The sequence below is a fragment of the Apteryx mantelli genome, chromosome 3 (genome assembly GCF_036417845.1).
Source record: "Apteryx mantelli isolate bAptMan1 chromosome 3, bAptMan1.hap1, whole genome shotgun sequence".
Lineage (NCBI taxonomy): Eukaryota > Metazoa > Chordata > Aves > Apterygiformes > Apterygidae > Apteryx > Apteryx mantelli.
This window is the reverse complement of record NC_089980.1, coordinates 108,373,701-108,445,789: the sequence shown is the minus strand read 5'-3', so window position 1 is coordinate 108,445,789 and position 72,089 is coordinate 108,373,701.

Below are 72,089 nucleotides of genomic sequence, written 5' to 3'. Positions count from 1 at the left end.
CAACACTCCCATCATGAGCTCAAGAGCACATCATGAGTGTCTGAATTTACCTCAAAACATGCTGGTGATTACTGTAACCTCAACATCTTCCAAGGCTTTGCATTTAGGAAGAACAACTTTGAATCCTGTGATATTTTCATGGTAATAATACAGATAGGTTGCATTCATCTCACTCAGGTATTTACATATTTTATGTAGATTTCTATTTATAATTTAGGGATCCTTTCATGTCAATTAAAATAAATAGACACTTCTTCATGGATGTCATCTGACCAGTTTGTGGTGTCATCCTACAATGAGAGGAATCATGCTATGGGACTGCAGTTCTGAGCTGATGGGCACTGGTATTTTTGATGGGTAATGAAATTCAGTGTTTGAAAGCAATCTAATTATCTCATTTTTAAAATACTGAAAAGGCAGAAGGCTAGATCTGTAGCAGAGTCATTACACACTTTTTATTTATTTGTTGTATAACTAGAAATAGAAGTTTGATAGCAGGTATGTTAAGTTGCCAAAGGCAACTTTCTCATTAAATATTTTGGGTCTACAGATTTGCTGCATGATACTTCTGATATGTATCGTCCAGGATTTTTCATCACAAAACAATTGTCCAGATTATATGTGGGATTGAAAATTCACATCTGATAATAGAAATAAGATTTCTACATACTTTTAAGAGAAAAAGTAGAGAAGAAGGAAATGGAAGAAACCCTGATTAATTAGCACAATAGTAAACGTCATAAAACTAGTAACAATAGGTCAATAGCCATTTAACTGGATTTTATATCGGGGCTGTCAGTTCAGTTTCAGATATTCTCTAGCACAGCACTTGAAAACATTTAACCTAAAGAAAAAGCATGAAACTTTAAAATTCCTGTGAACTTTAAAAACATCTGTGAAAATTTTCTAATATTTTCTTTGGATGTGAGAAAACAAAATAAATATAGAAGAGGACCCTGCAAGGAAAGCCCAGGGTGCTGACAGCTGGAAAGTGTCTTGAGAAATACTGCTGTAATGCAAAGTACTAAGAGAGAGGTTCAGAAAGAAAAAAAAAATAATTAAAGAACCCAGCAAATGGAAGAAAGAAGGATCTAGAAAGGGAGCCAAGGTGGTCAGAAGGCAATAATGGCTACTAAAAGTGAATCCTCCAGTCGATTCAGAAGGACTGGGCGAAGGGAATTAGTGAGAAGAGAGACCCTGATCTACAGCACCGCCAGCTATGACCCTTTAGCATCCCAGTACTTCTCCTAATGATTTGCCACCTCTTCTCCAACCCAAATCTTCTACTGAAGCCAACCTTGACTCCTGCCAGAAAATCTAAAACCTGAGAATAAGGAAAACAAGTTCTGTCTTCTTCTTTAACTGCTGAATTTAAGTCTACCTACAATCTCAGAAGCTCTGAATTGGCCTTTGTGTTATTTATTTGTGACTTGATTTCAATAGCTAAACTAACCCAGGAAGCATGTGGCATAATGGCAATTTTCATCACAGGTTCAAAGTCTTCCCTTCTTTGAAACTGCAGGATCTGTGTTTGCACAGCTCTACTACTATATTCAATAAGCCTCCAATATAAGTTCTGCTGCAGTAGTCGAGACCATAATGCTCTTTTCAAAGTTAATATATTTAACCCCCCCCCCCGAAACCTTAGTGATTATTTTAACGTTCTTTCAGCAATGTTCTTTTAACTATTGGGAAAACCTTTCACATAATCATGGTGTAGTTGACACACCCATTAAAAATATAAACATGTTGTTTAGTATTAAATCTTTTTGGACACAAATTATAACAATGTGTTTGTTTCACCTTTCAAATAATTAAAAAATATTACAAGGGGCAAGATGAAAGAAAGATTAATTCTGACTGTCCTTTGTTTTTATTCTTTTTTGGGTAATTAGGTTATTACCAATTCATAAAAGAGAAATGTTTGTAAATTCACATGATCTAAGAGACTAGAGAATTATTTCTAAAACAATATTTTTTTCTTTTTGTGAGAGGAAAAAAAAATCAAGGATGTTAATTACAGGTCCACCAGTGAGATTTAAACAGCAATGACAAAGCTGGACTTCACTAGAAGAACACAAATGACATTCCACAAGATATTAAAATTATCATTGTTTAAGTGATTATAGTTTCTGTGAACTGATTGTGCATTTCCTTTGTTTGCCTTTATACTGTCAAAATTACCAGTTTTCTAATTAATGTGTTATCAGTATTCTACGAAATAGAATTTTGATAGCTTTACAAAGGTATGCTTTACCATACAAAGTCTCGAAACTTTGCAGCTGACAGTAATGAAGGTCTTTAGACTTTTGAAATGTTGAAATTTAAATAGAAAAAAAAAAGGATGAGAGAAAATAAAGATTAAGATGGAACAGATTTTTATGTTACTTCTCCCTCAGAAAAGCATATCTGGTTGTGATAGTTTTCCTCAGTCACTCTTTTATGTGGATGTGCCATTGTCTAAAGTCTCTACCTGCCCAGTTTGTACATGATTTCATCCTTTTCCGGTGCATACAAGGAGAATTTTCTACTACTTTCTATTCTTTGTCTAGCTTTTTTTTTTTTTTTTGGTGCTGGAGGGCAGGGGCAGAAATGTAGTAATATTTGCCAGGTAGTTAATCATCCTGTTCTTTATGAATTCCTGAGGACAATTCTGGGAACTTGTGCTCTAGTTGCTCACAAAGGTGCCAGTGCTCCTTATGTAAAGCTGCTTGCTTCAGACAGGTCACAATCCTCTACTTTTTCTGCTTGTCTCCTTTTACCCAATTCAGAGCATTTTAAGGGAATATCTAAACTGAGAAAAATGACTGCACCCCAACTGCACACTGGGATGAGGTATGGGTGCCCCCTACCTGCTTGTGTGTTCAGGTCTCCTTTGGAAGGAAATTGTGTTGCAGGTGGGGAAGGAGCCACCATGAGCTCCAGCTGGGGCCTTGCTCTGGGCAACAACAGGACTGAGAGGGATGCTGTGGGACTCACTTGTCCCATGGTGTAAATGCAACCTCCAAAGGCTATTTATGTTTTGTCTCTGCAGAGAACCCTTTTTCCTCACAAAAGGTACATTGTTATGAATGTTATTATATATGCATACAAATGTCTATACATGTGTGTAGTTTTATATATATTTTATTCTTTGCATAATTTTAAATGCCTTCAGTGCTATGTGCATTTGTTGTTGAAAGAATAGGCCCAGTCAAAGAACTAAGTCTGCAGCTGGTACGTTTAAGGTATTTTTCACTACCTGGACTGTGTCCTGAGAAGGAGCTGTCATCTGCATCGATGTGCATCCTTACTAAGGATAGTTTCATTGTGCTTGGGGACAAACATTGCTGACCATTTCATTTTATCCCAGCAATCTAGACAATTGTCTAAAAACTCTTTGCCCAGACTTTTAAATGTGTTGAAAGTAAGGACACAGGGCTTGACCAATGTGGAGAACGCAGTTCAACATGATATACATTCTGTAATAACTATAATAAAATTAGTACCATCAATTATTTTATGATCATAAAGAAAAGTAGGTTCTCTATAGCAGAAATAAATCTGAAATAATGTTTACAAGATGTTGTAGGGAGAGCAGGCTGAAGACCAAGCTAGAGATAGAGAGTTTAGATAGACAGAACAGATTGAGATAAAATTTTTTTGTCTAAGAGCCTGGACAAAGAGGCAGGCTGTCAGGCCCTAGATTTCAAATTAGTCAAAGACTAGGTGAGTAGGTAAGACAGAAGTAAGTGGTTCCCACTGATTTTAGGCTCATTATCTAAGCAAACACCTAAAACAGCAGATGAAGTTAACTGGACAATAGAAAGCCATTATACCAACTGATTTTATATAGGAACACTGAAACATATTCCATTAATGTGATCAAATTTATATGGATTAGGATTTATTCCATATGTCTTTTTCATCAGTAAACCATGCTAAAGAAAACAAACTAAAAAACTAAAACCAAAGCAAATCCTCTCAGGAAAGTTTGGATTATTCTTGCATTCTGCTGTGCCAAACTGCTCCTCTTTTTAATATTTTACATCAAAACTTAGATTTTTAAGAATTAGCTTTTCCCTCTGCCTGAGAGTTATGTTGTAGACTATTTTCTTCTCTTCAAGAGCTCTGCATTTGTCTAACCACAGAGTATTTGTGAGTTGAGATTTGTTGAGTACTTGCCTGTGGAAACCTGATAGTTCCAGGACATGTGAACAACTATCGTTTTCAGGAGAGCTGAACTGCATCTATCACAAAATTTCTCTGAAATGTACTGTATTGCTAACTTCAGTCTCATCATGCTTTATTTTAAATGCCTTTCAAAGTATGCCACTGAGTACACTAGCAATTCCAGGGGTAATCACTCAAAATCAACAGTTAGGCAAGATATTGTGTATTCTCTGTAAGGATGAAGATGAGCTTATCAGCATCTAAGCCTCTTATCTGTCTCCACAAGGTAAGCATTATCAAGGGAAATGGAGAATGATATGCCACTCATACATTATTGAATTGCTGAGAGGCACCATCAAACTACCTCAGAAGAGATCAGGCATGCCAATTAAATACAAACAGCAGAAGTACACCAAAACACCTAGCAGGCAATCAGCTGACGCCACATTCTCTGTCATGGGATGATTTCTCCCCAAGGTAAATAAGAAAACAGTGGGTGTTGATTTTCAGAGTTATTTTTCCTTACTTTAATTTAGAAGTTCTGGTCCAGTCTCACCGTACAGCACACTGACAATCTAAGCACAAATGTCATTTTGTTTCAATTCTGTGTTCTGTTTGGCATTCAAGACATTTAATTGTTGCCAGCTTCTTCTGCTGGCATATAAGAAAGGTGGAAGGGCAACCTATCCACACTTTGGTTTCATTTTACGGTATTTTCACATGCAGTATTTGAAACAGTACTAATAAATAGTATTCTGCCTGGAGCTCCTAAAACAATGAAAAGGGATTGTCAGAAAAAGCTAATGTAGAACTGCTTTGGTGTTGCTCCACTAAGCTTAGTAACAAGTATGACCATGGAAAGCAGAACTAATGAAAACTAATTCCATGTGGATTTATGTCTTGTACTTTGGTTTTGCACCATGAAGAGTGCGCTCACATTGAATTTTGCTGTATATTGAGTATCCTTATGTATTTAGACATAATGTAAATATATATGTATAAAAATATATGCTGGTTTTCTCTTATGTGGAGTCTCTGAAGTATAATATCATGATTAGTTGCATTCCCTCGGTATTTTTCGCTTAGCTGGCTCTTAGAAGCTTTTGATAGTATTCATCAAACCAGATGTAGACATCTATACCTGACTTAGACATGTAGATTCACTTTACAATCAATTGACACTTCTAGAATGTAATTCAACATTATGATGTCTAAAAGATGTTAAATTTCTGATCGTCTTTGAAATCACTTAACACTGTCAAATTTGATTGAAATTGAACAAGATGTTCAACACTTATATGGGCCTGGCACAAACAGAGATACAAATACACACATACTATCACACAGGACAGCTGTTTCATTTGCTTAGGAACCAAGATAAAAAAATGAGTTAAAAATCTTTCTCAGTGAGTATTATTTAATAATTTTGTGTTATTCTGATCATATATTTTATTCATAGTCGTTGAATATATGTGAATTCTTTTGTTATGTTTAAAATGTCTAGGTTTGGTTTGATTAGAGCTGTGTCATATAAAACAGTCAGACCTTATAGTACTAAGTTAGTAATTTAGGAGTGTCCTTCATCGAAGAGTTGAGTCCAAGATCCATTGGTATGTGCTGGCTCCCCATAAAATGCATGAAGAATGCAGTCTTACAATGAGAAGACATTATGTTGAACAAGAACTGTCTTAGCTAATTAAGTGAATTGAAATAAAATGTAGGTATCTCTACAATACCATCTCTCTGCAGGACTGACATGCCTAACTCTAAGTTTCTTTACTTGACTCAGATTTCAGTCATAATCTCCTGAACTTGAGTTCTCTGATAGCTCTTTCTTCGCAAAATGTAGGTGCTGAAAAGATGGGAAGAGCTGGTTCTCTTTTTCCCCTATACAATTTTATCCAATAGCTCAGTCATTTTCATACTTCCTCTGTATGTGAACATCTTGATGTTATTTGTTTGTCATAGTACGTAGTATGCTTGAAGCAAGAATGAACTTTCTTTTCTGGGAAACCCAACTGTGCCAGTATGCTCCCTTCATATTTTTTATTATTTTCATGTAAAAACACATTTATATTGAATCAGAAGTTTTGTTGAAAAGACTAGTTATTATATTGCCTTCAGCTCTCAGCTGTGCTTTCAGATCTATATGAAACAATCTTCTTTTGAACCTTCCTATTATGTCTTGTTTTCAGTGCTTACAAAATTACAGTCTATATGCATGCTTATTTTACCTAAAGTGTAGTCTCACCTACACAGACCTAAATTTTTTGTCATCCCAGCCAAAGCTCTGAAAACAAAGCATAATGAGATCTCCCCCTTCTTCTTGAATATATATATATATATATATATATACATACTCTTCCTACTAGAAATCACTTGCTCTTGTAACCTGCTAGGTATCTTCATGACAAAAATAGTGTTCATGTTTAGTTTGCTAGGCTAGAAGAAAAAATAAAATCTGCAAAGCCAACAGTTTGGGAATTCTTTTTTCTTAATAAACCCAATGTATTTACCAAGAGTGGTTTATCTGAAGCCGTGTTTAACTTTTTTTTCTCTTCCTTGTAGGTTCTCATTTAACTAAATAAACATAACAATCCCAATAATGAGGCTTGCACATAGCAATGGTAAATTATAGCAAAGCTCCAATTAAGTCACATACAGAATTAAGGAAAATGTAGTGGAATGCATATAATTTCCTATAGAAAGAATTTGATAGGATGCGAAGAGGAGGTGTATGAATGTTGTTAGTACTGATCTATGCCTTTCAAGTAGTTTGCTAAAAAAATATACATGTTCTCACACAGACTAATTTTTTTTGTTATTGACACAGATACTGAATTCACAGGCAGACTACAATACAAAATACTGTCAAGAACCTGTGGTCAGCAAAGGGTGATTGGAGACAGCAGCTACTCGGATCCTGAAGGTGAGATAATTGGCCCTAAATGTGCTGAATTACAGTGAATAAGCACCTGGGGAAAGCCGCTAGCAAGGTACAGCCCTGTCTGTGCAAACCCTTGAATGGAAGTGAAAGTAGTATAAAGTATGTCTTGTTACTTTTATCTTTAAAATGTTTTGCTTAATAGGAATGAGGGCTCAAGAATAAATGCTGGGAAGATATTGATTTTTAGTTCTAATTTTTCATGTGTTTTTTCCATGGCAAATATGCTCTATGTCCTTTCCCTGGTGGTAAGGAAGAACAGTCTTTTTCTTTTCAATATGATACAAAATTACTTTAGTGTTCTTTTTTTGTACTATTAACTTAAAGGACCTTGTATTTTTTAATAGATCTCTGCTGCCTGAGTTTGGCCATCTGATGTTAAATTCTGTGAGCATAGCTGGAAAAAACTGAAATATAGTTTTTGATTACTGTGGAGTTTGTAATGGTGCCTAGTACCAAAGGAAATGTACATCTTTTATGCATTGACATGATGAAAATATTAAGCTATACAGTATAGAACAGTAATAGAATTTGTACATTGGGATTTATTGGAACAATTGGTTAGTTACATCCTATCAGGAACATAGCAGAGTTTGATATTGTGACTGAGAAAAGTCAATGACTCTCAGATATATCCAAACTACTGCATATAACAAAGTAACAATTTTGCGGTATATCAGAATGTTGTATAATTTTGTTTATATTTTGTCAAAGAACTTAACGCTGACTGTCATGGATTTCATTAAGAATAGAATCAGGAGCTAGTGATGAAAGCCAGCAATATATCTTAAAGAGCTTGCAGTTTCACAGTCTTGATTCAGTCATCCAAATTTATTCTTCTGTGGGCTGAATTAAGGTCTTTTTCATGTCACCCATTTTCCTCTCCCTCTGGGACACTGGAGGAAAAAAAAAAAAAAAAAAGATAATGCAGAACATATGTATAACTAAGGGATTGGTTGATCTTCATTTATGTAGAAATAGTACTTAAAACCAAAATGTTTCACAATCTCAGCAGTAATCTGACATGGTAATTCAGCAGGAGCATGAAATGACAGAATTATTTGGTGTTGTTTGTGAGATAATACATACAGTGGGAGTTGAAATAGTGCAGTTTTTTAGTGATTATACATACTCTGGGACAAGCTTTCATGAAGAACACTGGGAACATGTGGATTGTCTTTGAGACACAGGAAAAGTTCACTTTTCTGCCTCAAGAAATTAAAGTATATACTTCCCATGAGAGTATTCTAGCCAGAAAATGATACATTTGCTAGTCCTTCTTTTGAACTGGAGAGATTTCATCTGTGATTCATTGAGAAAATGGCTTTGTAGCTTCCTGGTTAGGTGAGTACTGTAGTATAAGCTCTTCACTTCAAGTTTATGTTCCCAGGGTTATTCTTAATTAAGATCAAATACATATTGGATAAAATTTATTTCTGTTATTAGGTTATTGATTATATAGGTTTCTGATATCTTTGGCTAAATCCCACTAAACCTTTCGCTTGAGAACGATATGAAAATGAAGTTGCTTTCCCTTCCATTGTACCCTGGAGAAATTTATTAAGAATCTGTTTTTTGTTTTGTTTTTCTAAACAGCATAATTTCCATGGAATATAGTCTAACTGATATGAAACTCTGTCTTTAATCTTCTTCCTCTGCCTTTCTCAGCAAACAGTCACCATAGATAAGCAACTAGGGACTAGTGGCAAACATTTTGCTGTGTCTATATCCCTATTATCCTTTATGTATTATTTAGCTCTACTTGCAATACTACAAATCTCTTGTTTTGTGTTAATTTTCAGGTGAAAACATGATAGTTTTTTTCAGTAAGTATTGTCACTTGCACTGTAGGAGAAAATATCTGACATGCATGCAGTACTATATATGCTCCAGATCTGAATGTAGTCAGATTTACATATTCAGATATTCAAGAATGTATATTGCAATGCTTATACTTACCCTGTCAGGCAAAAGAAGAAATGAATGTTTGAGAATTAGTTTATGATTATCACCTATTGGAACAAAGACAGATGACTGAATCAGAACTCTTCCATTCTTTTCAAGTGTGTCTACCAATATGTGGTATTTCCTTTATGCCTGTTTGCTTAAATCTTAAGATAATGATTTCTTATATTTAAGCAGATCGTTCAACTGGTTGTCACTCAGTGCCATTGTTTATCTTTCTCCACTAATAACTCTTTTTGACTTACTGTCCTTTTTAGCAATTTTCTTTATTTCTCCCTGGATGCCACAGTTTTAGAATGTAATATCCAATTATATCTAGTTCTGTCAACCTGTAGTTCATATACCTATATCAAAGAAAAACCTAACTGAAACAAATTAATGAAAATTGCAACATATTAACATATGCTAGTATAAAAATGTGAGCAACTTGAAAATTACAAAACATCTACTCGTATATAACTGCATGTGTCACCTCCCAATAGAATCACTGTTCAGAATGCAAAACATCTTTGCTAATTAAATGCCACAAATGTGCATCTCTCCCCCCCCGTTATCCATAAGAAATCATGACAATTAAGATATCAGTTTATTTTCTCTTTTTTACGTCGAATGTTTCAAAATACCTAAGAATACAGTAATTTTGGATTTACTCTTCAATATTAAGAATGCAGGAATGCAAGAACGATTCTGCTAAGATTATAAAAGTATCCTGCCTGGAGGAATGATCATTTAAAAAAAAAAAAAGCATAGGTAACAGTAAGAACAGGGCAAGCATATACAGTATTTTCCCCGTCTTCAAACTATCACTCATTACTCTCCTATTCTCAAACCATTTCAGGGAATTTCCTTAGTTAGAGGTGATTTCTATCTATTTAGGAACCCAAAGTATATTTCTCTTTCAGTTTTTTCCACTCTCTCATTTAATCCTTATATTACCCATTCACAGTGTCCTTCAGCACTAAGTTTCACAGGTCTATTACTTATTGCATGGAGAAACATTTTCCTTGCTCATTTTGGGAGGCAGAGGGGTGGCGGAGGAGAAGGTGGTATTTTTTTGGAACCTGGCTCTGCCTAATCCCACTTGGCATCCCCTACCTTTTAAATGAGAAAGGTTAGGGAACAACCAATCCCTATTCCCTCTCTCAGTGCTCTACATGCTAAAGAGACCGAGGCTATTCATCTGTTTACTGTACAAAAGTTGTTCCATGCTTTTGATCACTCGTATTGTTTTTCTCTGACCCTTCTCCATTTCTGTCATATCCTTTGTGAGATGAGGGGAATAGGATTGCCAGCTATATTCAAGGTATGGACAAATTATGGATTTCTGCATTGATTTAATGATTATTTCTGTTTTGTTCTCTATTTCTTTCCTGATACTTCCTAATACTTTATTCAATCTTTGGCTGTTAAAAGAATTAGGATGACCTATCGAATCTTGACTTTAAGATTTTGTTTCTGAGCACTAAGTCAGCTCTGAATACATCATTTTATATGTGAAATCAAGATTATTTCCTGTGTGCAATACTTTATTTAACTATGCTGATTTTCACCTACACTTAAATTTCCCTCACACGCATGTGGTCTTTCTGCAGTTCTTCACACTGAATGATTTTAGAACATCAGTCAACTTTCTGCTCACTTCCCTTTCCAGGTCATTTGTGAATACATTAAATAACAGAGGTCCCAACACACTTCTCAAGAGTCCACCAGTGATCTTCCTTTATTACAAGACCTGACCATTTACTCCTAGTTTTGATTTCCTAAGTTTTAATCAACTAGTTATCCCCACGTATATAACTGCTTTTATTTGGTAGGTTTAGGCTAGACTGACAAAAGATATAGAGAACTAAAACTTATATACATGTGGTACATATCTATAAAAAAGCCCAACACCTTCTCTTCCCCCAAAACACAGAAACAAACCAAGAAAACAAACTCTACTCTTAACAGCAACCGGAAACTCTTCAGGAATCGGTGTGGGAGTAAATAACTGTGTGGAGAGTTAAACTGGGAGTAAAAACATCTGTGGAGAGCAGAATGTATGACCACTCAATTTGAATGGGAAATAGTATGTAAAAATATTGATATCTTTTCTTGGACCAGTTAGGATAGTTTTCAAGCATGGAGCACTTCTTCAGATCAGTTTTAGGACAATGGTTCAAGAAATTCTTCCTCACAGAGTTCACTGTGGATAAATGGAGAAACAAATGGAGCTAGAAATATTTATATATACAATATTTAGCTAAAGCTAATGCAGTGAAAAGTCTTCATTCTGGTCTTTTGGAAGGAATAAAGTTTTGGTGATTAAAAGTAACCTGTAAATGAGAGGACACTAACTCACCAGAGCAAGAATGCAAAAGCCAAAGATAAAAGCCTGGAATTGTCCCTTCAGTTAAGGCCACAAAAATATTCTTATTAAATAAACAAGACTGTTCCTATGATTTATCCATAGCATCTCTGTGGATATTTACAAGACCATTTTTACTAGGTAGGGAAATGTTCAAAACTTTCCTAAATGCTGGGGCATTGTTAGGTTCCCTGCACCTTTGAAAAAATATCTAATCAAACTGATTGAAATAGGCATTAGTCTGATCGTTTCTTATTATTATTTCATCCCTTATGTACTTAGCTCGTAAAACATTTGTATTCAAACATCTTCAGATAACTAGGGTATGCAGTGTACATCTAAACACACTCTGCTATCGATGAGGTTAGATCCTCAGTGTTATAAATGGTTTTAGCTGGTGTCAGTGATATCATACAAAATGTCAAAGACTTGGAGAACGGCAGACATGAGGTTCTTCATAAGATCATCCGCAGATCAACAGCTATATCCTTATACTTCTGTGTGTTCCCAAGGTATTTATAGCTTTCTGATGCTACCAAGCTCATATGTATAGCCTGTGTATTTTTTGATTTATCTACAAACAGGTCAAGTTGGAGGACTGGTAAGTTAGCACTGGTCTTACAGATCCCAGAGGGAACAGGTGTAGCTCTGAATAAGTGCTTTAAATGCTCTTCCTTTACCCAGATTCCAGAAGAGATGTCAAATAGAGATTTTATGTCTTGTGGCCTGACTAATAATTGAAAAAAAATGAACCTTGTTTTCAAAGCTTATGTTCCACTCGTTTCCATGGTAACCAGAACATTCACTTACATCAAGGTTTCTATTTTGTTATGTTTAAAAACTCATTTTTTTCTGTTAGCAATTCTTTCCCTGTTTTGACTTAAAAGTGATAAGACGTAACATTTATTAAATTATATGCTGGGTGTCTCAAGGGACCACCATGTGATGAACATTTATTTAATTTCATGGGAGCTATTTAGTTACACAATAAGGTTTTAAGAAAAAAAGGGTTTAATTTCCTGAAACATCCCAGCTCTGCAATGACCGTAATGTAGCTAAAGCATTCACATTAGCAGTCCTATGCCTGCAGTGTCTGAGGGGTAAAGCATCTGATCGAACAGCCCACACATCATCATGCTATTACTGGCAGCTGGGTCATGGGGAAAATATGGCTCCCAATCTTCGCATGTGCAAAGGGTCTGCCATTGTTGCCTTCTGTCATTCATAGGAACTCAAAACTGTCATCACTGTAAGTAATTTTATTTTTTTGTTTGTTTCTTAACATATATTGAGATATCCAGTATTATACTCTTAATTTTGAAAATTTGGGTCACTACAGAAATACTTCTTTATGCTCATCTTTACTAAGCATATATTTCCTGCTGGAGTTTGAGAATAATGCTGATTATATATATTTCTTTAATATCATCCCAGATATTTTAGAACATATATTGACATGCATCATATAAGGGGGAACAGCAGAAGGGAAAGGGACACTCTCCTTTTTGTTTCTGTGAGAAAAAGCTGATCTGACTTTCATGACTAGTTCAGAGACAATGGCAGTAAATCCCAGCGGAGACATGGGATTCCTTTCTTCCGGATTACTTTGCAAGTCCCTGAAAGGATAAAGCATGACTTCTGTCTTTGACATTTCCCGGGTGTAGTAAGACTTCCTCTCTCTGCATGGTAGCTGTTGCAAACACTTTTTCTCAGGTGTGTCTCCTCTCCTTCTTCAGTGAGCCAAGAACTGAAAAGGCATTGAGATACCCTATAACACACCAGTACATTTGGTGTTAATGTATCAGAAAGTTAGATAGTGCAATGCTAAATTTGAATTTTTCTGTGAATCTAGCTTAGAATTTCTTCAGATGATCAGTATTGGTTTACTCAGTGATAGAATAAACACTAGGAATATTTAGAGATTATTTATTGAAAAGTATAAATCCCCTTGATACAGAGTGGATCCAGCGATATGCAAAATCAAGCATCCATTTGTATTTTTTCGTGTTATTAGGTTGATCCTCTATTATTTAAAAATCATTTTATTCCTCTTCCAAGGCTTTTGACACTGTCTCCCATAGCATCCTCATAGACAAGCTCAGGAAGTGTGGGTTAGATGAGTGGACAGTGAGGTGGATTGAGAACTGGCTGAATGGCAGAGCTCAGAGAGTTGTGCTCAGTGGCACAGAGTCTAGTTGGAGGCCTGTAGCTAGCGGTGTCCCCCAGGGGTCAGTCCTGGGTCCAGTCTTGTTCAACTTCTTCATCAGTGACCTGCATGAAGGGGCAGAGTGCACCCTCAGCAAGTTTGCTGACGATACAAAACTGAGAGGAGTGGCCGATACGCCAGAGGGCTGTGCTGCCATTCAAAGAGACTTGGACAGGCTGGAGAGGTGGGCAGAGAGGAACCTCATGAAATTCAACAAAGGGAAGTGCAGGGTCCTGCACCTAGGGAGGAATAACCCCAGGCACCAGTACAGGTTGGGGGTTGACCTGCTGGAAAGCAGCTCTACGGAGAAGGACCTGGAAGTGCTGGTGGACACCAAGTTAAGCATGAGGCAGCAATGTGCCCTTGTGGCCAAGAAGGCCAATGGTCTCCTGGGGTGCATCAGGAAGAGTGTTGCCAGCAGGTCGAGGGAGGTGATTCTCCCCCTCTACTCAGCCCTGGTGAGGCCACATCTAGAGTACTGCGTCCAGTTCTGGGCTCCCCAGTACAAGAGGGATGTGGCACTACTGGAGCAAGTCCAGCGAAGGGCCACAAAGATGATTAGGGGACTGGAGCATCTCTCTTATGAGGAAAGGCTGCGAGAGCTGGGCCTGTTTAGCTTGGAGAAGAGAAGGCTGAGAGGAGATCTTATCAATGTGTACAAGTATCTGAAGGGAGGGTGTCGAGAGGATGGGGCCAGACTCTTTTCAGTGGTGACGAGCAACAGGACGCGAGGCAATGGGCACAAACTGAAACACAGACACTTCCATCTTAACATGAGGAAAAACTTTTTCACTGTGAGGGTGACAGAGCACTGGAACAGGTTGCCCCGAGAGTTGGTGGAGTCTCCTTCTCTGGAGATATTCAAAATGCGCCTGGATGCAATCCTGTGCAATGTGCTCTAGGTGACCCTGCTTGAGCAGGGGGGTTGGACTAGATGATCTCCAGAGGTCCCTTCCAACCTCAGTGATTCTGTGATTCTGTGATTCTGTGATTCCAGGATGTATATAAAGATAACTGAGGATAGATTTCAATTTCCCTTTCCAAGGAGGCCAGATATAAGTGACTCCTACATGCAAGCTATACAGCCAAACTAGCTCTGTGTTGCATCATCAGTATCTTGCTTTGCACAAAGTAACAATTATTTATTTTATATATGCTATGATAATTGCTTTTTGTATTTGATTTTAACAAACAAGTACTCAGCTGTTGTCACTCATGCCTTCTATTTAAGAAACAGTACTTTTTGAAATGCACATTTACAGTGCAAACTGAAGCTAATACATGTGAAAGACAAACTCACAATGTCCATGTTGGAGTAAAAAGATATATTATTTTAATTTTAGATTCAGTCCAAGCATTACTATCAGACCATGTCCATGATGATGTAGTGATTACAGAGGAGACTTCAATTTAGAAACATACAACTTTCTTGAAAATTGGGCTGACAGCTCTTTGTGTTGGATTTATCAGCTATAAACTTACTGGAGTCCCTGAATCCTCTCTCTCCCTCTATGTATGTGTATATATTCAGTGGTGTATATAATTTGATATGTACGCATATATTTAAATGGTAGATGTCAAGCTTTTTTGCTGTTGAATAACTTAAACCAGTTTTGTTTCCAAAGTTCAGATTTGGCACACATCTAACAGTTAATGAGAGAGGCAAATTGCTAAATGAATTGGTGGAGGGTAAAGAAACTTTAAATGGCTGCAAATGTGATACCATGTAGAAACAGGAGGCATTTTGTCTGGCAATTTAAATGTACATTAGGGTGGAAGTTGCTACATCTATGGTAGCTTACACTGAAGGGGCTGCTGAAAGGATAAAAAACTCTGCGGTTATTTGTCGACTCAGATTTAACAATGGAGTCCATAGAATTTTTGCCCATCCGGTAACTCTCGCATCCCTCTCTGCATGCTTATCCTTCGAGTCCTGCATTATGCAGGAGCTCCCCTGTCAAATGCCTTGACTGGGAAGCACATGACTGAAGTTGTGGCAAAGCCAATGTGTCCGCAGAAAGGAGGCCTAGCACAGTTCATGAGTGTTAGTTGCCATGTTCCACAGTGACAAAAAGGCTGGCCATTTAATAGTGCAGAGCGCTAGGGATGTTATGTCCAGATGTGGAATATGCCTTATATGTGAAAGACAGATAGAGAAAGCAGTATATGAAATGTCAGGTGATTTTTTGCTTTTCTAAACAAATAGTTTCAACAAGATTCAGGCAGAAAAACTCTGGAAGCAGAGTTCTGTTTCTACTCTTGATTTTGCAGGTCATGTACCTGGATTATTTCTAAATATATAGGGTTCTACGATGTTCTTTGTGTGAAATCTTCAAAACAGAAAGGAATATCCAAAATAGAAGTTTGCAGCTTTGCCTTTGACTGCTCCTGCAATATGAAAAATTACTGGGATGTCAGAAGAGTCAAAGAATTCATAGTTCAAGTTACCAGTTTCTCTGTCTGTTTTCTCTTTTATTTCATTTCTCCTTTCTCTTTCATCCACAGTCATTCTATTGGGTGTTCTCCTGAGCAAAAATAAAATAAATAAGAGGGAAATGTGGAGAATATATTATTAAAATCACAGAAATTCTGACAGATTAGCACCACTCTCTCTATCAGTTGCCAGCTTCCTTTTTAAATGATCGTCAGTTTAACTTTAGTGTATCAGGCTCTGCATAGCCTTAGATTCACATGGTCATTATCAGTTTTAACCAGTAGATTGCTTCAGACCTTTCCTGTAAGGCAAACTGATGGCACCATTATAATTGAGTGGCTTCTTGATTCAGCTTAAACATTACTTTTCAGCTTTTGAAGTTTAAATTAATGAATCATTTTTAAGCATTTTACTGGCTTTGTTCCATCAACATCAGGATGTTTTCCACAAATATATTCTTATTCCTCTAAGACTTTTAAATCAGAGCAAATCAGACTGGATCCATCTGCAACTTCTAGCATTAACTCTACAGAGTTAAGAGGATTGCTAATGTTTCAATAACAATAAGAGTCGTGTAAGCGAGCTCTTTCTGTGATCCAATTTTCTCCTCTTAAATATGTTGTTTACTGAAAAACTGAATTTACTGCTGCAAGGAAAGAGAAAAAAGCTATAGGGAGAGAAGAAGAGCATAATGGCATGGTAAGTGAAGAATAGAAAAAGAAAAAGGGATAGCCAAGCTGAAAGTATAATTAAATATGGACCATGATATAAGATCAGAAATAAAAACAAAACAAAACAAAAAAATCTAAGCCAACATCCTGAAGGACAGATTATCCTTTTTCACTTCAGAGTTTGCCTTCCGTTTGTTAGGTGTGCTTTGAAAGCCTAATTACAATATATAATATGCCACCAGATAAACATCTAGGGAACTTTCACTGTAGGCAGCATTCCCTGTTGGATGGAAATGATGATTAATCAACCTAGTAGAAGTTAGCCCAGTAGGGAGCAGTGAATGGAGTAAACAAATGGTGAAATGCCTTTGAGTGGTTTAAAGTATCTGATATGAAAAATCAGGTAATTAAGAAAGACTTCTCTCTTCATAAACTTTGCTTAAGAGCTGGTGACCTTAATGGTTACTGCATTAACATGTAGAGAGTTCATAGTCATCCCTGATGACTCTGAGAAGGAATGTTGGAATGGGGTAAGCTTTAATTTGCTAGAACTGAGTAATGGAACAAAGGAGAATGGAAGGAAGAATAATGTTTCCAGGTCCTTTCAAAAGCCATAGAGCACAGTTCTGTATTCACAAACCACTGAATTAGGACATAAAGAGCAGAGGTCTCAGAATACTGGGTTTAAAGGTTGGACAGGTGAAATTCAACTTCAGTAGGGCAAAGACAAGAGTTTTTTTGATTTCAGCCAAATAATTTAATACATCTATTAAATACATATTAAAGACAAGGAGGAAGGAGTCCAGCAAAGGGCCACTAGGATGTACTGGAACATCTCTCATGTGAGGAAAGACTGAGAGAGCTGGGCCTGTTCAGCCTGGAGAAGAGAAGGCTGAGAGGAGATCTTATCAATGTGTACAAGTATCTTAAGGGAAGGCGACAAGAGGATGGGGCCAGACTCTTCTCGGTGGTGCCCAGTGATAGGACGAGAGGGAACGGGCACAAACTGAAACACAGGAAGGTCCATCTGAACATGAGGAAAAACATCTTTACTGTGAGGGTGGCTGAGCACTGGAACAGGTTGCCCAGAGAGGTTGTGGAGAAAAGTCAGAAAAGTTGTAAAGAGGGATTTACTTATTGTTGCAGACAATGCTGTTCCCCACTGTGAAACAGTGAGTCAGCCAACAAAAGAATGGGTTAGGATGCACTGCATGAGGGCTGCTTTTTGTGAGTTCACCTTAAGAGATCTATACATAATTGAGTAGCTTTTTTGCAGGAATTCTCTATCAACTAGATACTGTTGTTGGTGTGGAAAGATGGGGAGGAATTAAAAGTTCAACTGCTTTTGTAGTCTATTGAGAAAGCCTGCCTTCATCTAATGTTTTCTTTGGACTGGCTATTAGAGTCGTTGGAACAAAGTGAGCTCAGAAATTTGTCATGCAGAGAAGTTATTTTTCAGCATGCCTTTTTTCTGATTAAAGCATCACTGACCTTGTTCTTTCTTTTTTTCTCTTTCTCCCATAGAAAATTCTTACTATTCTCCAGATTGGTAAAACCTGTCTCATGGTACAAATCTTCAGTAGGTGGCATCTGAGTGCCGGGGGTGCAATTACACTAAAGAGATCTTTGTTCTAGATAGTAAGATTGCTCTTTTTAACTAAGAAATGGAAGAAGTTTCTCTTTTTAATCTCTTTTCTTCCTTTTCTTAACTTGCAAGAAGGTACCAGATCATTGTACCAGAGAGTCTGCCAATAAGCTGTTTTAGCAAAGGGCTTCCTTTGGCTGCTTGTCATGCACAGTGTGGTACCATGGGTCCTAGGCAGTTCCTCTGAAAGAAGAACTGACCTTTTGCAAACTGTTTTTAGCATCCTGTAGCTCCTATCTTATCAGATAGTGGGGTCATCGCTGCTTTACTGGTACTTGATAACATTTTTGTGTCTGCTGCTTTCTGAAAAACAATCTATGTACTTTATAGCAGGAAAGCCTTGCTGGTAATTCTCCTGCTTTTTTGTATAACTAGTGATGGGATATATTGGAACTTCTGAATTTATATTTTTATAAACTATAATTTATTAGATATTTATAAAATGTGATATATATTTTTAACTGTGGGTGTTTCAATTCATTTCTATGGCAGGCTGTGATTTTTGATGACTTTTGTGATTTGTTGCAAAGCTGGAATGAACTGCATTTTATTGTGCACATATAATTTATCAAATGTTGTTATTTACTCCACACTTTTCCTTTTGGTTAAATGCAAGTAGGTAAATAGAAACAGAGCTCAACAGGCATTTTATTTCTCTCCCTCTGCTCAATGTGTCTTAAACAATAATATGTGTCTGTGTTTTGCTAATCTAGTAGTAACTTCACCACAAAATGTTTTGAAATTATGTAAATGTGTACAATCACATACAATTATTACATAAAAAAATTATCATATATATCTATTTCTGTCTGGCCAAAATAATCTCTGGTGTATCTTAATCAGGAGAATAAAGTGATAAGTGAAGTCAAGGAAATATGTAGTGAAAAATTTTGTTCTAATGTTTTTAAACTATTGGACAACAGGTTATGTCTCATTTTCAAAAGAGCTCTGCAAATATTTATTTATTTTTGCTGTTATCTTCAGAATACTTTATCTGTTAATCTATAAGTACTATCAGAATAACTTGTACTGATTGCATAGCATTCTCTGAAAACCTTATTAAATTCAGTTAATTAAATATTATTAAAATTAACTGTATATTTCCCCTTTCCTTATCTAACCATTTAAATTTTAAATCTTCCATTATGAAGTGCTGCTGTATTTGTTTTTGTTCCTTTTGACTCTTTGTAGTTTGTCAGAGTCACTTGATTTCAATTGACTGGGCCTACATGTGTTTTCTTCTAGTTCAAAGGTATCAAATTTCTTCATGCTGTCAAAACTATTCAAATTTATAATTTATTAATTATTGCATTATCCTAAAGAGAAATCTAGCACATCATCTCTCTTCAATGTCTTAAGACATATAGTAGCCTTCTTTAAAAGAGAAGTACACAATTTTGTTTTATATAGATATGTTATGAGCAATTTACTTAGGAAGCAAATGAATTCCAGGCTGCGTAGTAATAATGTGATAACTGCATAGCTGGGAGCAAGGCAGATTGCTCCATGCCTCTGACCCATTTTAATATGCAACATTCTGGTGTATCATTGTTACTAAGCAAAGTTGCATTGAAATCAATGATTCAAGTCCCTTTTTCATGTCAAGGGAATTTTGCATAATACAAATAGTACATAACGGAACAACTGTTCAAACTGCTCACTGAACAAAATACTGATCCTGCAAAACATAAAAGCAAAAAACTTGTTCTTTTTGCATAGTAAGTACTGTACCTATTCACCCAGTATTATATTACATACAAAAAGTTTCATTACAAGAATATTGTCAGAACATTGTTGGAACTTACTCAGTGGCCTTGTTCTTGGAAAAAAGGGTTGGAAATAGTTACCCTGAGGCAGATATCAAATGTGGCACATTTCAGTAGGTCTGAATCATTAAAGTCTGGCAAATGTATAAGCAACTCAAATGAGTCTTATAATGGAAAATATCAAGCAATCTTTTTAATAGAAAAGCCTGTTGCTCTGCCTATAGCACTGCAATGTTATTGGAGATAAATGATCGTACCGAGTACAGTTAGTCAAATAATTCACACTTATCCTTTAATTTTACAGCCAAGCACACTTCTATTTATAGTTGCATTCAGTGATAATATTTTTATTTTAAAAACATTAATTTCTCTAATCTTTCATTGGGTCTTTCCACACTACCAACTGTGCAAAGCGTACTGCTCATGCCACCTGTAAATAATATCACTAAACCTCACAGCATCATCAGTTGATTTTATGACCCTTCACTGCAGTTTAATTGCATTATTTGACTATATAAAGCCTTAGCTGAAATTAACAGCTTCAAGAGTCTTGCATTTTTCTAGGGATGCTTATTATATACATTATAATATTTTATCATCAGGGAAATGAATCTAACCATCTGGATCACACAAATTGCATCATCATGGGAGATATATTTGACTCCACAGTACAAGGTACAACCCTTATGATGAGCAGTGAAAAATAGGTGAGTGAAAAATCTACTGTTCGTGCTTGAGCACCATCCAGAAGGAAAATCTGTAGCAAAAAGATCAATATTACTTGAAATGGGTTTTGTTATCTCTTCTCTTCAGGACCTGCTGGTAAACCACTGGGTGCATGGTTTTTAGTTGATTGATTTATGGGGAGGAAGGGACACTTGGAGGAGGTGACTCTGTCTTCAATTTCTGTACCATCTTGTGAATGCATAGTTGACTAACTAGATAATGAGACAATGCCACTCATAATCTATGTATTTAGATCATGTAACATATCATACATTCTTTTTAATTTTATTTTCCTTACAAAACAGTGATCATTCTTATTATCTAAGCCTTCAAGTTCCAATATGATGACAAAATTTTAGTAATTGCCACAAGATTTTGGAGCCAAAAATGTGTGTGATATTTTTTTCCTTTACCTCCTAGTATTATTTAGCTACTTTTTAAAAAAGACAGTAATCTTCCTTCTTTGCTTTTCCCTCATTCCCACTTTTCTCTTCTTCTTGTTTCTGATGTTTTCTTGTGTCCCATGCTTTTCTGCCTAACCCCTTAACTTTGGTTTTCAGCTGCGGCTGCTGAAATGCTCAGTGGAAGACATGGCTTTACCAGCATGCTCTGTAGCCTGTGAGCATTTCCCGTAACACGTCCTGAGTCCTTGGGCCCGTTGCCCAGTGAGCCCTATCCCACCTCTCCCAAGCTTCACCCATGGGTCTGGCAGTTTTGTGACTCCTGGGAGCATGGATGATGGGGCAGGTTGCCTTCCTGGAGAGATGGGAACAGGCAGCATTTAGTAGGGCAGTATAAGCCAGGTCAATGAAAGCCCAGAAGATTACCGCTGGAAGTGTACCTGAGTCAATACATTGAAAAAATAGCTGTTTTCTGAAATAAAAGAAACATCCTAACAGTTTTATAGCCCTGCTGAATGAAATAATCTAAATTTGATGCTACATAGATATTGTTAGATTTGCACTTGCTCCTGTCTGCCATCCCCTAACTCGTTAAAAATGGCAGAAAGTGCTTGTCCAGAAGCTGGGAGGAGCTGGGGAAGACCTGAGTTACCTGGTTCAGCTAACAACATGGGGCAGAGTCTTGCAATGGCAGCAGCACCCACCATTTCTGTTTCTGAAGTGTCTCTTTTATGTAGAAAAGCATATTAGCAGGCTAATTTTAAGCAAAACTGAACGAGAAACAGCTTCCCCCCCACACCTACCCCTCCAAAAGAGATCTCAGGCTGTAACAGATCATTAGAAAGGTGGAGGATAGAGTAATGTTAAGAACAGATAGTACTGGTCTAGGCTGACAGTTTTAATAAACAAAGTATTAGAACTACTGAGAGCAAATTAGATTTTGAAATATTTATTTTTACAATGGAACAACAAGAAAAATTTTAAATGTTTCTGTGAATGAGTTTTGTCAGAATATTCATTTTCAGACTGAAAATATTGCCTGTTAAATTTAATCTTTTGGTCTGTTTCTCTTGCCTTTGGATTCTTGTTTTGTACTCTCTTGAGAAATACTAGGGCATTTACAGTTATCCTAAGAAATCATCCTGTTTACAACTTTTGTTGAAGCTGTTACGTTTCTGTAAAATACATCAGATTTGATAAAATTTCAATTCCCACTCCATCCCAAGTAGCTAAACAGTTTTAGTGACTATGTGGCAGCAGCAAAACCTGTTTCCCCAAAACTCCTTGCCTTGCCTTGCCTCAAAGAACCTTTTGGCTATTCTTGAACAAAGAGACAATTTGGGAGCAAAAAGAGTCTTGCCAAGATTTGACATATTTAGCCTCTGAAGTATTTTTCAGAGGAGGAAGAGAAGTTTTGAGCCAGCTGTTCATGTTTGGGTTTTTGTTTTAATTGTTGCTTGAGATACTTCACAAGCTGATTTATGTATGTGTAGGACTATCACAAAGGGGAACCATGCCTGGGAGGTATCTATGAATAAGGCAAAGTATATGATTATTTCTTTAATCACTTAAAATGATCCTGTAAGATTTGCACAGCCCTAGAAGTTACTCTGTAACAGTTACAGCAAAGTTACTATATTGAAAATTCTTGCAAGTGAATGGAGAACAAGAGGTGCATTTTCAAACATTAATGAAAAAAAATTAGCAAAGATAAATGCAGGTTTTCATGTTTCATTATTTGATAAAAATATTTTCACTGTATTAAAACTATGTTCATTTAACTTTGTGTAAATTATTTTTAAAGTAATCAAGTAATTTAGCATTAAATAGGCTCCAGAGTTTAAGCATAAATGTTTTCAATCCATTAGTCTTTCCGTAGGAACTGATTAAACCATATATGAAGTACTCTAGTTAGGTAATAAGACTGGTGTCCATATGAGATGAAGACATTCACTGCCCCACATGAATATTCAGGATTGTGTGACATGAAGTTCTGTAAGCATATAAAAACTCTTTCTCTAAGAGCTGTTTGAACATCATTTATAGCACTACCAGTAAGAATAGTTGCATAGCAGGGGAGATAGATATGTATAAATCATAGTTTTGGCTTTCACTGGAAACAGAAGCAGAGGGGGAACCCCCCCCAAACACACTTTTTCTAAAAGGAAAACTGTAAAATTATTAAGAATAGGAAATTTATTTTCTTAATCATTTGGGCTGTAATTTTTAGTTCTTTTTTTTTTCCTAGAAGATAACTGAATTGTAAAAGGTTTAAAATGTCTTTACAATCTTATTTTGACAAAATATTTAAAGTAGAGGTCTTGAAATTTTCCAGTGTTTTGTATTAATGTGTTGTACTTACAGCATTCAGTCTTTCATCATTACTGTACCCCACGACACGAAGTTAAAAACTTTGTTCATTCTGTTTCTTTTTGTTTTGGTATATAAAAGAAAAATTAGATGATTAGATTAGAATCATTAACTGGTAGATCTTTAGGACTTTCTGAGTCAAAAGACCTGAATAAACGTTACATACAGTCTTATACATAAACCTATAGGCAAAGTACATTCAAATGGACTTAAAATTAAAAAGAAAAAATCAGTGATATGTTAGCCAGACAGCTATCACATAACAGTCCAGTTCAGTATAACTCACTGCTAACAAATGGAACAATGTTAAATGTTCCTGCTCCCCTTCAAGAATTCCTCATCTATACACAAGTCTTTACTCCTTGGGTTTGGGGTTTGATTTATTTTTTATTTATTTATTTATTTATTTAATGTTGGTGAGAATAATGAATTCTGTATTTTGTCTTGCAGGCTGCCAGGGTAAAGTGTTTTGGGGCCAAACCTTGAAGTCCTCTGGGGTATGTGTATACTGCTGAGGCTTTCTTTTGAGTAGATCTGCTCATTCGATGTGACCGTAGAGAGAAGCCTTTCTACCTTGTGCAGAAGCTCAGGTAAGTCACGCAGGATAGCCGCAGTGAGATTCCCTGTGGCAGGATTTTTCAGGGTCAGCTGTTCTGAGTGGTTTCAAGGCTTAGGCCTATCTACAATGTTTCTTGAGGTAGCAATGATCATACAGGCATATCACTACTGTATGTTTTCTAAATGTCTAAGAAGGTGTGCACATAACTTTTGTAGACATAAATTCTCACAGTAAAAAACATACCTTTTAAAATTCTGGGTTTGCATTTTTTGCATTGCATTTATCTAAGTTCTACTTACCCTTGAAGGAAACTTTTTTATTAATTACAATTACTTATTCAGTTAAACCATTTTGGTATTCCTTATTCTTTCAGAGAGGGCCTGGGTGATTACGTGAGGAAAGCCTGACCAGATGAATCACACAGATCATCCTTCCTAGGCAGTTAAAAATGAAAGCTGGGAAAGTTAAGAATATCAAGAGTCCTGTAAGTCTGACCTGAACTCATGCTCCTTCTGTCTCCCAATCTGGCAATCTATTTGCCTGTGAACCTCTAAGAAAAACTCACCAGCTGAGCATCAAAGGAAGATCTCAGAATGTATCCCACCAGGTCTTGGCTGTCGTCAAATATAGTCAATGACTGATGCTCCGGGAGAAGTGAAGGAAATAAATCTCTCCAGTTTTCTGCAGTGTAAAAAATCCTCCTCTACTCCTAGTGGCTGGCTGAAACACTGAAGCATGAGATTTGATTATAATCATTACTTTCACGAACAGTTGTAAGCGTTATCAACATACTGAAGAAAGTACAGTGCTTTCTGCTCTTTCCATGACTTCAGTAATATGGACAGTAATCTGTACTGTAATATGTACTGCAGTGCAACCACCAGCACAAGCCAGAAGGGTCACTGCAGGCAAACTCCTTCACAAACATGCTGTAGAATTTTTTCCCAGAAATCTAATCAAAATATAACATTAAAAAAAGTATTTTTTTCCTAAAACCTCCAAACAATGATGAATTGATTATCCACCTTTCTACAGTGTTTCAAAATTGGAAAGCACTCCCTCCTTAGACATGATTTCCACTTCTGCATCCCTGTGCATGCTAAGCAATACTAGAAAGATGGCACCTCTCTTATCAATTAAATAAATTTCCCCTATTAATAGATTATTGCCATGGGAAGTTGTTTCTACACCCGTACCTTTAGCTATATTTTTATGCCTAAACTCATAAGCTGCTTTTTCGTAATAAGTCTCTTACTAATGGAGAGATTGTCTCAGTAACCTACACAACCCCTTATAACCATGTAAAAGTTTCTCTCACCTCCAGAAGCCTTAAGATCCCTGTGGCAACAACAACAATTGCTTACAGGGGAAAGTAATGTTAGAAAAATATTTAAGCCATTTCTAGCTGTCTTTAGCACAATATAGCAGCTGGGAAGAAGGCAGGAAAAGCTGCTATCCTGTGACCAGACAGCTCTCCATGTAAAATCATCAAGTGATCCATGGTTCACTGGCAGTCCACAGACCATAGCTTGCCTTAGTAGATGAATGACTGGTCTCATTATCCTGGTAAATACCTTGGGGCAAGGTAGAGGCAAAAAATCATTCTCTTCGAGTAACACACTTTTAGGAAAATATATGTAACTGGAGTGCCTAGGAGTCCTGAGGAAATCCTTTCCTCTACCTCATTACCTTTGTGACTGTACTGCTGTTGAATTCAGCAGAGGAGCTTGAGCTAGCATATAGATGAGGAGAAGGTGTGGAGAGTAACCCTGTTACTTTGAAAAGTTACCCCGTTACTTTGAAATTCGTCCCCAATTTATGAATAAAATGGACCACATGTAATAAATTTCAGGGCTTCTTATAAAATTATTCTTTCAAAGCTACAGCAAAAGCACAAATGTAAAAATGGGGTAGATTTGCAAGAGTAGGAAATTATTTGAAGAAAAAAAATATGAGCTTTCGCATGTAGGAGTTTTGCCATTTAGTCTTGGTAGAAAAGTGTGTGGAATAGCAGCACTTATACAACTTTTACTTTCCTAAAACTATGTCTATGTCTGTAAATACATGTTTTCACATGAAAAGTCTGGGTCTGGCAAGTTGCACAAAAATTAAGCTTTAAAAATATTCTTTGGAACTTTTTCTAAATATTCTTTCTCCTTGGAGGGGGGAAGCTGCGATTTAGATACGGATAGCTATTCCCACTCAGGTTGAAAAACATCACTGTTTTTTTTTTCTAGTTATATTTCCAGGACTTTGAATCCAAGACTCCCCTAATCTGTTTCCCATTGAGCAACAGAAAGATGCTCATATGAAATTAACCCTATTGATACAGGGAAGCAAGCTATCAGTGAGAGTGGATGTTTTGGTGACCTGTTAGTTATCTATAAAGACACTAAGAGTAGATTCCTTACTACACATAAACCCAGCTTTTTCACACAGTTTTTGTATTATATTTTTGGACAGTATGTGATACATGTTAGTAACAAAGTGATTTGCATTCAGAAGTCAGTTGCTGGGTTTTTTTCTTTGTTTGTTCTTGATGAGCTGGCCAGGCATTCAGAAACTTCAGCCTTTGCTTGAAATCCTGTTTCAGCACCGCTCCTCCCCCAGGACCCTGCTAAACTGCCTAGGGTAGATTGGCACCTAAGATTTCAGGCAAAATCCTTCTGGCTATAAGCCTACTGTTGCTGAAATGACTATCTAGATCCTATCTCTTGAGGGCATTTGGGATCCCAGACCTAAGATCCCTTGCCCAGGAAGCTGCTGATGCAAACTGTAAGCCATTTCAGCATACAGCTTTGATTCACAAATCTCAAAACACTTCTCAAATCCCAGACAAGTTCCCAGACTACCAAATTATGGAACAGTCAAAGAAGTTGCGCTCTCCACTCCAGTGATGAAAAGAGATCATTATAAATGAGGACTGAAGGACTGATACATCCAAAAGAAAGTGGATAAGCAAACTCTTGTCCTAGTAATTGTTGAACTGAGGTGTAATTAGAAATTATATGGTAAAAGCACTTTGGACAATGAGAGATGATTCTTTGTTGTTGTTTTAAAACTTAGATATTAGGTTGTCTGAAATATCTGAGCTTGATAAATAAGCTTTTCTTGGCCTTCTTTGCTGAACTTTAACTATTAAATTTTGTCTAAAATTAGGTTCCTAAATAATTTGTGGAATCTATGATGAGATCTAAAAATCCTAATTTCACAGTAATACTTACTGAACTAGTCCTCTGAGGCCACAGTGGAGTTTCAGATGTTTTTCTACTGACTCTGTCATCCCTCCCCCTCAGTGTGTTGCTTGCTGTGATTCCCAGTCTGGGAACAATTTTCATACTCTCTGTACAGGAACTCCTACTGGCTCCTGAGACAATACTGTGTGTTTCTTTCCTGGAGGTAGCTCTCTAATTTTTAGGTGCTACATCACTAAGCATCACAATGTTTTAATCTCTTCATTTGAATTTCAAAGAATTGAAATCCCTGTAGTGAAATATATGCAAAGTAACATCTATAAAATTCAAGACTGTACTGAAAAAAAGTGCTCTCCCTTGGACTACAAAAGTGTCTAAAGCTAAGTGTCCCTTTCTGTCCAGGACAATTCATGGGGCGAAAAGAGAATTGAAAGTCTCCAGTGTTCAACTATGTCACTCTGCTATTCAAGAGATCTTTCTCATTTTGAAAGCCTCGACGATTCCAATCCTATATCAACCATCTGTGTCATTCGTTACAAGAAATAACCCAAGAGGAGTTAGAACTCTTTCTCTGCACCTCTGAGTTACAGGAAGGCTTTTTATACCTTCATCTCTCCGGGAATTTGTGAAGTGCATGAGCGTATGTATATATCTTTGTGAGAAAATAAGGTCTTTCATAGTTCCCTAAAAGTTAACTGTGAACACTCAAGTCTTTCATCTATACTAATGGGTCCATCCTGAATTCAAAAAGTGTTATTTGGGAGCTGCTGTTATATAGTTTATTAATAAACTTTGAGTTAAACCTCTATAAATTCTGTGCTATTGTGTGCGAAGAGGAGGGGAGAAAAAAGAGAATAGCTGTTCTGACAGTAAGGAGATTTAAGGAGAAAGTGTTAAGTGCGAAGCTGGTGAGAAACCATCCTTGTGTCTATAATTCCTATAAACTATCTGAGATGAGTTCACAGCCTGCCCTGGGCTATCTTGTTCAAAGAATGAAGACCCAAATGGACATTCATGTCCTTCAATTAGTGTATTGAAATAATAATGATTGTTAAAGGTTATTTGAAGTTCTAGAATAATAGAAAACATTTCAGTCGTGTAGAAAGCATGCATATTTATCTCTGATTTTGGACATGAAGTGTTATCAGAAATCAGTACAGATCAGAGTACCTCTTACATTGTCTGAAATTAATTCATTTGGGTTGCCTTTCAAAAATGGAAAAAACATCTGCAAATTTAGAATGTGAGGTACTTTTTCACTCTGCATCTGATTTCTGCTTTATGAAGTTCACTTGCAGTCAAAAATTTTGGACAAAATGTCAACACCAAATCTTGGTTTCCTCCCAGTGGACAACAGAAAAATGTTTAAAATCTATATTCAGAACAAGAGGAAATGTTTGGGTTGAGAACTGGAGAAGATGTTTGGGTTGAGACTAATATCACAGCTCCATAATCTGCATAAATTTACAAGTGACCTCAAATATCTAGCCAATAATTCTGTAGCTCATAATGAAATTACTGTCTGCTGCTCAAAATATGACAAGAGGCCAGTAACTCACTCAGAATTTCTTTGCCTCCCAATTCACCAATGATTTGCAGAGTGTACATGTTTTTTAAGTTCAGCAGTATATTTCAATGTCAGAAGAATTCCAGTGTTACTTAGATGGTTATTATCTCACCTGTAGGCATGTGAAAGAAAAAATAAGAGTTATGGAATTCAGAAATTATGTGATTCATTCTTCTATTCACTGAGTAATACTGTGTCTGGATTAAATGCCTCCTTGAAGTATAACTGATGTCATTCATGAAAATATGAACAAAATATTGTAGCAATTTCTAATTACTGAACTTTACAAGACTTTCACTCTGACACTACAAGATGAATGTAGGATAATATAAAGTGATTTAAGTTTACCACCTGCCTTGATTCATTTGGGCTTGTAATGATAATTAGAAATAGAAAACAAACATTTTGTGGAACAGTTTATAAACTACTGATAAAATTTAGGAATTGGAACTTTGCAGTATAATGGATGGTGTTTTGTGTTTTCCTTTTTTAGTCTCTTTTTGTAGTTCATAAGGTTCTTTAAACAATTAATACTCTTATTAGTGAAACAAAGAAGGGATCTGGTTGGAAAAACTTATCCAAGCAATATAAGCCCAGAGAACGAGGAGGCTACACCTTATCACCAAACAGGTCAGCATCTGAGCCTAAGAACTGGCTTACAATTGTCCGTACTATCCAACTGTTAGTATGGTCCTTGTTGTCATGCTGACCCAGACCAACTAGAGCTCTCCCAGACAACACCTAGGGAAAGTTTAGAGGTAAGCACGTTCTCAATAAGCATCTTATCTGCAGCCATCCGTTCTGGTGGAGTGAGAGAGGTGAGCTATACTAATAAAAGCCAGGTAACATGAGCTGGCCTACAAGCCAAAGAACAGTTCCTGGGCCCTTTTAGCAAAGAGACCATTTAGGTCACTGAAACTACTACAGAGTCACAAGTAGTAATCATAGGCAACCCTAAATAGTTATTTAGTTAATAAGCACAAAGAGATGTCTACTTTACAAGCCATCACACAGCCATAAAAACTTTCCAAAAGTTTCTAAAAAATTTAAGGTGTGTATCTCAAAAAATTCAAAATTTCAAACTATTATGTATCTTAGGAAGAGAATAAAAGAGTTTAAAGTCATCACCCAGCATCTGAAGCCTCAGTACCTTCAGAGAATTTAATAGGTGAAATGTTTGGCAATCCAAGGAAGTTGACGAGCTACAGTGGAAAGCAAAATATCCACAAAAACTATTCCATTAATTCTTGTTCCAATCACACTGCAGAAAATCCCTTCCTGATCCAAATTTGGTGACCAGTCAGACCTATGAATGTGAGCAAGATGCAGTAAACAGGATCCAGGGTAGTGTTAATTACTCTAATGGTCTAACACAATATGTGTCACTAGACACGGCCACTATGCCAGAGGAAGACAAAATGTCCCTTTCCTTCCCTTCAAATTGGCATAAATGGAGTGAGGGTGGAGAGTATTTTTTGCTGTTTGGTGTGCTGCTCTTCCTGAAGATACATAACAATATTCTTTGGAAAAGCAAAATATGAATATGAAAGGAGCTCTGTATCAGCAGAATATTTCACTGTCAAAAGACGAAAGAGGAAAGTGGAAAGTGTACATCATCATTTTCTCAGTCTTGTCTTCTGTTCAGCTGTCTAAGGCACACTGAAGTTAATTAGACTGTTTTCATGAGTGAGCTGAGTAAGGTGCTTCACAGAGGATATTGGTTTAGAAATGTTATTAAGTTTGGATTCATGCTGGCTTTCTTGGTTATGATGTGCCTTTCTAAAGCTTTAGTTTCTAACAAAATTGGAATTGCAGTAACAGCAACTGTAGGAACAGGTTTCCAAGTACAAAACAGTCCTGCCCTTCCCTTCTCACAGCTGTGTGTCTGCTGGCTCTAGTGCTGTATAGCTGTGAAGTAAACAGGATTAGAGACACAGAAAAAATAAAAAGGCCAGCAGCACAGACTCCAAACAACTGATTGGAAAATGGCATTTTGAGAGTATCTATGGAAAACCTGGACATCCCTGACTAATATTCCTTGTGAAAAAGGAGCTGTCAACACAGATCCACTGTAGAGAACAAAAATGGGTCAAAAGAACTTCCCAGCAAACACAGATTTACTGAGGGGCCATCAGGTCTCCCCTCTCCCGGACATACTGCTGGCATTTCCCTCACATCTAGCATTGCACCGCAGAATCTCTCTCTCTGTTTCCTCAGAGGACGTGTGGACTATGCTGAGCACATAAAAACACCATGCACTGCCTGCATACCCTGAGAGGCGTTACTGCTGCAGCCTGGGAGCGGGAGACAGCAGCAAGCAAGCGGAGGGGGCTTGGTGACAGAGCTGATCCCGAGGCTGCGCTGCACACACCGTGGCCCTGCACAGTGTCAGCATCTGTGTCGGGGGAGACAAGAGTCCCACAGCAGCCTGGAGCATGGCAACATGGAGATCTGTCCCCCAAGGGGATACCACTGCCCTATGACTTGAGCGGGGATTATCTCAGCCCCCACTCATATTGCAGCTACTGTATCTGCACATACTACTGTTATTCTTCCACATCCTTTCCTCCAAATGAGCCTGTCTCTGACTGCTGACTCCTGGGCAAAATAACAGTCATGATTAAAACATTCAGATGGCTGTGGAGAACACATCCAGTAAAGCCTAAAATAGGAAAGAGAAGGGAAAAACAGAAATGAAAATTAAACCATGCAACATGCTAATATACCACTGGACTACACTGAAGGAGACAGAAGCATACTGATGCTCCTCTGTGGCTCAAGCTGATTCTTTGCCTACTGGTCCTGCACAGTAGATAGCTACAGTCAGAGCAGGGTTGGCCAGATCTGAGGCAACTATGGCCTGGAAGCCACGCAACAGTATTACCTCAAGCTCGTATGTTTTTCTTCTCTGCAAGGCTGAGCACTGCGTCTGATGTTCAGCTCAGCCCAGACAGTGAGACTTCAGGGCATGCACTGTAGCAAAACTCCAAATGTTTAAATGAGTTTTCATGTAAGTGCTTATGCATCCCTAGTGCTTAAAATTTTTGGAAGGGTTTTTCTTCATTTCTCTGTTGCACACATGCCCCTAAATCCACCTAATTTCTACTCTCAGTGCTCAAATGCTGCTTGGATCTTATCTGTAGCTATTTGTTTATAGCCTTTAACTACATTGTATTTGATTTGAAGCATAAAAATATAGTTTTGAGGTTGCAAAGTATGTCTATACCACATAACACAGCCCCATGAAGTAATTCCTGACCTTGCTTTGAATGAGCTATAGCTGGAACTTGAATCGCTATATCTAAGCCAGTAACAGTCATTAGAGTATTCATCTAGGAGATCAGTTTCCACCTACGTGTTTCCCAGATTTCAAATCTACAGTGTTAACGTCTCTCTCTGATTTTAGATCCAAATGATAGGATGGCTATTCTCCAGTTGAGGTGCAGCTGCTGTGGCATCTTAAAACAACCAGAACTGATAGCAGAAAATCACATTCATTTGTCTTAGGTTCAAATATTTAGATTAGATATGAGTTTTTCTATACTGTTAAATTTATACAAAAATTAATAATTGATGTTTTTAAGTACTTCAAAAGGAACAAAGTAATTTCCCAAAGTAGAAAGTGTAGTGCAATTGCATATAGTGTGAAAAATATTTCCAAAAACAAATGCTTAGAAAATGGCAGTTATTTGGTGTATCAACAATAAAAATGAATTAGAGCTTTCTTGTATTAAAGCTGGGACCATGCAAAGTCATGGAGTTACCTGCCAAAGACACACAAAATCCTGGTCTAGACAAAACATGAATGAATCATCAGTAGCACATTTTTATTTTATTTGTGTTGCTGTCCACAGTAGCTTTTCAGAAAATAAACTGTCTAGTTTAGCTCAAAGTTTGTTAGACTTTTCCTGTGTGTGCAATACATCTCGTGGTCAGTTCTTTCCATTGCAGACAGGTAGCTTTTTTTTTTAATATTCTATCTTTGAGGTTGTATTATTATGATTGTTACATATCTTTATACGATTGGGGTTCCAATTCAGATCCGAATTCCTAGATGCTAAATTCTAGATATGGTTCAGATGCAGCTGTTGCCTCCTATCTATCTTCTCGATCTATCTTCAAAAAATGAAAAAAAAAGGACATGGGAGGGTTGCAAGGTAATTATTCTTCAGCATCAAACTTGAACCTCAGCATTATGCTTAAGCCAGATATGGATTAAAATATCCTTATTTCATCTCATATCTAGATAGTTTAGGAAAGCTTTATGAATTTGCCAAGAATTTGAAGTTGTCAAATTCTGTTTGTATCTGATAGAATACATACTGCATTATAAACTGCTGCTTGATTAGTTGTGCCTGTCGGCTGTGATCACAGAATCATAGAAGAAAAGATAGAAGACCTTGAGAGAGCATATAGCTCATTATAAGGCTGGACCAACTATATTCTTGTCAGTCCTCACATATCTCTTCCTTATGGCTCTTCTTTAAAAAGTGTAATGTTGAAAATTATAGAAACTCTTCAGCAATGTATTTTGCAGCTTCACTATCTTTATTGTTAGAAAAATTTTCTAATAACAAATCTTATCCATATTTAACTCATTATGTCTTGTCTTCTCCACAGTGGATACATAGAAGAACATATTGTTTTCCTCTTTGCAGCTATCTTTACATATTTGTTTATTTTTTTCGTGTTGCTCTTTCATTCCTTTCTAGATTAAACAATGCTGGTCCTATTAACTTTTCCTTACAGATAATACTTCCTGGATCTCCAATCCTTTCACATCTTCTAAAACTGAAGAAAGCACTGCTACTCTTTCCCTCACTTCTTTTTTCTCTCCTTCTCCCAACAAAAAATGATTCTCTTCTGTTCTGAAAAATGTTTTTCACTTCTATAAAGACTAGCAATTTAACCTAAGAAATTCAAGAGAGGAACCTTTTTTTTCAACTGAGTTTTCATGGCAGTCAAATATTTATGACCTAGGATATTATTTAAAAGACACTTTTTGTTTAGCGAACAGATTTTTGTAAGATTTTGTTTTCTGAACACAAGACTATTTATTCTCTCAAATAGACTGTGTTTTTCCCTGCATTGCTGACACTGGTTACTGACTCTCCTTGGCAAATACCAAAGGCGACTCCCCTCTCTCAGTGTCGCTTAATGGTTTAGGATCCCATTAAATTCTGAACTCAGACTGAAAAGAACAGTCTTTGCCAATCAGTTAACCCAACTTCTAGTTCTCTCTTTTGCCCACTCAAGCAATGTTTCTTCCAGAAATAATTCTTGTTTTTCATTCTGGACTGTACTTTTGCCAGTGTTTTACTTCATTTTTATTTCTTCCTGGAAACTGATTTGAGTTTATGCCTTATAGTAGGTTACTATAACTAAGATGAACTAGAATAGATATAGATGTATATTTTATAAAAATACTCTTCTCAGTGGTGCCCAGTGACAGGACGAGAAGCAACAGGCACAAACTGAAACACAGGAAATTCTGTCTGAACATAAGAAAATACTTTTTTACTGTAGGGGTGGTTGAACACTAGAACAGGTTGCCCAGAGAGGTTGTGGAGTCTCCATCCTTGGAGCTATTCAGAATCCGACTGGGCATGGTCCTGGGCAACCTGCTGTAGCTTGATCAGGGGGTTGGACCACATGATCTCCAGAGGTCCCTTCCAATGCCAACTCTTCTGTGATTCTGTGATAATTCTGCCTATAACTGAAACTCCATTTTCCTGCATCTATGTGGTTTGGGGAAATTTTGCAATTCTTATTTTTCTTAAAGTAAGGAAACACAAATATTCCAGTTTTTAAAAATAAAATTATTTTCATAGCTGAAAGACTTTGTAATGTATAAATTTGACTGAATAAAAGTGTATTAAAAAAAATCCTGATGTTGCCAAAGATAATAAAGATATCTTCTGTACTATCCCTAGTCTTTCAGCTGTGGGTCATTGTAGACAAACACAGTAGACACAATTACAGCTTGTTTACTGGATTTTCTCTGTAATCCTACTATAAGCACTCAAGGGACAAATTATGATTACTAAAATTAATGACAGAGACATTTCTGCCAGCAATGGCTAGTCTGCAATGTATGTATATACATACAGTCCCGTTTGAGTAGAGACCCTTGAGCAAAAAAGAGGATTTAATTGCTGAAAAAACTTGTCTGGGATTTGGGGGAAGTGATTTCTCCTCCAGTTTTCCATGTGACTTTAGACTGAATTCTTTACGTATAAATCACTATGAAATACAAAATACAAATACTGAAGAAACACCACCTTCTCCTTGACCTTAACTAAAGCTGGTGCATTAGAACTATAGAAGAGAACGCAAATTACTTAAGAGGGAAAGAGAGAGGAAAATGGGCAATGTGAGTGGTAGCTGTAATGAATCGACAACAGCCACAGAGAACCTGAAAGTACTGACATGACTGCAAAAACTGGGAATTCATTAGCCAGCAGTTTCTCAGATACTGCATACCCGCACTTGAGGCAGTGGAGCAGATCATATTTACAATATGGAAAAGTTCAATGAGATGGGCAAGTAAGAGCATTTGAACTGCACCATCCAAAATGTAGCAGCAGACTTTGCAGCAGTCTTGGAGGGGCGGCATTACATTTCTTTTTGAGAGAGGTGAGAAAGACTGGGAGCAAAAAGAAAAACCCTTCAAAAGCTTTATAAATACTCTAAAAGAGCAACAGTAGTTCAGTTTTTTTTGAAAACTGTGAAGCTCAGGTGCAAAATATAATCCTTTGCAGTGGTAATGCTTCAGGGATAGTTCTTACACTGGTAATAAACAGAAAAATAAAATGTGTGTAAGTAATGGATAATATATAATATGTAAAATAAAATGTATCCAAGTACTTTTTCTAAAAGATAGTTTTTCCAACATTAGTATGATTAATGTCAGCCAGCCAATTTTAGCTGATTCAACCCTGTTATCATTAGAGAAATGGTGTGAGCTTTACATAATGTAAATGAGACTGGAGGTCAAAAGAATTGAAATATACAATAAACTGAAGCAGATGGACATCTCAAAGATAAAATTATAATAGTTTTCTCTCCTTTCTACTGAGCAATCAAAACAATATATTTTAAGATCTCATCTGTATCTACTCTACTGAGGAAATATGCTGCATTTTGCATCATTCTTGTGACTTTTAGAAATCAGTTTATGAGTTATTCATAAATTGCTTATCATGATTTATAAGAGATATGATCAAAACAACTCACATAATAATACGTACAATTGAAACAAAACTGCTAAATTGTGTAGCCATTGGAATGTCAGATTTATGGAAAAGCCTGAGATTCCAAATTTTCACAGATGCGCTGGCATTAAATTCACTTTTGATTGATACAAATATTTCATCTAGTAAATGAAAAAGTAATTTTAATTTAAGAACATATAACATAAAATAAACTTCAAAATAAAAACTTGTTTACGAAATGTTACCAAGAAGCATGCTTTACATCATAAAATATGTCAAGAAAATTATCACCTTCCATGGCAAGATATGGTCTGATGGACTATGTTGCATAGTAAATTTTTTAGCTGAATTTTATCTCCTCTACTGAAGTGCAATAGAGAAATAAATGATAGATCTAAATCGGCATCTATTAATCTACTAGGTGACTGTGGAGACAAAGAAAACTATTCAAATAAAAGAAACAGACAGCATTCCTGACAGCTAAAACTTTTCAAGGAAAGACCAGAAAATAGGAAATTAACTTGTACATCAAAAACCTGAACAGCATCTAGTGTTCAGTAATCTGCACTTCCTCCGTGTCAGGGAAATTCAGACATATATTCAGACAAGCAAATGAACATGAAGCCTTGTCAAACTACCCAGAAAATGAAACAATGAAGAAGTAACTTAAGAAATAACCTTTTTTCTGATTTTCTCACTAGCTGCTGCAAAGAAAGATATTTAATTCAGTGATTCTGCTGAAGCAGTTAACTGTTTCAATGTACGAACAGGATAACCAACATAGCACGCATACGAAGGAAGAAACACATTAACATGTGAATGCCTTTAGATATGAAATCCCCACATTTGTAATCATTCACTGGCTAGCAAGCACTATAATTATGTGTTTAAGATTTTGAGAAGAGGTGTCCTGAAAACAAAGGGATTAAGAGCAAAAGGGACAATGGGGTAAAACTCAGTTTAAAAACCTTGTTCTCAGTTTCACAATTAAAGATACTGTAATTGGCACTATTTTTTAAGAAGTTCCTCAGAAGAAGAATATTTATAAGTTTGTAAGAAAGTCATGCTTTTCACTATTTCTCCAAATGTGATATATAGGGATTTACGATTGTGTTTTCAGCATGTGCTTTTTAAGATAATTAATCAAAGAGTCTTTAAAGAAGCAGAAGAGAAATCTGATTCCCTCATTAGAGGTACCATGCGGCACCACGCTGCTCAGTCATATGAAACAAGTAAACCAGGTTACCACATTATGTTTTTGACCCTGAAACAAGATTTATACACTCCGTTGTACACACTTCTTAATAATAAAGTTAACATATGAGCTATTCCTCACCCAAACCAAACATTGCGTCTGTAGTGCTAGGGCCCGTTCCAAACTTATGAATCCACGGAAATCGAAGAGCACAGGGTGCACCCCTACAGGACCTGCTCCTCCTGCCTTGAGACTTGCCGTCACGGGAATCAAGAGAGGATGTGCGCTGCCTAGTAACCATCAGGAATTACAAGAAAGCTCTCCAGCGTGAGAGAAGGAGAGGGGAGAAGGCATGCTTCAACACAATGGTGCCCAGGGAATTTGGGCCTATGTAAAACATGAAATATTATTAGTGAATAACTTTGATTACATGTCTGATATTACAGGGTTTTTTTTGTTTTGGTTTGATTTTTAGTATCTGGAAACTGCTTTCAGATCTTTTTCCAATACTACTGGGTACAGTTCTGCGTAGCATATGAGACAGGCCTGAAATCAGGTAGGAAGCTAGTGATTGATGTAGAAATACAACAGATCACACAGACAAGAAAACATTCACTGGTTCTAAGCTATGCGAAAATTGCATGTTGGAGGATTATGTGTGAATTTGATATCTGGATGGTGACTGTCATAAAAATCAAAATCTGGGCTTCAGCCTCATCTTGAAAAGAGGTTCAGAACATTTTTAACAGATCTTAACTTGATGAATGGATTGATAAATGGATCCAAAGGAAAATTTCTCCCTCATAAAACACAGCTCTAAGCATTTTGATATGACTTTAGCTAACGGAAGAATCATATGGGATAACTTGCCTCAGCTGCTTATTATTATGATTGATATCCAGCCCAAATGTACAGGTAACTGCAGGGTAATCACTTAATGGAAACACATCTTCAGGGAATTTCAAGTAAGTTTAGATTTAGGAATATAGTTTTGTGATTTAAAACAACATGGTTTTACTGGAACCTAATTTTTAATATTCCTCAGTGTGGGCTGCAAAAGGAACAACTATAGAGAAAATGTATGCATTTCAATATGCCAAGATGATACCTAAACTAGAAAATTGAAACTGTTACAGTGTTAGAATTTAGGAACCTGTGGGAAAGATCTAAGCATAAATTTCAGGGACCACTAGCTATCTAAGTTTTAAGGCTAATTAATATGCATTCAAGTATGCAGTGGTATACAGTGTTAGAACTTAAGAGAACAGCTGTTGGGTTTGTAAACAGAAAAAGAAGAAAAATCCACTGTACGCATGAAAACTGTTAAACCAGTACTAAACCAATTCTTGTGACAATATTAGAGTGGATTAGATATTTTTCAATGAACTACTTTGTCAGAAAAATACAGCTTTGAATGAATGAAGAAATTAAATGAAAATGAAAAATGTTCATTTTATTCATTTCAGTTTCCCATTCAACTCCTAAAATAGCAGAAGTGGCTTTCATAAACTGGAAATGTTTAACTATAAATGTGTCTCTGTGTCTCTCTACTGGCTTTCATTCCTTTATCATACCCAGTATAAGTTACTTTTGTTTATTTTCATGGCCCCTCTTCCTACCCATAATCTGTCACAAAGTGATGAAAGGTCAACTCCTACATCTGTATGCCTCATGATATCAACATTTATCACCCACTGGTTAAATTTATAAACAAACTCCTCTGTGCTTTCTCCCACTCACACTTGAGCTAAGCTCCTGTAAACACCCACAAAGTTACCTCCTTGTTGTCGTAGAGAAACACTGCTGGGCTCACCTGTTTTAAATCAGATTGGGATCAAAGAGCTTTACTGATTTATAAATGACACGTGATGAATGGGCAATCATTGAACCCTGCATTCAGGATCAACATCAGAATGCAACAAATAAATGGCAATACTCAATGCTTGCAAAACGCTAATTTTCCCCCTCACGTGGGACTGTGGGTATTCCCACTGCCCATGTGCCCCTGCCTCTGTCTGCACCCCACTGAGGCTCCGGCTGGGCAGGGCCCCGAATGGTAATGACATTTCAATACTATTCACTTGAACAAACTGTACAAATACATATTTTAAAGAATATTGATGCTATAATGTTTTGATCATATTAAAACTCTATCAGAATGAAGAAGCTTAGTACTGGAACTGCACTTTTATTTTTTCAGCTAGGATTTTCCTCCAGAATCTTCATACTACAAGGGGCTTGAACAATTCTACTTCTTTCTCTAAACTGAAATACAGACACATTTTGGTAGGTCAGGGCTTCTGGTAGTATAGAAACCGTGTTTCATATGAATCACTAGATACTATTTAAAAAGTGAAAACTCTCATAGAACATCTTAAACATCTTAATTATATCTTCTGTATTTTAAAATACCCTTTTGGGAAAATGGATAGCTTTAATCTGAGATACAATAGCAAATAAATTATCAGCTAAATTTGTTATTCATATGGCACCATTGTTACACATGATACTTTACACACACACACATAAAAGAAGAAAAGACATTTTTGTTCCAAAATTTTAAGGCAATAGTCTGTAAGTGTTTAATAGTGTCATCATTAACAATGAACTCCACATGAAACAGAATTACTTAATAACATAATTGTCAAAGAAAAATCCATAATTAACTAAAATATGACAAAAATAAAAAAGATTTAATATGAGATATAAGAATGGCTACTGAATATGCTTTTTTTTGACTTCTTCTATTTCTACATTAGCAAGCAGGGAGCACAATAGAAGACAATGTATAAAACAACTAGTACGGAGGAGCTGGTATCTACATTATTGGTGCTTGAGAGTTTTGCTTCAAACATTCTATTTTGGTCCTGTGAAATGAGTGTTTGTTAGCAGTTGGGGTGCATTTGATAAGCTCCAGGAATCAATCTTCCATTTCAGTGTCATCCAAAAGAAATTCAGCTGTTGTACTCTGGAACCGCACTGTGTTGTGAACCAAAGCCTGGTAAGTGAGGACAATCAGGAGACAGGCTGCAGCAGCCCTGCTCTGAACTACAATGCTCATGAACAGGTGACCATTACATGTTAGTGGCTCATAAAGAAATTCAACTATTTCATTTTATATTCTGAATGAAAATGGCATTGTTTATTTGTACAGGGAATTTGTTACTTGTGGCAGATTTTTGCAACTACCCTTTGTTAGCACAAATGCTAGAAGTTATATATATATATCATCCATATAGATATGGTGCTGCTGCTAACTGTATCTTTCCTGAATTCCAATGCACTTCCTATCAGCTGTTAGAAGTTTGTCCACTAAAAGGTGGAAACATTTAAGAAAGGAAAAGTCAGAGGATCACAGAAAATTGATTATGCATGTTTAAATAAGAAGTGTTCAAATCTGATGTTTTCCTGTGAGGAAAACATAATTGATCTTTAATTCCTTACCATTTACCTCCATATTCTTTAGCAAAACAGGATGTTAGAAAATCAAGTGAATATAAAGAATATCTGATAAATTGTATATCACTAAGTGGAAGCTTGTTTAATTAACTTACACCATCTTTGAGAAAATGTCATGAAATAATAGAGAGTGTTTGGTCAGTTTTTCTTAAGGACTCAGCGGTGAAAGGGGTTTTGATAACAGTGCAAGAATAAAACAAGATTTTATTTTGTTTTTTCTTTGTAGCAGAAGTCTTCAAAGGTCATGGTTAGACATGACCAAGAATTCTTTGAAAGAAGAAAAATTCATAAAATGTTGAAAAGCAAAGTAAAACTATTTAGCTGATATTAGTAAGATATTGTTGGTGATTGTTAGTCATAATGATAGATGCAGATGACCAGTATTACAAGAATGTTCAGAAAGCCCAGAAATTTCATAAATCCGAATATACACAATTACCTAATACTTGTTTCACAGCTAGTGCTGCAGCAGCTTGGCAATGCAAAAGCTGCAAACGGGGTCCTGGGCATCATATCTTTTGCATAATCCATAACCCCATAAATGTGCTCTGCACATTAGAAATACAGTATGACTATATAGTGAAAATATTTACCCAAATTATATATCAAATTATACTGATGAACAATATGATAAAAAAGAAGGGCTGATTTGTGAATGATGTACAGGCATAAACAAATCATTCTGAGAGCAGCAGAAGTAATGACATTTAGTTTCCTAAGTAGGGATGCCTTATATATCTTGCAGCCCCAGTCCACACAACTCATTTTTGCAATGCCTTCTAAGTTTAAAAATGATATAAAGTAGACCCTTCCCATTTTAATGTTTTTTCTCCTATTTTTTCATTTTAAATTTATAAAACAAATAAAAGTATTTCTTACTCATTCACAACATCTTAGACTCTAAATCCTTACCTATTTTTTCTAGTTTCAGGAAAGTGTCTTTAAAAACAGATATGGATAAACGAATTCATTAATATTGGATAGAATTTAATCGTCAAGATGTCAATAAAGGATTTAGGTTTTACTTAGAGCATCCTGGAAACTTTCACTCCAGTGTCATGAGGCCCTGGAATTTTTTTTTGCAGTTAATCTCTAAAATTGCACTTGCATTTCTGATGCACAGTGGAAGAAGTAATTCTGGGCTGTGAGACACCTGCCTTAAGTGTGAAATAATCTCTAAGGGCAGCAAGAATTTCAGTTATTCCCCTGTCCTCTTCAGTGCCTACTGGTTAGCTCCATGCAACTCCCTGCCCAGTAGCTGGCTGCGCTGACCTCTGCTGTGGGCTAACTCTTCCCACAGTTAGCCTGACACGAGAGCTGACCTTTCCCTGTGTCTTGCCTTAGACCATGACAGAACACCAACACTGGGAGTAATTTTCTACATGCATTTTATAGGGACTATAGACACATAGTCAGCATCAGAATAATTAAATTAATTAATCTAGTCTAAAAGGTATTGCATGCTTTTGATTAGAATTTTGCAATGAAAGGTAGAAGTTCCTTCTCCTCAAATGTAGTTACAGACTAGGCTCTCACCTCTCAAGTCTAAGCCCTAACAGTGAGGTTACTTTGTGGAGGAAGATAAATCTGTGTTCCTCTGTTGGTATTGCTCAACTTTGACCAAATACTTAAGTAGGTACAGACTATTTTTTCCTCCTTTTTTTCTTCAAGGTGAGGTTTTGAGCTGGATAGAGAGGTGTTAGTGATTCACTTCCTGCACTGGTGACTGTTTGTCACCTGCACTGGTGACAAAGAGAAATAGTGTTTGCATGGGACTAAGACCTCCTGTTTAGAGGAATATAAAAGCTATATACACAGCCAGCCAAATCTCTCAGAAAGAAGAGAGAAATAAAGCTAGGGCATTTATCTTTGGAGTATATGTTTTAACTCCTGCTGGATGAAAGTACAGACTTCTCTTCTGTAGTCTTTTTTTTTCAATTTTATCCTGAATGCATTTACTTCTTTTTTTTTCCAGATAAAACTATTTTGTGGATTCAACATTTAGTTGCAAGACAATTCTGAAAAATCAGAACTTCTATTCCCAGAAAAAAGTATTATTCATTGTAAATTAGTATTATTCTGAAGCATTATTCTTCTGAAATAGTTTATCTGACCTGTAGTTTCAGATTGTTCTGTATTCAAAGACTATTTTAAACTAGGGTGACTACCAACACTAGCCATACAGTTAAAGAAAAGATTAATACAGGAAGGAAGAAGTAGTCAAAGGTAGCACTTTATTGCCCCTTCTGTACACCCTAAAACATTATGCTTTGATACAACGCTGCAATTAGAGCATGTAACTTTCCCATTCACATTGTTTTTTTCACTCTTTCTGCTTTAAACCTTTTTCTCAGGTTAGCCACGCATACGTATGGATATCTTAGGGTGTTTTGAAATGTTTTGTATTTTAAAACTAGTTGTACAATTTTTCTATTTGATTACTACTTCTGGCAATTACAAGCAGAGTTAGAGAATTATTCTTCAACTTTTTGTTGTCTTTGCTCTCTGTAGGTCGGCTCAGAGCGGCAGCTAGGTGGGAGGTGCGGCGAGGGGCACGCTGCCAGGGCCACCAGCACTTTATAGGGGGCTGTGAGCAGCCACGGTGCAACACTGCCGCCGTTTGGCGATTGTCACCCCAGTCTTCAAAAAGGGCAAGAAGGAGGACCCAGGAAACTACAGGCCAGTCAGCCTCACCTGCATCCCTGGAAAGGTGATGGAGCAGCTCATGCTGGAGGCCATCTCCAAGCATGTGGAGGAAAAGAAGGTGATCAGGAGTAGTCAGCAGGGCTTCACCAAGGGGAAATCATGCCTAACCAACCTGATAGCCTTCTATGATGGAATGACTGGCTGGGGAGATGAGGGGAGAGCAGTGGATGTTGTCTACCTTGACTTCAGCAAGGCTTTTGACACTGTCTCCCATAACATCCTCATAGGCAAGCTCAGGAAGTGTGGGCTAGATGAGTGGACAGTGAGGTGGCTTGAGATCTGGCTGAATGGCAGAGCTCAGAGGGTTGTGATCAGCGGTGCAGAGTCTAGTTGGAGGCCTGTAGCTAGCGGTGTCCCCCAGGGGTCAGTACTGGGTCCAGTTTTGTTCAACTTCTTCATCAGTGACCTGGATGAAGGCACAGAGTGCACCCTCAGCAAGTTTGCTGATGATACAAAACTGGGAGGAGTGGCTGATACGCCAGAGGGCTGTGCTGCCATTCAGAGAGACCTGGACAGGCTGGAGAGGTGGGCAGAGAGGAACCTCATGAAGTTCCACAAAGGGAAGTGCAGGGTCCTGCACCTAGGGAGGAATAACCCCAGGCACCAGTACAGGTTGGGGGTTGACCTGCTGGAAAGCAGCTCTACGGAGAAGGACCTGGAAGTGCTGGTGGACACCAAGTTAAGCATGAGGCAGCAATGTACCCTTGTGGCCAAGAAGGCCAATGGTCTCCTGGGGTGCATCAGGAAGAGTGTTGCCAACAGGTGGAGGGAGGTGATTCTCCCCCTCTACTCAGCCCTGCTGAGGCCACATCTGGAGTACTGCGTCCAGTTCTGGGCTCCCCAGTACAAGAGGGATGTGGCACTACTGGAGCAAGTCCAGAGAAGGGCTACAAGGATGATTAGGGGACTGGAGCATCTCTCTTATGAGGAAAGGCTGAGAGAGCTGGGCCTGTTTAGCCTGGAGAAGAGAAGGCTGAGAGGAGATCTTATCAGTGTGTACAAGTATCTGAAGGGAGGGTGTCGAGAGGATGGGACCAGACTCTTTTCAGTGGTGCCCAGAGACAGGACACGAGGCAATGGGCACAAACTGAAACACAGACAATTCCATCTGAACATGAGGAAAAACTTTTTCACTGTGAGGGTGGCTGAGCACTGGCACAGGTTGCCCAGAGAGGTTGTGGAGTCTCCTTCCCTGCAGATATTCAAAACACGCCTGGATGCAATCCTGTGCAACGCGCTCTAGGTGACCCTGCTTGAGCAGGGGGGTTGGACTAGATGATCTCCAGAGGTCCCTTCCAACCTCAACCATTCTGTGATTCTGTGATTATATGTTGAACCTGTAGTATGCATTTTCTAAGCAACAGAAAGACAATAGCTTCATAAGACAGAAAAGCAAAAGATGAAATACATATTTGCTTCAAAAGACCCATACAGGTCCTATTAGTGAAACTGAAGTATTAAAATGTGTTTCATTCATAAGTACTTATATGCATATCTTTGCTAGAACCTAAAAAATAAAAACCATTGCTCTACAGTGTAGAAATGTATTTTTCTACATTAATCCACCAGCACATACTTCTGGGCATTAATCCAGCTAATAACCTTCATACTCCTGTCTTATATTCTACTGTGTACCATAAAAGCAGGCTAGGATTTTTGTTCTGTAGCTTTAGAACTTCACTTTTCCTTCAGGAGATAACTTAACTCTGCAAGGCAATTGATTCTGAACAGTAATATAAAATAGATATACCATTAAGACTCCAGGACAGCACTAATGTTTGCAGGCCAGACTTAGATTGTTCTCCTACCAAATAGCCAGACAATTTATTCAGTCCAGGAAATACTGATGGTTTTGACAGCACAGCTGGGAATTAGCCTACTTTCTTTACAATGCAGGCACTGAAGGAATACTTCTAAATTAATGATACAGCAACACATACATACATTCCACTTCTACTGAAAGCAACGTCAGCAACTTACATAGGTGACAATGCATATCAGGAGTCTCAGGGAAAACCAGAAAACAAGAGTCACAGCAGTAGTACAAAGAGTGTGAAATTTGTAAGAGTGCTTGTCAACAGCACAACCTCTTATAACAAAAGGTTCTGATTTCTTAAGAGAGTCACTGTGAACATAAATCTATTCCTTCCCATACAGCAAAATAAATGAATAAATAAACAAATGTCAAGACACTGTCAGATTGGGAATGGACTGAATGGTGCCTTGGAAGATCGATTAGTTGTAGGAATCGTAACAAAAGTGTACAAATAAGCTTCTGACTAGAGCAAACGTCTATCTATAAAATAGTGTTGAAATTGCAGTGTCTATGGAAACTGCAACTTAAGATACAGGAGCATTACATGCAGAGCCAAGCAAGATGGCAATGTCCATAAAATATGAACCACATCAAAAGCTAAACAGTAAATTGGAAACAGCAGACTGCTAGGGATCCTGATATTTGCTACTGCTGTGGAAGTGGGTCAGACATCCATTCCAAAATTGTAGAAACTGTAGTAAAAAGTACATATCTGAAGTGCAAATGTCCCAGCAAAGACTAAGATAAAGAATAAAAATTATCTTGCTGTTGATATAGGGACAGTATGACATTAGCTGGAAGCAGAAGACTGAGAAATGCTCAATAAGAACAAAAATGGCAGAAGTACAATTAATGGTTAAAATACGGGAAAAAACCTTCAAATTAGGGAGATGGTCAGGTTTCCAAAAAAGAACAGGTGAATCTCACTTTAACAGTATCATTCACAAACTTATGCTATACTCAGAATGTGCTGATGAGCAAGTGTTTGGTTTTCTGCTGTCTCCCATCATCACAAAAACTGTCTTTGTTTCTGATTCAGGGCAGCATGTCGCTCTGCTCAGGTGAAAGGAATTACACAAGGCAGAATCAAGCTCTCAGCAGACTGTTGAGTGTGAGAGAGATATGACAAGGCTTTAGAGGAACTGAGATTCTTTCTCCCCCCTATGTAATCCATATTTTTCTACTGAAAAATTTACATCAGATTCACACTCCTATCTGCCTGAGAAGCGTGTACAGCACAAACATAGAGTACTATGGCATCCGCAAAGCTGAGAAGAAATAGAAAAAATGTTATAAATGTGTTATACAGTTGAATTATGTAAAGACAGGAAGCTACTGTCTTGAGATACTACACTGATATTATTTTCACTTTCAGCAGATTGATTTCTTGCAGAAGTCATTCTTCCTGTTCTAGGTTAGAATTAGGATTGTTCATTTAGTGTTTTGTTTGAGGAATTAAAAAATACATGCATATGTATGCATAAAACCAAGAAAAAATTACAGATTGAACACAAATTGAAATCTTTTAGTTATTCTGTTAAACAGTATACCACAGAATTTTACTTTCTAGGGGAATTGATCTAACTTTTCCTTTCTCCCTGACAAGCATTTTCAGTTTCATAAACCAAGAGTTCACTTGTGAAATGTTTTCCTTCTTTGTTCATATAGTTTTCTTTCAGTGCAAAACCTGTCCTCTCCTGGAAGAATGCTTTAATCACCTAACTGTGGGGAGCTGTAGGGTACCAGTTTTCTTGTTGATTCACATCACATAGCTAGTAAGTACATATCCTTCAGATCAGAAACTGCAGCCCAAATGTCTCAGCCAGTACTCTGGAGAGATTCTTTCTCTTGCCGCCTTAACACTTATTTTTGTGTTTTATACCAAGTGCAGTATCTCCAAATATGGAAGATTTTCTTTTAAAAATAATTAATAACTTGGTAGGTAATGAGTATACTAAAGATATAGTACAGGTAATCATAGAATCATAGAATCACTGAATGGTTGAGGTTGGAAGGGACCTCTGGAGATCATCTAGTCCAATGGATAAATAAATATAAAAACCCTAAATATAAAAAAACTTTGTTCAAAGTCCTCCACCAAATCGTGTTCAGATAAAATAACTGTTGTTGTACATGTAACAGCCATCTGGGAGGTGTGACATCTGTTTTTCTTTTTTCTTTTTTGTTTTTTTTCTGGAAGTATGGTTTAATATTATAGGAAGGGAAAAACATAGCTCTGTGCATAACCTGTGACAGCTGTAAGGGGAATAAATGAGAATTCCAGCGAGGACCCAACAGCCTCAGCATCTCCTGGGGTATGTAAATTCAAATCCCCACAGACAAAGCAGAGATTAAGTTATTTGGTTAAATGGACCTCAACTCACAGACGGTTTCAGGATAACTAAAACTACATTCTTTAGTGAATTAAAAAATGACAAAAATCTATGTATTAAAAATATATATATAAAAATGCTCTAATCTGCTTACACTTATTTTCTTAAAAGTTGTCAACAGTTTCTACTCTACTTTCTGTGACTCCAACATCTAGGAGTGCAGAATTCTGCAAGCTGACCATGAAGAATCCCTGTGCTTGCCAGGAGGGGGTACTTTTAAGAGAAGTAATTTCAAAATAAATTAGTTTCATTTAACCTCTCTTTATCCCTGTGAATGCTAATCTCCAAAATTTTAATTCTGACTTATGTAGGTTTGTAATTTATATGGAAATAATCATGTTAGTGGTAAGAATAAGAAGGTTTTGCAAGGCAGAGCAAAGCAGAATTCAAAAGCAAGAATAATGTTTTGGGAGTTGAGGTACAAGATTTAATATTAGAAATGTAGATTACTGAAAATAAATTTTCCCTGAACACAGTAAGTGATTGAATCTCTAAGGTGACAATTACCACTGCCCTGGGCTACAATAACAATGGGGACAAAAATATTGGTTCTCACATCTGTACTTTGGGGAGAGAGTACCAAGAGTAAGATGGTTTGAAACTCACTTTATTCTTCAGTCACAGTCACAATGTTTCTTTAGGATTCTAGGCAGTCCTCCATAGTAGATGAAACCATATCCTTACCGTCAAGTTGTTGTCAGAAGATTATTTTTAATTACATATTTAGAAGATGTACAGTGGTTGTGGACTGTGGTTGTTTGATGGGCTGAGGACAAGAGACACTGACTCAAAAAACTTAGATGCCAATATACTCACTGCTGTCCTTTCTATGGTATGATGTGCTTACAAAGAAATGTCCAAAATGTTTATTGTGGATTACAGATGCTACTATTTTGCAGCCCTGTTATAGCTGACTATAAAATACCTCTGTTTTCACAGGGTTGGGCTCAGGCAAGCAAAAGAAATGAGATGTCTTGAGCACTAAAAGTGTTAGAGGGAAGTACACATGAAGAGAGTCTCCAAAAATATATCGTGTTTATATACACAGCTGTGTACAAGGAAACGTCATCTTAGATGTGCTGCTGCATGGTGTTGTAATTTACATATGTGTGTCCTTTTGACTATTATCACTTTTATGTGATTGAAAGATTGCTCAAAACTGTTCAAAGCTCTAGAAATCACTTTCAACTTTGTCTTTCTGTCTCACAGGGCAAGATACTTTGCAATCAAGACCATTTATTGAAAGTGGAAAATATGTAAAAGCGCAAATCCATGAAAATAGATAAAGAGTAAATGGGGAACATCTGCCCATTTCAGTTCATGAATTGAGCTCCATCAACCACTAAGCTGCCTAATGGCTGCACTAACTGTATAATGCAAAAGCATAGAGTGAAGTGCTCTTGGCAAAGCAGCTGGGATGAACTAAGGCTGTTGTCCTGATGCTGTCCTTCCTTCCTCATATTTCCTCACATTTTCTTCTTAAGTTGACACTTTTAATTTTGCCAAAAAGTTTATCAAAAAGATTGTATTTTATCTATGGAAATATTGATATTTAAGGGGGGAAGTGGAAAATGTTCCTATGACCAAAAGAATATACTAATACTCTTATACCATAAGAATATTTTATCTGAATAAAAAAAAGAATTTCAGTTTGGAACTACATAATTTCAAAATCTATAATGTAACCAATCAGACAAGAAGAGAAAATATACACAGAAGAAAGGATAGACTAGAATTCCTGTGGACCAGTCATTCACAGGCTGGAAAAATCAATGCAAATTCCACCAACAAAATCTTCACTGTTAATTTCATTCACACTCATAGTACCTTAAAAATTCCCCCAAGAGAACCCTGGCCAAACTATGTAATTAATCTACAGTGGATGGATACAATACTCTACTCAGAAACTTTCAGACTGGAATACTTATGGAGGTTCTGTTCCCTGGGGTTCTGTCCAGTACTATTCAATAGTATTCAGTACTTTAATAACAAGTTGGATGTTGGAACAGAAATTTAATATAGTGATTTGAAATGGTGCCACACTGGGGGAGCCACAATTGCAGGAGGACTGGATTAGAATTCCAATGATCTGATACGAGAAGAACAGTTTAATAAAGTCAAAGACAAAATTCTACACTTAGAGGAGAACAAACAATCTCACAAACGGGAAGAACAATGTGAAGGTAGACTGCAGTTCTCCAGAGAAGGATTCAGGGATTATAGTACAAAGTGAACTGCTGTTGAACTAGCCTGCTGTTCTGAAAAAGCAAATATTATGCTGAGATATACACTAGTGTAAGGTCTATAAAAGGTAATGTCTTTTCTGTACCCAGAATTGGTTAAACCTCAGTGTGTACTGTGTCTACAATGTGTGGATGAGCTGGGAAGAGTCCAGAGCAGAAGAACAAATCTGACCAAAAGAACAGTCTGAAAACATTTGGGTTGTTTAGTTAGAGGAAAAAAAAAAGAAAAAAAAGAAAAAAACCCTAAGGAGAGACATTATAGCCATCTTCACATACATAAAAATATGGTTGCAAAGACCAAAGGTAAAGCAAACTGTTTTGCATGTCCACAGTCGAGTGAACTGGAAGTAATAGATTTAAATTGTATCAAATGACATTTTGGTTACAGACTAGAAAAATATAAGTTATGTTTAAACCCTGGAATAGATTGCATAGGTGCATTATAGATTTTCCATCACCAGAAAATTTCAAGAACATGTTGATCCATCAAAAATTTTCAAGCAGATGAAAAGGTATGGATTTGATACCTCTTAAAAACCTGCTTGGCCATATTTTATGTGAGCACTTGATTTTCTGATCATTTGTATTACCAAGTCACACAGCTTGAGAATAAAAAAAATTCTCAAAAAAGTTTGTGATAAAAATAATTTGCAATATTCTTGAATATGAATGAAATGCTGTTAGCTTTTTGAGTAAAAGGGTTAAGAATCAAAATGGCTAATTTTCAATGAGTGGTTTTCTTAAAGTGTATAAGAGGAAAATGGGAATCTCAGGTTGCACAGCTGTTGGGGGGAAGAGATAAATATATAAATTCTGAAAAGAAAATTGTATCAAAGACCTCAGTATTTTAAAGTGAAATTTTCTAAGGTAAGGAAAATAAGTTTGCCAGTAATGCCTCACTAAAAAGAATCACTGACAGTATTTGCCTCAGTAATCATGTTTTAAATAGATAATGACATAAGAAGTTTTTCCATTCCAAATATCTGCTTTCCCTATGTGAAATTCATGCCTGTGCAGCTTGCAAGAAAGGTGGGAGAGTATTTTTGCTCTTAGAGTGATAGTATTTCCTTTCTTATAGCAATAGTAGGGAAGGGAATGTCCAGCAAAAGATGGGTGAATATAAAACAAAGTATTCAGTAGAGTGAATGACAATACTATTGTTCCACACGCAATTAAAGAAAGAAATTTAGCAACTGGCCATTTTAATATAAGCAAGAAAAGGAGAATGTTAAATTCTGTCTTCAAAAGGTGTACTTTTTCAAACACTTTTCTTGTGAGTGGATTTGGCCTCTGAGACTGTGACATTATTTCTGTGCTTAAGAAATACACTGAACACTCTTACTTGATTAGGCAAAGGAAAATGTTGATCTTTTTTCAGATGAAGTACCTGAATAATATGGTGATGATGACCATATAAAGAACCTTAATGTGAATCCTTGCTTTCCCTGAGGGGAGAAGCTGATCACACGGGTCACTTGTTCCAGAACAGAAGTCAAAATAAGACAAAATCTTTTCCAGTTCTGCTGTGTACTGAGCTGTCTCCTCTGTAGTTTATGCTCTTCAGTATAACCTGTTAACTTAGGCCTTTAGCTTGGGACTTTTGTTGTTATTTAAGATCCCATATACAAGAATCTTGAATAAAAGTCTTATATTACAGTCTTAACCCTTTTCCAAAACTCCACTGTTCATGGAAATTGTTCAAGGAATTTAGCTCATGTTTTAGATAGGTATGCAATAGAAGAATGTGTATTTACTAAACAGTAGATATTTCCAAATTGCTGATATGACATTTTGGGTGTATGTAAATGTATTACATTCATGAAGATGTTAACTGAAGGTGAGCTGAAAGCAATTTTATGCATATAAACCTTTATCTGACTAGAAGAAAGCAGTATATAAGCATGGAAATCTTTTTATCCTACTTTTCAATAACTTTTTTCTAAAGAGGCATGAGATATTATTGAATATTTGTGCATAATAATGACATAATATATTTTCCAGTTCAGAATAAAATGGAGCATTTACAGGTATTCAAAATAACAGAAGTTCTGGTCGAAAGCATTTAAGTTGTAAACTTGCAATGACTTTTCAGTTCCTCTTTTTAAAATGGCTAAAGTGCTTACTGATTTTTTCTTTCTCAGTTTCAGTTATACCTTCTATTGCATGTCTATTATAAGTAGCTTATAATAGTCTAATGAATTATTAATAGATGTAGTAAGTTTGTCCGTATCATGTGGCACAAATGGCTATAGGCCCCCTAGAAGAAATTATCTGGGATGCTTACAGGCAATGATCAAAACAACATACTGATGTGTTGGGTTCTGTGGCCCTCTACTGCTACTGACCTGAGAGTAAATCATATTTAGCTATTTCTTATTTATAAACTATATCTAAAAATGCCCTTAATGTGAGCCAAGATCATCTATAAAATACTTTATTGCTGGGCATTAACTAGTCTTCCTAGCTTTCCAGAAATCTGGTTCTTCCTGCCTTGTGTTCTGAATAATCTAGAGGAGTAGAGTCAGGAGTCCAGAAGCAACCCAAAGCAGGTTTTGCTGTTGGTGTCAGGCACTACCATGGCCAGTTTCGCAATGGGGTCTATTCCAATTTAGTAAGTAACTTGTGACCCAAGGATGCCATCCCATGTTGGTGTCAGTGATCCAGAAGTCTGCAAGTGAAAATCAACATCCAAAGAAAAACATTAAGATCCTTGTACCTCTCTGTTCATGGAAGGAAAGTTTGACACATTAAAAATAGTGGCATTGATTGCATTGGTATGCCTGAATTTTGCTCAAGGTCTTTCCAGTATCTCATTGGCTACATTGGCTCATAACATTGGCAAAAATTAAAAATTAAAAAGAAGATCAAATGATATTTGTCTTAAAATTAATTTTACCTGATTAACCTGGAAGTGAACTGCCAAAAGTGAAATTAAAACATTTATCTTCTTAGTGTGAGACATGCAGAAAGTCAGTGCTTGTTTAAATCCTTCTGGATTTGTTAGTCCAACACGAACAAAGTTTACACTTTCCGTTTTTTTAACTCATCAGCTAAGATGTCACGGGAGCATTATAAATACAAAAGGAAATAGTAAATAATATTTACAAATATTACAAAAATATTTTGTAAATAATAAATATATTTTTTCAAAGTCGTAACTGAATTTGCAAACAGAAGTGACACAAAAGCTTTTGCTTTATATGGTAGCTTGTATTTAAGTGCTGTAGAGGGACAAAGTTTCTCACTCATGTCTGCAGAGATAGCAGTAAAGGAGATCTACAATGTTTGAAGAACTGATTGATATTGGGAGAAAAAAAATATATTAAATTCCATATAGTCAAAAAATGACTGTTGCATTAAATAACTGAACTCTCAATATTAATATCCAGTGCTAAGAAGTTTGTTATATTCCAGGCCCTGTGTAGGGCCCAAGTAGCCCAAGTGCAGCAGTGGCTGTTATTCCTTGAGAGAGTCCTATATTATTATTGTAGTGCATATGAATAGCATAGTGGGAAGAAGAGATCACAAGACTTCTTGTACTCTCTTTTCCCTTTATGCTTTCCTGGAATAGTTTGTCACGACTGAGTCCTAAAGGGAACAGATTTTAATATTGTCTTGCAGAAATCCATTGACCTTGATAGAACTTCTTGCGAAACAGAACTTTGCTTAGTGTAAACCATAAAAAAGGGGGCATTGAGTGAACTTCCTACACATAGTTTTTTTTCTACAACAGATCAACCAAGCAGTGTTTTCTAATTAATTTAACTACTTTGAATTTCACTAAAAAAAAAGGATTTAAAAAATATTAACTTCCTATTTCTCTCATGCAGGTAAATATTATATTTGCCCACTGGGAAACAATTTATCAGTTAAGGAAGTGAAAATATAGGTCATGTATTCCCGAACCAGATACTTATATACATTTTGCCTGAAATGTACATAAAAAATCACTTCCATGTCAGTTGTAAAGCAGCAAAAGGGAAAGAAAAATCTTTATTCAAGCACATTAGCTGTGATTAAGGACTATACAAATCCTCCTTCTCAGTCAACCATTTCAAAATTAAACCTAAAGCAAAATATTCCAAAAGCTGGACTGCAAATCTCTCATTAAAGTGCCATTTACAAATGAGATTTCCAGCAGAACTCCAATTGTGTTTAGTTAAACAAGCTGTCAGATTGCAGTTGGTATTTTCAGTATGGAAGTTATTCAAGAGTAACATTTTGAACATACGCAATAATTGTCGGAAAGGAAGATATGCGACGTACTAATTCAGTTTCCATTGCATAAAAAACACATGTGAACTGCTGACTGATTGCAGTAAACAAAGGGGTGTGCTTGTCTATATTTGATCACTTCATATCTAATGAGAGTAAAAGAATACACTGAGGACTCCATAATTTGATCTTTATTCTAAGTCATCAGATGGAAATCCAAACTGCTGTCCTTTTGGGAATCCACGGTGGCAGAAGAAGGTCAAACTACACAGTATGATTCTTACTGGAGAAAATACCTGTTTTACAGGTCACAATCTGTGTCACAATTCTCTTCCTTCTCTTAGAAGTGTAAAAACATGTGAATTTATAATATGATCTTTCTTTGATTCTTATTAGGATTTTCAAATGAATCTTTTCTTTCATCTTTTTAGAGCATGTTTAGAGTATCTCCCTAATTTTAGAGTTTAGAGTATCTCCCTAAATAATTAATATTTAAAGATGCTAGTTATCCAAATGCCAGTAGCTTGAAAGCAGGTTAACCAACAAATCTCTTATTTCTTCAGTAAGCAGGAATTTGAATCCAGTCTTTACCTTAACTCTAAAATGGAGTTAATGGTCCTGGTAGTATTTATATTTTAATTAATACTTATATTTAATTAATTATTTTTAATTAGTTAAAAAGGTAGGGTTTCTTTGTTTTTTTTTCTTTTTTTTTCTTTTTTTCCCCCATGGGAAACAGATGGTTCCTATTTCTAGGTGAAATGAATCAAAGATGAAATGTTATACTTCTAATTTGTGTAGTTTTACAGTGCAGAAGACTCACATATTTTATGTATTCCTCAAAAATACAGTGTGGCATTTCCTGTTTTCTTATAAATATTCTCTGGAAGGGCTTCTTAGAAGTTGCCCCATTATTACAAATTGTCAGAATACTTCTCAATATGAAGTAAACCTAAATTGCTGAAATAACCATCAAATGGGTTTTCAGCATTTTTAACAAAGAAAGTGTTCATATCTTTGTGTTAATTTCCCTTCTATCTATATTTATCTATAGGATTACACTCTTATGCATCATGATATTTCTAATTAGAAAACAACATAAGATCCTCAGTATTAAAGACTTACTGAAATACAAAACCTGAACTTTAGTATTTCACTTTATAAAAATTGTTTTTTTTTCCTGAAATCAGTGGTATTCAATTCTGGGTTTGTACATTCCAGATGACAGAGTAAAAGGCAGCAGATATTTCTTTTCTCATATATAACATACATATAAATATATATATATATATATAAGCTCATTGTACTACTAAGGTATCTACAGCTATTCATGTGTATATTAGGTTACTACAAGGTTGACACCTAGGAAATGTATGTTGCTCCCAAGTCAAATTTTTCACATGAATGTTTCTTCTATTAATTCAATGTATATCTGTTTGTTCACTTGTTTGTTTTGTACTAATAGCAAATAGTGCACAATTCTACCCATAACAGTAGTTTCATTTTGGTGTGGCTGAATAAGTTCCAACTTGTAATGGATAGATACATATAATAATTGTCTATATGTAAATGATCAATATTGGATAAATTTTACATATATGCTAACAGACAAGATTAATTTCCAGGCACATCATATAGATAGGGATAATTTTGTACATCAGCATTTTACATAAAGTTTTACAGAAAACTGAACCGTAAACTGGTGGGCTTGAAGACTGAGACATTGAGCTGTGATAGGTAGAAACAACTTCTCTAAATTTGCTTCAATAAAGCTTACAGCAGTTTATCTCACATTCTCTCAAAGCTACAATAAAAAGTGTTAAGACAATACTGATAATGATGAGACATTTATGAAGTTATGCCAGACAAGGTAAATTTTTAAGGACAAACATTGAACCTGTATGTCTAAGTTCATGTGGAGTTTTGTTTCCATTTCTCTGCAACATTAATCCCTTGTTTGCTTATCTGCTCATAACTTCTGGTTTCTGACATAAGCCAACACTTTTTCTGCATGAACTCGTATTATTAGTAGGGAGGTTTTGTAAAGCTGAAGAATTGAATAGTTCAGTTCCTTCCTCAATTTTGGGCTGATACGGTGTTTTGCTTTGACGAAACCATATTCAGTAAATGTTTATTATTTGTGTGGTTTATTATTTTTGTTTGGTTGACTTCTTATTCTAAGAAGTATAACAATTTTTGAGACCTTCTTGTACTCAGTTTTCAAACAGGGAGTTTCATTTGCTAATAAATTGAGAATTTGTTGCCCTCCATATCATCTGGAGGAAATGGTAATACAGCATTAAAACTTTATTTCCCCATACCTGCAATAGTCCAAATTCTGAAGACCTTGTTCACCTGGATTATCATTTACTCATTGAGGGGTCTGTAGAATCAGTCCATGTTTTGTAACCACCATGTTACAAATAAATAAATAAATAAATTATGTGTGAGAGGAAACAAAGAGGTGAACAAGAATAAATGTAAAAAACAGATGGCAATTATTTTGTTTAATTAGAAGAGACAGAAGATTGTTTCCTGTTATGTTCTGGTATTCAGATATTTCCTGTCAGAATCTATTTATTACCCTATGATGACCAGAACTAATATTGTAGCCTAAACTGATTTAGAATTTGCTTTTGTCCATAGTCCTGAGATGCAATATTTGGCCCAAAGAGTTTGCCATTTAAACTGGTCACTTCACTTCTGAATTCTTCTTTAAGTATTGATCTGTAAATCCATTCCTTAAATCCTCCAGTGTTTTCTTCTCTCTCTCTCTCTGTATATATAACCTTTGATGTACCTGTCACCTGTGTAGATTTCTACTTAAATGGAAAAGTGCTCATACAAGCGTTATCGGTTATTGTAAAACACGGACAGGATGTTCCTAAAATTTCGCAAAAGAGAATGAAGTAACTGTGTAATTGAAGGAAGCCACAAATAAGAAAACCTTTTTAAATATAGTAAACATTGAAATACACTGATCGCATTATATAATTTAAAACTGGTTTGTGAAAAGGAAATTGGGGTGTTTTTAAATTTTATCCTTTGTCTAGTAACTTACATAAAATAATATCCCAAATAATAACTTTGCTTAATACAATATCTCTTTCTAGTTTGCATATGATAGCTTTATAGCTATCATATCCTGTAATTTCTCTTAGGGAGAAAAAAAATTCTTACAATGCTGCTGTGTCCTTTCTATTCTATTAGCATGTCCTTAGTTATAGCAATGACTGGCTTAGAGTATCCCAGGCCTGTTTTCCTATGCACAGTACTTCAGTTGTACAAAAGTGATGATGTTTTCTTTTTATATGAAAATGAGTCCAGTGCTTTATATGTGGCTTCCATTTGAACCAATTTTGTTTCATTTAGAGTCTAATAATTATTATTTTCTATTTTCTGTATTTTTTCAGTGTCATTAGTTAATTGCACAGGATTTTTGTTCTTCTTCCAGAGATAGGGAAGGAGATAATTTTCTTCTGTATAATGAGACTTAGAAGTTTCCCACAGGTCATATGAGGTTGGTATCTTGTTTGTCAATAAATTAAGGACAAATGAAATAGCACAATTTGAGATATTGCATGTTTTTTGAAGACTAGGTTTCATGAGAGTATCCTATCTATCAAGTCTGATTAAATACAGTGGAGAAGGAAAACCTCTTTTCCATTGTTTGACATTGATAGAAGCAATATGTATTTGATTTCTTAATAATTTCACAACCCAAATGGAAGCAAAATTAAAAAAAGGAAATATAAGCATAAGAAATTTTTGTTTTGGTTTTAAGCTCACATATATTTCAATGATCATTTTCTTTTTTTGATGAACCCATTTCATCACATTTAGCTACCTAATTTTAATCCAAATCACCTAGGTGTTTTTTTTCCTAAATAAAATAAATTGTCCATTGCACCATAATTCTGAGTTCTAACAGTAAAACACTGATATAACCAGCTGAGTTAAGACAACCTTTGCTGCTTTCTCCCTCATAACAATAATGTTTCCTACTTTCATCAAATATCCAAACTAAACGGCTCTTACTTTCATCAAATATTCAAACTAAACAAAAGCCTTTCTTTTAAGGGAAATCCCCTTTGTGTCTGAATGCATATATACATATACAGTGTGGTATATGTATGTGTGCGTGCATGTGTGTGTGTGTTTAATGGAATTTCTTTTTTATCTCTTACAACTCCGGTGTCTGATGCAGTGCCTGAATTTGTAAGCTTGGAAGCAAGCGAACTACTCACAGTGGGGTGCTGAGCTTTCTCAAGGAAGAGAATCTATGCTGTCACATGAGCTTTGTGGAAAAGCATAACAGCTTGTAAAAGCACACAACACTTCATGAATAAAACATAAACCAGATTCAGAAAGGTGCTTGTCCTTTAGGCTACAACTTCCAAGCTACTGTTTATAAGACGCATTAAATTTTTCTTAACTCTTAATGTTTTGTGATGCAAATTTCCCCTCTGCAATTCTTTTTTCTTTAGTTTTGTTGGAATGTTTAATCTTTTCATTGCATGCCATTTATTCATTCAAGAAATTCTTTCAGAAATATTAATGAAATATAGCAGCAGGGACAGAAGTTACTGAAATTTAAGAATATCAAGACCACGATGCACATAGGTATTTAGGTGTCATTTGCTCAAACAGTTGTGACATTCAAATATGCGTCTACTTCATCTATTTCATAAGGATGGATCCCCACCAGAGACAATTTTCTTAGACATGAAATCTGTGTGTTACCTCACATACAGGAGATTTCAAAACAAAACACACCTTTTCTTATCATTATAAAGACTATCATTTAGGATACTGATTAATCTGCCAAAATGAGATGAGGACCCTAACTTTAATGTGTGTTCTCACTGGGCTCATCAACCCTGACAGCTTTAGTAGGCTTCATTAAGCATTAGTTAAATTAGCCATAACTTCTTAACATTATTGGCTAATTGCTTTGTGAATCTGAGGTAACTCCAGAGTATACTAAAGCTCCATATCAATACTATAAGCTTTTACTTCTCAGTATGATATCACACTATTTAAATTTTGATTGATGGTTGATCTTCAGATGCTGAAGTGGACTTTATTTCATTCCTAAAGAGGAAGACCTGAAAGCTAGAGTGAAGATTTTATTGTCAGATGCAAATATAGTTTCCACTTTGCTAAAAATTTTGGTGAATGTGACCATTCAAACTTTGCAGAAGTGGCAATTCAGAAGTATTCCTGCACAGAAATATCAACACAATTACTGAAGATGAAAATTCCTTACATTGTTGACTGGAACATTGTGGTCTTCTTCCAATCTAATACAGTACGGCAGTAATTCCAAGTTGACATTTCAAGCAATAAAATGTATTAGTTCTTTTTAAAAAAATGTATTGTAACTTGCACAAAAGCTAGGAGCTTGAGGATTGAGGAATTACTGAGTGAATACTGTGGCCCTTTATAGAAGCAGTCAGGTAAAAGCGTTACAATTATACATAAACTTGCTACAAAAATAAAAAAAAAAAAAAACAGAATGATTCCTTCACAGGTAATCCATTGCCCATCAGGAAGAGTAGAATATTTAATCTTATTCTTGTCTTTAGGAATTATTCAAGTCAAAAGTTAATCACATGTCTCCTTATGAACAGATGTGGGCTGAGTCCAGTAAAGTACTTGGGTGCACCAAATGACTTGATACTACACTTCAGGCATCTTAGAGGGTGGAGAGCTAGTCATAATACCAAGTACCAGGTTGCTTTGTCCGTGCCTCTAAGGCAGTTATGAAGACAACTCACAGCTTCAAAGCACATGCCAATCCATATGCTGGCCTTCTTCTGAGAATGGGAACCCATCAGTGCTTCTAAATAGCAATTGTTCCAGTCCAGGAACAGGAAAATCAAGCTCACAGCTTGAATCTTTGAGGAGAATTTCTTAGTCACCTAGTTACAGAACTACCTTCCCACTTTCCTGATGAGGACGGGTCATGATGCAGCAAAGAGTTGGAGATTCATTGTCTGTGATGGGAAATGGAAGCAGGACCATGGCTCTATTGCTTAGCAGTGAGGAATGATCAACTGGGGGGTGACGAATCCTTGATTCTAATCCTTGGTCCTAGAATATTAATGCATATTACGAACATTTTGATTAGGAGGTGGCAACTGGGGCCAAATTGTATTGCTGGTTGTTCTTCTGCTAAAGAACAGGATGTCCTAGCTTCTACAGCTACAGCATTGTGAGCAATGCTGAGGGATCAAGCCAAAGGAAAGAATGGCTCAGGAAAGGTGTAGCTCACTCCTGCATCTTCTGGGAAATTAGAATTTGTCTGTAGTCATTCTCTGGCATCTGCATTCCTCCAGTCTTTGAACAAAGCTGACAATATTGTGTGGAGAATGCTTGATCAGTGGGGGAGTTTTACTGTATCATTCTGGAGTCTTCTGAATCCTGGACTTCATCATTGCATTTGACTAGCAGAGGGATTATGGACAGCTAAACAACTCTTGTCATTGCTCTGGGCTAGGGCAATAGCTTCTTGCAAGGAGCCAGAGCAGCTTATCCTGGCTGCCCATGTCTCAAGAAGCAGAGTAGTAAGGTAGGAGCAGGAGTCTCCCTGCTTTGGTGATTATCTTCGTACTCAAGGAGCTCAAGAAGGTCTGGCATGCCTGACATGGAGACAAATGCCTGAAGAGAAATGGTCTCCTAGGAACATGGGCATAGGCTAATTTGCTTGCTCAGAAATCCAGGCTGGGTAGAAGAAAGGGTCAAAAAGAAGGCTGAAAAGGGTCTCCACTATTTGCTAGTCAGTAGAATGGCACCTGGTGGCCTGAGAGAAGCATCAAGTGCTGTCCGATGAGAATTCCCACTGAGCAGAAATAAGTGAACGTGATGAGTGCTCTGGAACTAAAATGAAAACAAAGCAAAGCAAAGCAAAGCAAAACAAAACAAAAAAAATCAAAGCTAGTTAAATCACTGTAACAATTATGACTAACCATAGGTTTTGCTTAATCATCCATCTTGTTAATTCAGGAAAGAGGTTATACCACTTTATTAGAGCAAACTAGCTCTAGAACAGATAAAAATGGTGATGGGCAAGGAAATTACAAAAAAAATTGCCATGAGAAATAGGATGCATCTTGGAAGAGCTGTTGAATGTGGTATTGTTCCTTTAAATGAGAGAGTTTGGGAAGACTAGCTGGAGACTCTGAGCAAATGGCCCCAGGATATAATCCAGTCAGACTTCTGTGTCATGCAGGCATGTTACACCTAACACAGGTCCATTACAGTAGGACAAGATTTCAGACATAAAATACATGGAGTAAGCTCTGGGAGCTTCATCCTGGCTAAAAGCCTGATAGCCTTTGTATGAGATGCAAGAAATTTTTGAAATCTAGGAAAAAATAACAAAGATCTGTCAACTTTGCAAACAGTTTCTGGCCTATTTGATCCCCCAGCTGGTTGTTATTGATAAACACTTTGCATACACACTACCTTTCAGTATAATATGATGTATATATCAAGTTGTAGCCTGTTATTTAGTACCATGTTAAATGCAGATAATATCCTTTATCACTGTCCAAATTAATCAAATTCCTTACATTTTGACATCCTACAAACAAATGAATACATGCTAACTACAGGTGTTTTGACTGAGTTTGTTTTAGTCTATGTTAAAAAACAGTAATTCTGATTTTCTAAACGTGATTATAAACTTAGTCAACTGCACTGGCAACCTTACTATATGTGAGAAAAAAAAAAGAAGAATAACAAGTGTGACATAGATGTTTTAAAAAAGAAAAGGAAAATAGAATGTGAAGATTTAAACAAAGGTATTTGATTCATGTATGAAGTGTATAAGCCATCTGCATATAGCTTGAGTGTCTCAGTATGCCTTGGCTTTGTGGCTCAGTTTCAGTCAGAAAAACAAGGCCTTGTCAGATGATTTTCTTTGCATGTAACACCAGCTCTGACCTTTGTAAGTGAAGAATTTCAATGGCAGGAAATGCTTCAAGGTGATTTTGTGATTTGTACAAATGTTTCCCAGGGACTAGGCAGAGATTATCAAACTTGTTTCTCTTCTGACCTAAAGCAGATCTCTTAACCTAGTTCTTCAGAGCCCAAAGACTTGTGCATTAATCCACTAATCTTCCTAGTCTCACAAATTATTGAAAATCCATTATCTGCAATCTCAGACTGAAGACTTATTGGAAAGAGTGTGACCTCAGTGAAGCCCAGATAATGAAATATGTTGTGCTACATCATTTAATTTCTGGTCATTCTAACTTTTGACTGTTTTGCTTTGTTTTGAAAAACAGAATCGTTTCCTTATTTAGATTAATTCCTTTGCAGATACTCTTTGCATTTATAATGTGTTCTGAGTTTATATTTTTATGAACAACCAAGTAATGTGGTACTGAAGAAATATCTTCTGCATTATAACACCTATTCACTTCCTCCTACTTTACATAGAGGATCATGCGAAAAGCTGCACAGGTTGCTGATGCCACAGTAGACAGAGTGTCTTTGGGGAGACAGTGCAACACAAGCGATTCATAGGGCCCAACTTGCTTGTGCTTTTTGTCTAATTAAGAACTCTTTTACAGTCTTGCTATAAATCCAAATCTTTTTGGAAAAGACATTGCTTGCTGCAACTTTCTTTTACCCTTGTAAGATAATTTCCTCTTTTATAATCCAATAACATGTCTATAATTTTGGAAAGGTGTTTAAATTTTGATTTTACTCATCTGCCTTTACATTTTAAAATTCCTCATAAAATGAAATTCTCCAACAATACTGTCTAGGAACCTAGGTGTAAGTGTCAAGTCTTAGGATACAATATAGAGATTTAGAACTTCCTGGCAAATCAGATCTGAATATTCTAATTTACCTATTGATAATATTGGGTTTATATAAAATTTAAGATAGAGTAAGTGAACATATATTTGGAAAGTTTTCCAAAGATTAAAATGTTAATAAAAAGGTTATTCACTTCTTAGAAAACCTTGAGAGGGCAAGTAAAAGCTGGGGACGTTCAAACTGGTAAACATTTTTTTTTGCCATTGTAGTTGAATAGTAGAACCTGGTCAGTTCACAGCTAGAAAATGGATCAGAACAAAGCCACTCATTCCTCTCTTTCCTTGCCCTTCCCTCAGAAACACACCGTGTATCTTTATCTACGAAGGTATGAATTTAACATCAACACTAGCATGAAGAGTACTTTAGAAGAAGTGTCTGTTTCTAACAATAGCTAATGTGAGTTGTGGTGACATAATGAAACACCAAAAAACTTCATTATGTTTCTAAGATACCATACACTGAAATTATGTGCAGTTTTATTTCATATAGAGAATGTGGATACATGCAAATAACAAGCAGAAAATGCATTGTCAGAAAAAATGCACATATGAACAATAGCTTGTGATAAGAATTGAATGTGTGTGTTATTGAATATATAAGTAACCTGTCTCGTATATAATTTAATAGATGGGCTTACTGACATAATATACATTTGACCATCCAGATCATTTTGATGAATTGAAATTCTTCCCATTTGAATGCAGTAGCACACTAAACTATGCATTAAATTCATCCTGCATTCACACCTATGCAAAGGAATGTGTATTGGCTATTATAATGTCAAAATCTATTCCTCATTATCACTTCAAAGAAGAACCAGCCGCAGTTATTCAAGGCTCGGCTCAGAGAGGAGCATAAGGGACTCTGCCTGTGACACCACCACTGGACAGACTGACTGGAGCTCCCCCTGCCCACATGAATCCTTGAAGTGAAATACTGAAAAAGAACTTGAGGTACCTGCATTTGAGTCAAGATAATCATGTTTATTCAGCAGTGCTAGGAGAGTTTGCCAGCTCTTGTTTTCTAGCTTTGACAAAACAACTTTCAAATACAATTATTTCATTGTGGAAGTGAATTGCATCTTCATATATATCTCACTGGTGCCAGGTCTCTCATTCTGTGCTACACTGCATAGCATAGCCCTGTCCAAATTTCTGCCAAATTGCCCTTTGAGGCATCTATGTCCCAGATTTAAATCCTTGCTAGCATTCTTATCTTGATTTTGTAATGAATTTTGAGAGTGACATCTTAGTCTGTGTCACTTCTATACTTCAGCTAGTGTGGTATCATCTAGATTATTATTTTTTTTGCCTTCTAGCATAATAGCTGGTGACACATTTCAATGTCATCTGATTATCAGTCAGCTCAAATAACTGATTTGAACCTTGCTTGTCCTTGTTTTGTTTTGTTTTGTTTTGATTTGGTTTGGTTTTACAGGTTATTAAAGCTGTCAAAAGCAGAACTGTTATCAGAAAAAAATAGGTCTTCTAGATTTTTACCACATACTTATAATGTGCTGATATTTTTTGCATACATTACTATTTCAATATCCAATTTAAGGATTGTTAAAGCCTTCTGCTTAGACTGCCTTATTTATTTTTGTCCAGGATACAGAGACACTCTGCAGGCACCAAAATAATCTATTGCGTCTGTTAGGAGCCAAAGGCAGAAGAGATTTCTGAGCGCCTTGATTTTTTCTGAGTCAGGTTTTTCCTGATGTTTTGACTTACACAGGAATCAGCAGGGCTGTGCCTGCTGCTATGGGACATTTTCTGAAGTGATAGAACTTATGGGGTACAACATTTTCAACAGGGACAACTACAGTTTAAGGCCTTGTTTGTCTTGGCCATGTGCACTTGTTCTGAAGGTAAACACTGCTTTTCGCAGTTTTCTACAGACATTTATAATGGTTCAAATAGAAAACTACAGATTTTTTTTTTAGCGTTATAATTTAAATAAGATTTAACACAATGGAAAACCATATATATCTATGTGGGAATTTTGTGAGTCCAGCTAAAAACACTGTAAGACAGTGGTTATGAAAATAACCACTTATCCTAGGAATCTCCCACAGACCATTGTAAACTACTTCAAATCCTCTTTCTTGATGAAACACCATATTACAGGTAAAAGATGCCAATCACATTAATCTAGGACCTGCCTGAATTTGGAAGTCTTCCAGGTCTACATGTGGAATCTATTTCTAAATAATTATATTCTCAGGATGAAACACTATTTTTAAATAATTATTAAAGAGCAGTTACATCAGAAAATTTGACAGCTCTAGACAGTTTTTAGGGGCCCACCTTTTCAAAAGACAGTAATTCTGCTATCATTTCTGTAATCAGTAATGAAAAAAGTAAACAAATTCAATAAAACTTGAATCTGATGTACAGTAGGACTGGACCAGTTATGTCAAAACGGCATTAACATCAAAACTGCTGCTGTTATTTGGGCTTCAATTCTAGTAATCTATCCAGCTGTGATATGAAAAACAGCAAATGCATCAAGACATAATTCTAAACCTTTTCGAAGGCATTGTCTTGCTATTGATTTCACTGGGCACAGAAAAACAAGTGGTTCCTTACTAATACTAATTATTGCAGAGGATGGCAAGCCATAGCGCTAGAAGCAGCTAAAAACAGTTTGATACTAATAGTGAAGTATTAGATATCTTGTCATCATTATAATGGTTCATGAAATAGTTCATTTTTCTTTAGGGATGATTTTTCTCTAGCTGTGTTTACACTTGCAATACATTAAGATCCCAAACAAAAAGGCTGTTAGACAGGGCTATTAAGAGAAGTAAGCTTACTTTTATGAGGTGAGTTAATAGCACTATTTACTGATCTAAAAATATTCTGCTACCCTGTACTCACTGTTGTGTTGCTGCAGGGCAGATGACAGCTTCAGTTCTGAGTCAAAATTAGTGTTATATCAAGTTGAGCTTTATATAAAAAAGAACCCTTAACTATGTGAAAAAACATTTACTTAGTCAAAAAGACTCATGTGTAACCCCGTGCTGAGGCCAGATGTGATTACATTAAAAAAAAAAAATCTAGGATCTTTCATTGCCCTTGTGAGATATTTTGGTCAAGGAGGTAAAATCTCCGAAATGAACTCTATATAAAGGTGCATCTAAATCAATACCATTCTCAATGTTATCAAGCTAAAATAAAGATAATTGCATTTTTATATAATCACAACAAACACCTTACCTTACTTATCCTGAGAAAGACTCTTGAAGATTAAGGTGAACTATGATTCTAGTAAAACATCAACATGTTAATTATAATCACAGATTGGACCACCTCAAACAATAGAATTATTCATGCTTTTGAATAAGAATAGACTTAAGAATTTGCAAGTTCCTGACCATTTTAGCTGTGTGAAATAAAACTAAAATAATTAATTAAATCTTATTTTGAAAACAGATTTTGCTCTAAAAAAGTTCAGGCTCAGTGAAATCACTTATCACTTTTTTATTGTTTCAGGAGAAAAAAATGTCTGTACTCTCTGTACAATATCTTTTTATGTCTGACTTTCTTCTGCATAATCTCATCAACACACTGTTAGGTTCATTAGGCTCTTCTCAGTTTTCTATTTTCACCTAAAAAATAACTTTGTAAATGTTCTCTTTACTAAATCTCCACGGAAAATCAACCATTTCAAAAAAATCAAACACAAAAATTGATTTAGTCATTTTTGAACAATATTCAAAAGTGGCTAATATTACTGTTACAATAATATGCAACAAAATGATATTACTATAGGGAATAATTTCAAATAAACAGAAGAAAAACATAACAAGTGACTTTTCAGCATCACAGTGGGATGGACTGAAATTGAACTGTGTCGATAGCAAAGCTGAAAAACAATAGATACAGTAACACCACAGCAAAGAAACTGTGATACTTTTCATAGGAACATAAGATTTAAAGTGGCCTTTTGGGTCATGGAGATTGGTCCCTGGCTACTGCAATTGTATCCTCCAATCTATTGGATATAAACACTACACTTATAGGAGGTTGTTCCTGAATCAGTCTTATCCTACTTCATAGAAACGTCTAGTTTCCAAACCAAATTAATTCATGTCTATGACATAACCATTTCCCTTCTGATATCATTTGTCCATCAGCTTAAATAGCTTTTCTTCTTCAGTATTTGTCTCCTTAGTGATTTAGGGACAATCATCATGTTCCTTCTAAGTCTTGTTTTTCCAGGACCTGAACAATCCAAGTTTTCCTAGACTGCTCTGTTAAGAAACAGTCTTCAGACCTGTTTAGTAGTTTTACCTTATTATTTGGTATAATTTGAATTCTTTTTTAAATTTTATAAAATATTTCAATGCTATCATGGCTTTACCAAATGCCACAGTGCTTCTGCTTTTCTTGGTTTTACTTTCATCCTAGAAGCATTTGCCTTTTTCATGGCTATGCTGTCGTCATGGCCCTAGTAACTGATAACATGCCCAGGACTTTTGCTATCTTTTTCCTGTGTAAGTCAAGGAGCGAATCCCCAGTTTATTTGACCTACAGTGCATGAAGCTATATGTTATACTGCTCAGTCTCATTTGTATTATTTCATGCCTCAGTATGATCCAGTTTCCTCAGGGTAATATTACTCCCTAGTTTTCTGCCATTCACAAACTTCATTAACACAATCCTAGATTATGTGCAAAGCAAGTCAATGAAAATATGAAGTATAAAAGGAGTTCCACAGGGGAAAAAATATTCTGTATTGAAAGAGCAAGTATTTGTAAATCGTTGCCATCTTTTGGCTTCTCCTAATTATACTAATCCTCTCTTCTCTAAGGAACTGTAATTTCTGATCCTTATTATGTCAGAAGTCCAGCTGAGATATATTATATTAGTCATATCTAATCATCAGGAAAAGATTGAAAATTTACCAGGCACAATATATACTAAAGCTTATATTTTAATCTGTTCTATTTTCACATAAGTTTACAATGTGAAACCTTAAGTGATTCATGCTCATTTCTTATGCTTGAAATCTATTGTTGGAGAAATTATTTATCTGAAGATTTTTAAAAGTAGAGATGCTTATTTCTTACAAATATTTATCACCAATATGGATGTTTAATAACTCAGTAGTGTACCATACTAAATGAGGATTATAAACATCAGAAAAGAACATAAGTATCAATAACTAAAACCTCAATCTCCAATACATTTGAAATTAAGCTTCCATAAATAACATTGTCTGACCCTCTGTCCTTACTTGTTTTCCTAATTCTTTAAGAAACTTAATATGTGCCTAATTTCAAGCACACATTAGCCTCACCAAAGTTAATAGGGTTATTTCAATTTAAAATTAAGCATGTTTGTTAAGTGTCTTGCTGGATTTTAACTCTATTTTCATGGAGTTTTTGAAGAAGGCCTCTTGAAATTCAGGGAAATTTCCAAATCTCATAAGTGTAACGTTTGTTAAAACGCAGTACTCCAAAATGCTCTGATGTTTTAATTTGATGCTCTTCTGCTAGGATTTTGGGGATGGGGGCTCTTATTCTTAGTGAATAATCTCTGGTTTGATTTTTCCTTTCCCACTGCACATAGAAAGAGAATGCTGATGGCCATGCTATACATTTTAGTGGAATCTGTATTGATGAGCCAATAGAAATCTCATGAAAATCGACGAAGGCAAAAGAAAAATTACAGTAAGGACAGAGTAACCCTATGCATCTGTTCAGACTGGGGGAGACTGGCTAGAAAGCAGCTTGGCAGAAAAAGGCATGGGGGTCCTGGTGGGCAACAGTTTAACAATGAGCCATCAGTGTGCCCTTGCAGAGATGAAGGCCAGCCTCATACTGGGCAGCTTTAGGAAGAGAGGTGCCAGCAGGTCAAGGGAGATGATCCTTCCCCTCTAATCAGCACTAGTGTGGCCACATCTGAGTGCTGGGTCCGGTTCTGGGTGCCCCAGTACAAGAGAAACATGGACATGCTGGAGCGAGTCCAGTGAAGGGCCACCATGATGGTTAGAGGTCTGAAGCCCCTGGTGTATGAAGAGAGGCTGAGAGACTTGGGACTGTTCAGGCTGAAGAATACAAGGCTAAGAGGGGATTTAACTGTTGTCTTCAACTACCTTGTGGGAGGATACAGAGGAGACAGAGTCAGACTCAGAGGCATACAGGAAAGGTTGGGAGGAAGTGAGCATGGGTTGCAACACGGAAAATACCAACTAAACTTGAGTAGAAAACCTTTTGCAGCGAGGTTGGCTAAGCACTGGAACTTCTGGATCCACTTCACAGTTCAGGAACTAACTTTCAAACTGCTGATAGGATCTGTCAATTAATTCTGAATACTTTCTGCAATACAACAGTCAACTTTGACTGATCTGCTTCTGGTTTGACATTTTTAGTCCAGTCCAAAGTAAAAAGAAGCCCTGTCTCATTGACTTGAGAAGGTTTTGGATCAGTTTTATTAAAACTAATAGAGCTTGGATACAAACAGGCAGGAGCAAGAGACAAGCTTTCTTGCTAGCTGGCTTTACACAGAGGAATAACTTGATTAAAACTGAAAACAAAGAACAAAATTAATCACACACTTGGACAGTCATATTTTTCTGTAAGACCTCAGCTAAGCACTCAGTTAAAACAGTCCCCTTGTGCAGTCTTCACTGGCTTTTTTAACTGCAGTTCAAAGGATGAGAAGAAAAGATTGCGCGGGCATTAAGCAGTCCCATGGAGTGAGGATCAGAGTACGTTATTCACTTTTCTGCTGAATGCCCTTACAGCTGAGATACTGTGCTGAATGCCCTTACTACTGAGATACTGATGCAAATTCTTTCTTTCCCTACTCTCAGCTATCTATCTTGAATTATTTGCTACACAATGACCAGACTTACCCTGACAGGGTTTAGAGGGTGAGGAACATAGAGTCATATCCACACATTCACTGTATTTTATGGCTTTGGATTGATGCATGTGGCTTTGGTTCTCCTGAGCTAGCAAGAAGGCATTGAATCTCATGTTTTCATTTTGGATAGATGTGCTAGTTGTGATTATGGAAAGTGGGTGTTAGCACTAGCACTTTTTTCACATTCCACTTTTTTCTTTTCCAAAAAACAAAAGGTGGATGAACTCCTTAGAAAAGACTCTCAGACTCTGAATCACAGGCACTTCCTTGCAAGCCTGACCCGGTCACCTTCATTCTGTACACAGGGGATTTAAGACACGTTTTTGTGCTCTATATCTCCATGGTTAGCATGAATATTTTTAGTTTCCTACTTGTTATCTGCACTGACTAAGAAGTCTACTTGACAAGATTTGAGTTTCAGAACCTACAGGACTCAAAAGCTCTAAGCACCTATGTTCCTTTTTGGATCAAACTGTTGGACTTGAATTTTTGCACACAAGTTGCAACCAAACCTCAAGGGCAGGATAAAAGACCAGTTATGCTATGCAATTTTTGTGCACTGAAAACACACACCTTTATATGCAAGACCAATAATTCATTATATATCCTATTAGCCTAGTATTAGTCCAGCTACAAAGATGCTAATACTAGTAATCTATATTGTCTAATTATTAAAGAAAAAGCCTCACTGGTAATACAGTTAAAATTGGTATACAAACACTCTAGTATCTACCCCTTTTCCTGGTGTTATGCTCACTCTTTCACTGCCTCTCTGGGTCTGCAGGTCAATTGCAACAATTTTTTTAAGATGGGGCTGGGGGAAGGTTACAAAAACTTGTCAGCATCCCGGGTTCTTCACTGGAAGGAACATGATGCTGATGGGGGGAATTTTTCTCTCCTCATTCTTTGGTCCATTTGGGAGTCAAAAATGTTTATGTATTTGCTAGCATAGTCCACTTACTTACTCTTCCTTCACTGGTCCACATATTCTTTGTTATGTTCCAGTTTTACTGTATATGGTATGTTTTGCATATATTCTATACTTATCCTTTTTTTTCCCTTTATAATGCCTAAAACCAGTTTTACCCAGTTCCCAAGAAAACAGTCTTTTAATGATCAGCAATTGGCCGCTGGAGATTTATTCATAGCCCTAGGGCATCTGGTGCTGACCTGTGCCCACGCTTTCAAGGCCCCTGCTGTCATTCTATGCCATTTTTATTATAAGATAAAAAATAATCCATCCTACACTGAAGAGCTACTTGTTATTTCTATCTACCAGTTGCTCAAACATATTAATATTGTTCTATAATGACATTATAGACTAATGTTATATAACTATAACAAAGGTATTGCACAATACAATCATACAAACAAACCAAGTAATAGTCACCTGGTCAACTGCTCTTACAGCTAAGCAAACTAAAACATGGGTTAAGGACGCCAGCCCAAGTCCAGACAAAGCAAGTCTGACAAGTCCTATTTCTGAGACTTTGCAGAATTATTATAAAGTCTGTGGCCTGTCACTAACAATGGCAGTAATTTATTTGCTGGGCTACAGGTCTAGGGAGTAAATAAATCAGGTTAAAATTATTCTTACATATACCACAATAATGCCCAAACATACATGCTCCCAGAGCAGTCTGTGCCTCTATAGAAAGACATTAAACAATATGCATAATAGTATATATCACATACATTTTTAGAGATATCTATACATATATTCTTATACTTCTGTTAGCATACAGATGTGTAAAATATTACATTTATTTTTTAGATTTAAAAAATATATTTTTGTTAAAACAAATTTGTTTTAACTCAATCACATATTAATTGCATCTGCTTTATCCAGGAATATATCAAGGCATGGTAAGTGACAAAAAATGGAAAGAAAGGTCCATGATATTTTCCTGCTATTTCGGGGTGTATAAAAATCCACAGAGAATTTCTGCCTATGTTTCTACGAAATAATAAAATAATACTGGTAAAACTGTATTAAAAAGACATTATATCCTGCTTAATGGTGATGTAACTTTACTGTAAGGGCAGCTGTACATAAATATATGTAATAATTATAGTAACGCATTAATTTATCAAATTTTTATGATGCATATAAGTTGTTATGATAACCATATCATTATAAGCACAGAGCACTAAACTGCTAGTTTTTTGAGGAAAAATAAGTCTGAGCATA